Source organism: Balaenoptera physalus (assembly GCF_965194825.1).
Source record: "Balaenoptera physalus genome assembly, chromosome: 4".
NCBI lineage: Eukaryota > Metazoa > Chordata > Mammalia > Artiodactyla > Balaenopteridae > Balaenoptera > Balaenoptera physalus.
Window position 1 is genome coordinate 80,022,995 of NC_138891.1, and position 71,402 is coordinate 80,094,396.

Consider the following 71,402-nt stretch of genomic DNA (forward strand, 5'->3'; position numbering starts at 1 on the left):
TAGTCATAATGTGTAGAAGTCTTGCTTCTCTAAAATTATAGCCAGGTCACCTTAATTGGATTTGGAGTATTATTCAAATGCTAATCAGATATTAAAATGTCATCTCTGGTTGTGTTATTGCTACAAATAGTAATTTGTAATGGTGATCTCATTAATCACCATTTGATTCTTTAAACTTTCATTCTCAGAATTCTTAAACCCAATTTGAAGGGTACCTTGTCCACAACCACTTTTAAATGCTGGCTGGCCTCTCCCAACCTTCTACCATGCTCTGGGAGCACTTCTCCTGCTATTACAGTATGCATGTGTTCAGGAAATGAAAATGAATTGAAATAGCCTGAAAGAAGCATAATTTAGAAGGTAAGTTTCCTATAATCAAAATGTAACATTATGAGCTCTGTAAGTTAGAACAAATTACTGTGATTAACTTTAGTTTTGGAGTGCCTGTGTCAAGTCCCCATCAGTCCTCTTAAATTACTTCTGAAATAAGGGGGAGGAGAGAGTAAAAAAAGTCTATTGAATGAGTAGATCTAAGCAGATGCCCTCAGAGCCCTGGGGTAAATGTAGCATAGGTGGAATACATGAAGAACGTAAACCCTGGGCTACTGCTGCTGAAGGCTGATTCATGAAGTAACTAGGAAGTTTCATGTTGCTGTCTGAATGAGAGGTCTTCCTGCCAATAGGAGTTCACTTTTAAAAATTACTTAACACATTTCTTATTGATAAACTAATACATGCACATGGTAAAATAAATAATTCAAATTGTATCAAAGAGAATACAGTGAAAAAAATTCATCCTCTTAGAGGGTGTGTACACTTATAAATTCGCTTATAATTGCCACGTGTCCTTCAAAGAGGTTGCATGCATTTACTTAGAATTGCACCAAAAATACATACACTGAGCATGTCTATTTTACCAAATGTTTGCAAGCACTGTGTCTTCAAACTTTGGGGTTTCTAACAGAGGAAAAATGATAACTCATTGCCTTATTTTTAATTAATTTATTTTATTATTCCTTATGTGAGATTGAGCATCTTTCCATGAATTATTGGTCCTTGTTCTTTTCTTTCATTCCCTTTGTTCATTTTCTGTTGGTTGTTGGCCTTTTCTTACTGGTTTATAATAGTTCTTCACATATTATTATTAGCCCTTTGTCATGAGGGTGGCAAGATCTGGCAGTAGTGGACCAGATAGAAGGCTACTTCAGGAATGAGGTGAGAAATAATGGTGACTTGAATTTTCAGATAATGGCAGTGGGGATTAATAGAAGGTTAATGAAATAACATTGACAAGAGCTGGCTAATGACTAACTATGGGAGTTAAGGAGGAGGTAATGGTCATGAATGACCCTAAGGTTCCAGCTTGGATGACTTGGTAGATAATGGTGCCATTTTCTAGGGTTGGTAAGAGAGCAGGAGAAACCAGTTGGCTGGGGAAAGGAGGAAGGAATGGGAGATGATGAATTCAGTTTTTCACAGGTTGAATCTGAGTTTGGAGATGTCTTATGAGTAGTAGTTGGATAGGAAGGTTTTGGAAGAGATCTGGGCTAGAGATAAAGATCTTGGAATAGACAGTATGGAGATAGTGTTCCTTTGTGTGGACAAGATGGCCTATGGAGAATATATCAAGTGAGGAAAAAAAAGAAAAGAAAATGTTGAGTTGGGAAGGTCCATAATAAAGACAGAGAACCCTTCTGAGAAACTCTAGTATGTGTATTTCTCCTGCTTCCTCGTGGCATCGTTAACAAAAAGTGTACACAGTTAGAAAAATGGTACAATGGGTTGGATTCATAGATGAAAACATAGGATGTAGAGAGTTCAGATGGGAGATGGTACCATGGATTCTATAGAGAGGTCAAAACTGAGAAGGAAACACCATGTATGTATGGAACGGAGTAACACAACTTGCTGGAAAACGGGTTAAATGAATTTAGGAGAAAGGAACAGGAAATGCACCCTGATCATGGTCACTGGAATGCACAGGTCTTAACTGACCTGATGTGGTCAGATAAGAAACTTAGGAAAGTTGACAGTGTTAGGGTCTGTAAAAAGAATGCATTCCCAGGAAAATAAGAGACAAGATTGTTAATAGATAAGAATAAAATATTTAACCAGGAAACCTGTATAAAATTGTCAAGAGGATGAAACATAATTGAAAGGAAATTTCTGCCGCCAAAAGAGAAGGGACTTTATCCTTCTAGTGCCTTGCCTCATTTTAAATTATATAAGTTAGCAGAATTTGTCATTTTCCAAGGAGCAGTGACAACTCAAAACAAAATGCTTGCTCCAAAATCCTTCCACTAGACTCCATAGTTAAAACTGGCAGCCAGTAATATTTATAACTTTATATATTCTTTGTCTTTCATAAATGCCATTCTTAGTTTCATGTTTCAACTTCTTTCTAATTTATCTGTATCATAACATTGTTCTTATTGTGACTGATAATTTACTGAGAGACGATATAATGTAATGTTTAACAACCAGGCTTCCTCAGTCTATATCCTGGTTCTGCCCCTGCCCTTTATATTCCAGGAGTTATTTAATCTCTCTGTGTCTGTTTCCTATTTATTTATTTATTTAAAAAAATTTTTTGCCTGCGTCGGGTCTTAGTTGTGGCACGTGGGATATTCGTTGAGGCATGCAGGATCTTTTGTTGCGGCACACAGGTTCTTCATTGCGGCACACACTCTTCTCTCAAGTTGTGGCGTGCGGGTTTTCTCTCTCTAGTTGTGGCGCGCGGGCTTCAGGGCGCGTGGGCTCTGTAGCTGTGGAGCGTGGGCTCTGTAGTTTGCAGCACGCAGGCTCTCTAGTTGAGGAGCATGGGCTCAGTAGTTGTGGCGCACGGGCTTAGTTGCCCCGTGGCATGTGGGATCTTAGTTCCCTGACCAGGGATCGAACCCACCTCCCCTGCATTGGAAGGCGGATTCTTTACCACTGGACCACCAGGGAAGTCCCTCAGTTTCCTCTTTAAAGTGGCATAACAATAGTACCTACCTCATTTTGTTCTTTTTTCGAGGATTCAATGAGCTAATGTATATAATTTTTTTCAAATAGTCTCTGGAACATAGAAAGTGCTGTGTAGGGGCTTCCCTGGTGGCGCAGTGGTTGAGAATCTGCCTGCCAATGCAGGGGACACAGGTTCGAGCCCTGGTCTGGGAGAATCCCACATGCCGCGGAGCAACTGGGCCCGTGAGCCACAACTGCTGAGCCTGCGCGTCTGGAGCCTGTGCTCCGCAACAGGAGAGGCCGCGATAGTGAAGACGCCCGCTCACCGCGATGAAGAGTGGCGCCCGCTTGCCGCAACTGGAGAAAGCCCTCGCACAGAAACGAAGACCCAACACAGCCACAAATTAATTAATTAATTAATTTTAAAAAAAAAAAAGTGCTGTGTAAATGTCAAATTATCACCAATTATTTTCATCTATTATACATTCTTATAATTCTCACAATGACTTTGTGAAAAAGATATTTTACAGATAAGGAACAGACAGTTTGTAAAGTTTAAGGAATTTATGTAATACCACACAATTCGCAAAGAACAGAGTCAGGATTCAAACCCAGGTCCCTCTCATACTCATTCTACTTTGCCACCGTCTTTCCCTTTATTTTTAAAATTATTACATCCACACGAGCCATTAATTCCTCATTCGTGTTCTCTAATTATGTAACTTCTTAGCACGTATAAGCAATTAATAAGTTTTTTCATTTAGTTCTAATAACTGTCTGCACGTCTTCTCACTCTTAAGTGAGTGCGGATCAGGCCGGGCCTCTGAAGTTCCCCGAGGCGTGATCCGCAATCCAACTTGGTTTCCCCAGAAACGATGCATCCAGGAGTCATGCCAGCCAGTGTGGGACCCCAGCAACCTCCGGCACACATCTCAGAGGTTTGGCCCAGTAAACCTCTCTGAGGTGCCTTCTTTTTGTGACATTTTATATGGACATTTTAGAAGCAGATATATGTCTTATCTCCATCAAAATTATTTTATCACCTGAATCCAGTAATTCAAAAAATTTGGGTTTTAAGCCAATTAAAATCTCTGGTTCCTGGATGATTTTCTGAATTCCCTTTTCTCTTACATGCCTTTTTCTCCTCTCTCCCATAACCTAAGCTTGATTCCTACAAGGCCTGGGACAGATATCACCCCCACCCCCTTCCAAAAGGAACAAAGGAGGAGATTCTGTACAAAAAGCATAGAGATATGGGAGATTTGGAAGGTGAGTTTTAGGAATAATAAAAACTCTGAAATCAGTTGGGCAAATCAGAAACGTTCAAGAGTTAGTCTCACCTTCTTTGACTTTCCAAGATTGCCATAGCCTTTGCTCAGTTATGCTATGTAAAAGAAGGCTTTTACAGATATAGTGATTCCCATTCATAATCAGTTTTAGGAAGATGTCTCTCTCTCAACTTTGTATCAGCAAAGTGCCCATGTAATAACATCGATACCAAAACCCAAAAAATCTGGCTTAGAGAAATCCTGCTCTGCCCTAAAGTCTCCAACAAATCGTCTGTCACTGCAGCACCACATCAATGAAACATACACAGAGTAGAAAGTGCATCAGGTTTTTGGTCATCTTTCATCTCACAGTAAAGATTTTAAAATTTTATTCAGAGAACTTGACATGTGAGAGGCATGAGGTCAAATAAAAGTAAATCTTATAAATAAGAGAATTAGAGATAAAGAAACAAGACTTTATCAATCTACAGACCTAAGAGAGACAAAATAGGGGAGCTCCTATAGTTTTAGTCAACATCCCGTACACTGGACCTGTTACCTCCTTATTTTTTTATGTTTATGACAGGTAGGTGCCTAGGACAAAGAGAATATAGTCCACAAGAGAAAACCAGGAGCTCCAGTGGCTAAAGGCAAGACAGTTTGGTCCTCGGGCAGATGTTATTCAAATCTCTTAATAGTAGTCATATGTACAGGGATACTTTCTCCCTGTAAAAAAGAAAGAAAGCATGGAAGGCTGGAGTTTTATATTAGAGGCAAACCCTGCATTCAGCTACAGTGCATTCCTGAAAGTCACACAGGAAGGAACAGTCGTGAAAAATGAGTTCTCTCTGTTCCTCCTAAGAGCAGTAACCCTCAAATAACTCATTCACCATTAGCAACTCTCCTTCATTTTTAAGGCAAAATCCTGGTTTACTCATTCATTAATTCAACACTATTGTTAGGGGAACAATGAGAGAAGCAAAAAGAGAAAAAGGAAGTGAATGGGATATTTCCCACCAACTTTCAGAGAGAGGGGAGATACAGAAGCAAAATAGGCCCAGGGCTTCGGAATATACTATACTACTGTGTCTGTTAGGTTTGTGGAACTGGGACACATGTCAGAGGAACTGATACCATCAGTCACCAGATCCCACTGCATTCCAGTATACACCGGAAGGAATACATCCCAGGCCAAGGAATGACTGCAGAGTCTGCTTATTACATCTGAGCCTGCAGGGGGAGGAGGGAGGAAGATGCTCCCGATGTGTCCTGAGAAAAGGAACAACAGAGTTGGGCATTTCCGTTTCAAGATTCAAGGTTATTTTGCATCTCTGGGGCCATGACGATGAGACTCAAAAACTAAGAGCTAACAACACCTATTCCAAGAGCCTACTATGTATCAGGAGCCAGAGAAGAGGGACAGAGGAACATGGTTCCTGCTTGTGAGGGATTCGCAGTCTTGGGACAAGATGAATAATAATGAATTTCAGCAATGCAGTAAGTTTGCTCACGCAATGTGTTTGAGGTGCTATGAAGAGCGTGTTTTTCCAGAGCGGTCACGCTGCCCTTCTCCAGGGGTGGCAGGCACATCAGAGGCTATGTCAGTGGAGCACTCTTGAGTTGTAACATGCACAACTTGAGCCACCTTGCTTCTCCTTCTCCAGCTTCCACGTCATCACCCGCAAGAATCAAAAGGGAGTCCCTGAGTGCCACGTGCTCCAGGTAAGACTGCTCCGCCCTGGCCTCCACACCTCTGTCATGGAGAATGAATAGGGGACCTCAGAACTCTCTGTGCTCCTGACAATACCCTCACCCTCTTTCCCCCCCACGACATTCACAGTTTTGCCGTCAGAGTCTGCCTTGAGACCACCATATCCAATCTCATCAGGTCTGTTTCCCAATTCACATTTACCACCACAAGAAGCCCGAAACCCTCAGTGCATCCTTCACCACATGGACTCTGAGCCCCATATGGCTCTGTACTCTCCCTTTATTGATCCCCTTTGCAACCTATTCCCAACTTCTGAAACCCTTCTACTGTGCCCTCTGGACTTGCTACCAGTCATCAGCAAACCCCTTCTATTCTCAACCTCTTCTAGTAACATTTCCCTCACCTCCTGAAATTTGACTCTCCACTGAGGACATTTCTTCCCATATAGTCCTCTCAAGTGGTGCTGGTTTTCTTTCCGACATTCGCCGTACACTTGGGTAAGTGAATTCCTTTATTCTCATTATGGCTTCCTCATCATTCTGTCCTCCTCTCAGCTTAAAGTCTCGTCCCCACCCTTCCTTGTTACAGTCTTCTATTGCTCCCCACCACCATTCCTTGATTTTAGCTTCTGGCTTTGTCAAGCTGCCAACATTACTTCTGTCATAATTCTTGGTGTCACGATCTCATGTATGATACCTCCATTGACCTCCTGTGGACCGGAACCTCCTTTCCTCCAAGGATCCTTTTTTTCCATCTTATCTTAGCCCACCTTCCCCATGGTTAGAACTTATATTTTGTTACTAGCAATAACCAAAACCACTTCATTACCTCAGTTTCAAGCACTAAAACTCTCCAGCCACTGCCTCTATCCTTCCAGCTCACTCACTATCTGTAGCACCCAAGTCTAAAATTCTTTGGCAGCCATCAAGACCTAAAACCCAATTTTCCTACCACATTTTCACTGTCCTTCCCATGCTTCACATTCTTCATGCTCTAATCCAGCTTAGATCCCATAATTGATTTTTATCCTCACTTTCTAGCACTCATCTGTCTTCCTTTGTCATATTCGCATGGCCAAATCCCAACATCTGGTTAACCTGACTCTCCTCCCATTCTGCGTCCACACACAAGCAACTGAATGTGGCTGGAGAAAAATACACAACCATGCTGGGTGTTCTCACTTTAAACTTACAACCACAAACTTCAAAAGTGCTTTTAGTACTGCCCAGGAAGCCTGTTATGTTTCTTCAGTTATTCTCTCCTGCTCCCCATTCTTTCTCCTTAAACCTTCAACAACACCACTTCCAGCCTCACACTCAGCTGATGATTTGCCCCCTGTTTCACTGAGAAAATTAGAAGCAAGCAGAAGATAAACAAGCTCCCACTACCTCTTCACTTACCTTTCGGCATCTTGCCCACATACTCTGTTTACCCTTTTACATAAATCCTACCTAAGGCAAACCCTTCTACCTGTGCATTAGACCCCGTCCCCACGGCCTACTGAGAGGCATTATTCAGTAATTCTTCCCCCTCTCCTGCATCATCAACTTTACCCTCCCCATTTGTTCATTATCAGCATACAAACACACTGTTACTTCTCTCATCTAAAAAAAGAAAAATAAGACCCTATAAATTTCTCAGTTAATATGCATTTCTCTGCTGCTCCCCTTTGAAGCAAACTGCCCTCCAGGTTACCTCTCCAGTGATCTATTCTCAGTCCCCCAAAGTTGCCCATGCTCCTTCTCTCAAACAATCTATTCTCAGTCCCCATCTTACTTGACCCATCAGCAGCTTTTGATACAGGTGATCACTCCTTCCTCCCTGAAACATTTTCTTCATGTGGCTTCCAGGCCATGAAACTTTTGTAGTTTCCCTTCTACTTTACTGTCCACTTTTTCTCATTTTCCTTTGTTGGTCTCTCTTCACCTTCTTGACCTATAAATGCTGGAGGGTCCCAAGATTCAGTCCCTGGACCTCTACTCATCTCTATGACTACTCCCTTGGTGAGCCCATCTAATCTCATAATTTGAAATACCATCTATATGTTGACAGCTCCCAGGTTTATGTTTCAAGCCTGGACTTCTCTCCTAAATCCAAATTTCATATCCAATCACCTACACAACCTCGCACCTCAAATGTCTGAAATGGGCATCTCTAACTTAACACATCCCAAACCAAACTCCAGACTTCCTGATTATCATAAATGGCAACACCACTCTTCCAGTTGCTCAGGGCAAAAACCTTAGTCATCACTGACTCCCCTCTTTCCCTCACACCCATCATCTAACCTGTCAACAAATCCTATCTGCTCTAACTTCAAAAATATATACTTAATTCACTCTCTTCTCACCACTTCCACTACTATCACCTTGGACCAAGCCATCATCTTCCCTCACCTGGATTATTACAACAATCTCCCAACTGTCACCCTGCTCCCATGCTTGCCTCTCTTGGGTCTTTTCTCAAAAGCAGCCAGAAAGATACTTTTAAAATATGTCAGACCATTTCACTCCTCTGCTCAAAACCCTCCAATAGCTTTCCATCTAGTCCCATAGTATGAGCAAAAGCTAAAACCCTTACAATGGCCTATAAAGCACCACACAATCCAGCCTCCTGTTAACTTTCTGATATTATCTCTTACACTTTCCCTTGCATTGTCTCTATTCCAACCACTGGCCTCCTTGCTGCCCCTCAAATCCACCAGCCCTCACCCACTGCAAGGTCTGGCTACCTCACCTCCTAAAATCTTTTTTAAAATTTAACCTGTCAGTGAGACTTTCTCTGGATTGCCTATTTTATTTTTTTATAAATTTATTTATTTATTTTTGGCTGCATTGGGTCTCCTTTGCTGTGCGCGGGCTTTCTCTAGTTGCGGCGAGCGGGGGCTACTCTTCGTTGTGGTGCGCAGGCTTCTCACTGAGGTGGCTTCTCTTGTTGCGGAGCACAGGCTCTAGGCACGCGGGCTTCAGTAGTTGTGGCACGCGGGCTCTAGAGTGCAGGCTCAGTAGTTGTGGCACACGGGCTTAGTTGCTCCGCGGCATATGGGATCTTCCCGGACCAGGGCTCAAACCCGTGTCCCCTGCATTGGCCGGCGGATTCTTAACCACTGCGCCACCAGGGAAGCCCCTGGATTGCCTATTTTAAATTGCAACCCTCCTTCCCCCCCTTACTTCCCTCTTCCCAATCTTCCTTCCCTGCTTTATTTTTCTCTATATGACTCTTCACTGTCTGATATACTACACAAATATTTACTTTATATTGAAATATAATATGCACACAGAAAAGAGCATGTAAGCATCCAGCTCAATTAATTTTCACAAACTGAATTCAATCATGAAACCAGCACCCAGATCAAGAAACAGAACATGACTAACACCTCCAGATTCTCCCATGCTCTCTTCTAGCTACCATCCCCCTTTCACACTCCAAGGGTAACCATTATGCTGACTTCTAACAGCATAGATTTTAATTTTGCTTGCTTTTGTATTTCATATAAATGGACTCATATAGCGACATCCTACATATTTTAATGATCTGTTTATTTACTGCCTATTTTGCCCCACTACTAGCATGTAAGCTCCATGAGGGTGGGGCTTTGTTTCCTTCATTGCTGCATCCCCAAAGCCTAAAAGAGTATCTGACACAGAGTTGTAGCCCAGTACATATTAGATAAATGAATGAAATATTGAACAAATGGAAATGGGAGTAGGAGAGTTTAGAAGGGCTTAAAGTCTAAACGAAGTCTTAAAGGATGAGTAGAGTCCATGAGGCAGTCCAAGAAAGGCATTCCAAGCACAGGCAGAGTCTCTATAAAGGCTTGGCAGAATGAAAAAATAAACAGAAGTAGAAACCACAAGGAGTCAGTAAGCTGAGAGCAATGAGCAATAGCCGTGTGTTGAAAAACAGAGACCTAGGAGACTGGAAAAATAGGCAGACACCAGATCTCTGAGGGCTGTATACAAATAAGTCCATGAAAGGAGATGAAGAAAAGTAAACTATAGGGGTCTCTTAGGCATTTCCAGGACCTTTTTTAAGTGTTGAAATTTAAGGGGACATAAAACAAGGATTTCCTTAAAGTCAGCTCATTAATAACTTATCCTAGTGTCTCAGAAGAGCATCTGTGGCCACTGTAATGGTCAAAGACCTCTAACTACTCCTGAACATGTGCAAAAGGCTTAATAGTCTGGGGAATAAGCAACTGCAGCTTTTCTTTCCTTTAAAGGAAAGAACAGCTCAAAACAGGACATTTAAATCACTGTATCTGTCTAGTTAGTCTTGTTTTACTGGAATGGGGCAAGGATCTGGGAGCCCTGGCTTTGAGGAGATGGCACCCCATCCTCACAGGGGAAGATAGGCCAGAGATGCTCTGGGCGTCTTCACCTCCCCTAATGGCCAATGCTCTACATCTGTGGTTCCTGAGTGAGTTAAAATCACCTGGAGGCCTTATTAAAACACAAATTGTTAGGCCCCAGATCAGGAGGTCATGAGTGGGGCCTGAAAATTTGCATTTCCAGCAAGCTCCCAGGTGGTGCCAGTGTTGCTGGGTGTGGGGCGCTGCTTGGAGAACCACTACCCTACCCAACACTAGCCCCCTAAGCTAGGAGAGGAGGCCTTCTGCATGTCCCTGCTGCCCCCAATTGCCCTCCATCACAACTCCCCTCACTCTGCAGTGTACACTCATTTAACCTGTGTCTTCTCCACTACCCTATCCACTGCATGAGGGCAGGAGCTACATCTATCTTGTTTAGTTTCATGGTGCAGTTCCAATGTCTGGACCTGACTAAGCATTCTACCGATATTTGTTGAATTAGTAGATGAATGACTCTAACTGGCTTCCCAAAGACAAAGAACAGTAATGAAGATGGGGCCTCCAGAAACCATGGTTCCAGCCCCCTGTCTTCTACAGAGAAGCACAGAGAGCGTGAAAGAGTGGAAGTTCTGCAGTTTCTTCTTTCTGTTCTTCCAGTGAGGTTTGGATGCTCCCTTCCCACCATGTCTGAGTTTCAGCTTCCCCATCTATTAAACGTAGGGCTGCCAGATAAAATATAGGACACCCAGTTAAATTTGAATTTCAGGTAAATAATGAATCTCTCTCTGGCATATGTATGTGGCAATATTTATTGTTTATCTGTAATTCAAATTTAACTGGGCATCCTCTATTTTTATTTACTAAATCTGGCAAACCTACTTATACGTGGATAAAAATATTTCTTACCCCATAGGATTCCCATGAGGATAAATAAGTAATTAAAATGAAAAAAAACCCACCTGTAAAGCCTTAGAACAGCAACTGAAGACAAGAGCTCTATTTAAGTATTTGCTGTTATTTTTATTGTACCCATACAACACAGAGACACACACACACACACACACACACACACACACACACACTTGGCTATACAGTAACACTCTTCTTCAGTTGCCTAGTTCAGCTTTGACAAACTTTTAAATGATATTTTGAAATCTTCATGTTTTAATTTATAACTTCCATTTTATTGTCTCCTCCACAAATCTCATAAATGGCAAATCAGCACTTTTATAAAGGTCCTACAAATATTTAAGGCCAAAATAACAATCTCCTAATATTTTCTTCTTAAGATTAGGTTCTAATTACTCGATCTTTTACTATATGAACCTGTTCCTCTTCTCTAAAGCCTGTCTAGTTCCTCCACATTTTATTTTTTCTTTAGTTAGAAAAATATGTTTGTTATAATAAACTTATAGGGAGGAAAAAGATTATTCTTTCCTCTTGCAATATTGTCTGAATGTTCCATAATCTGTACATATATAAAGTAAAATAAGCATCTGTTTTTTTTTAATTTGGAGTTTTCTTATTTTTGTCTTTTTATACTCAGACAATTATGCCTGGTCTGCTTATTTAAATGAATTTCATGATTTTTATTTTAAATTTTGCCCACTATTAGTCAGTGATTTTATGACTCAGAAGCAATGCATAAAGGGCACAATCTATAATCCTATTCTCTTAAAGACAAGCACTTTAATAACTAATATTGAATAATACTATTCAATAAATAATAATATTGAAATAATAAAAATAATAACAAGAACATTCTTAATAACACCTAACATTTATTGTTAGTGTATGATGTTCCAGCAACTATGCTAGGAACTTTTAACTTCATTAAATCTTTTCATTCTCATAGTAATGCCAGGAGAAAAATACTATCATTATCAGTCCTCAATCTTTTCTGCTCTGGTTGCTGAACAATTGCTCCACTGAGCTACTCTTGCTAAGGTCACAAAAGACCTGCAAGGCACTAAATGAAATAAACATTTTCTGTCTTTATCTAACTTGCCAGTACATGTTGCATTCTCTCCCTCCCTCTATACCTTTGTCTCTCTCTCGCCTTCCCTCCTTTCCTTTTTCTCTCTTCCTCATTTTTCCCCTTCTCTTTATTTTTTTGCAGTAGGATGGATTTGAGTCGTTATACCCTTCAACAATGTAACAGTAGCAAAATTAATATTAAAGTTGATTTCACTTCTCTAGTGTGTCACATACCAGTCTTTTTTCTCTCCAAATTCACTTAACCTCAGGGCTTCCACATTTTATTTTGTATTTTTTAAAAAGTATACCTTTAAATAAATGGAAAGATATCACATATTCATGGGTCAAAAGATAATATTGTTAAGACAGCAATGCTATCCAAATTGATCTACAGATCCAACACTATCCCTATCAAAAACCCAGCTTCCTTTTTGTCAGAAGTTGACATGCTGATCATAAAATTTTAATGGAAATGCAAGGGATACAGGACAGCCAAAACAATTTTGAAAAAGAAGAATTAAGTTGAAGAACTCACACTTTACATTTTCAAAGCTTATTAAAATGGGATGAAATTAGAACACAGTAACAGAATTAAATTTAGGAAATAAAAAAATGTAGAAATTAAACAACACAATCCTAAATAACCAATGGGGTCAGAGAAGAAATCTCAAGGGAAATTAGAAAACACTTTGAGATGAATGAAAATAAAAATATAACATACCAAAACTTATGCGATGCAGCTAAATCAGTGCTCAGAGGGAAATTTACTGCTGTAAATGTCTGTATTTGAAAAGAAGAAAGATCTCAAATCAATACTCTAACCTTCTACCTTAAGGTACTAGAAAGAGAAAATCAGACTAAACCCAAAGCAAGCAGACGGAAGGAGATAATAAAGACTAAAGTGGAAGTAAATGAATTAGACAATAGACAAAAAATAGAGAAAATAAACAAAACTAAAAGTTGAAGAATTAAGGAAGAATTAACACCAATCCTTCACAAACCCCTCCAAAAAAACAGAAGATAAGGGAACACATTTCAGCTTATTCTATGACACCAGTATTATCCTGATACCAAAATCAAAGAAATCATGAGAAGAGAAGACTACAGGCCAACATCTCTTAAGAATATAGATGCAAAAATCTTCAACAAAATACCTGTAAATGGTATCCAGCAACATATAAGAAGGATTATATGCCATGACCAAGTGTGATATATCCCAGGAATACAAGGTCAGTTCAATACACAAAAATTAATCAGTGTAATATACCATATTAATAGAATAAAGGACAAAGACCACAGGATCATCTCAACAGATACAGAAAAAGCATTTGATAAAATCTTAAATTCATTCATGATGAAAAGCATTCAGCAAATTAGCAATAGAAGACAACATTCTCAACCTGATAAAGTCCATGTATAGTAAACCCACAGCTAACACTATACTTAAAAATGAAAGACTGGGGACTTCCATGGTGGCGCAGTGGTTAAGAATCCGCCTGCCAATGCAGGGGACACGGGTTCGAGCCCTGGTCCGGGAAGATCCCACATGCCGCAGAGCAACTCAGCCCGTGTGCCACAACTACTGAGCCTGCGCTCTAGAGCCTGCGAGCCACAACTACTGAGCCCACATGCCACAACTACTGAAGCCCGCACGCCTAGAGCCTGTGCTCCACAACAAGAGAAGCCACCGCAGTGAGAAGCCCACACAATGCAACTAGAGAAAGCCCGCACACAGCGATGAAGACCCAATGCAACCAATAAATAAATAAATAAATTTATTTAAAAAAAAAGACTGAATGCGTTTTGTTCTTAAGATCAGGAACAAAACAAGAATGTTTACTTTCACTTGTACTAATCAGCATTGTACTGGGGGTTCTAGTCAGTGCAGTCAGGCAAGAAAATGAAATATTAAGTAATCAAGATTGGAAAGTAAGAAATAAAACTATCTCTATTTATAGATAATATGATCTTGTAAACAGAATATACTGAGGAATCCACAAAAAAACACTGTTACAACTAACAAACAGATACAGCAAGGTTGCAAGATACAAAATCAATATACAAAAATCAACTGTATTTCTTTATACTACCAATGAACATTCCAAAAATAAAATTAAGAAAACAATTGCATTTATAAAACATTAAAAGGTATAACATATTTAGGAATAAATTTAACAAAAGTACAAGATTTATACATTGAAAACTATAATACATCACTGAAAGAAATTAAAGAAGAACAAAATAAATGGAAAGATATCTCCACATTCATATACTGGAAGACAATATTGTTAAGATGGCAGTACTCCCAAAGCTGATCTATAGATTCAACACACTCCCTATCAAAATCCCAAGTGCTGGGAATTCCCTGGCGGTCCAGTGGTTAAGACTCCACGCTTTTACTGCTGAGGGACTGGGGTTAAATCCCTGGTCAGGGAACTAAAATCCCAGAGACTGCAAGGCCGGAAAAAAAAAAAAAAAAAAAAAAAATCCCAGGTTCCTTTTTGCAGAAATTGACAAATTGATCATAAAATTCATTTGGAAATGTCAAAACAAGAACAGCCAAAACAATCTTGTAAAAGAACAAAGTTGGAGGACTCACACTTACCTGTGTTAAAACTTAATAAGAATCTATAGAAATCAGGACAGGATGGGCATACGAATAGATACATAGTTCAATAAAACAGAATTGAGAATCCAGAAATAAACCCTAATTTATGGTCAATTCATTTTTGACAAGGATGTCAAGACAATGCAATGGGGGTGTCGATGAAAAAAATTAATAGTCCATCCCCAAAACATGGAATTGTAAATCAAATATACTTCAGTTTTTTTTTAAAAGTGGAAAATTTTATTCAAGCCAAACTGAGGATTACAACCCAAAAATCAATCTTACAGAAAGCTCTGAGGACTCTTCTGCCCATGAGAGGTCAAAGCACAGTTATATAAGTTTTTGAGACAGAGAGCTGTACATTAAATGACATATTATTGACAGTTTACATAATCCAGATCTACAAATACCAAGCAAATAGTGGATTACAGTTAATTGTAGCCCCTTACAAAATTAAGAAAGAAGGTTATCTCCTAAGGAGTTGTGACCCTTTATGAGATTAAGAAAGAATGTTACCTCCTAAGGAGGTCTGCAGATACACAACACACATTAAAGGGGAGGGAGGAGGCCCAAACTGGCAAAGAAAAATTTTATGTTTAAATTTTTCTTGTTTTGCCATAAAATATGAATTTTATTTCATCAAGGGAAAGAATAGTCTTTTCAATAAAGAGCCCTGGGAAGACTGATTATCTATACACAAAAGAATGATTTTGGACTCCTATCTCACATCATATACAAAAATTAACTTAAAATGGATCATAGGGCTTCCCTGGTGGCACAGTGGTTGAGAATCTGCCTGCCAATGCAGGGGGCATGGGTTCGAGCCCTGGTCTGGGAAGATACCACATGCCACGGAGCAACTAGGCCCGTGAGCCACAACTACTGAGCCTGCGTGTCTGGAGCCTGTGCTCCGCAACAAGAGAGGCCGCGATAGTGAGAGTCCCGCGCACCGCGATGAAGAGTGGCCCCCGCTTGCCGCAACTGGAGAAAGCCCTCGCACAGAAACGAAGACCCAACACAGCCAAAAATAAATAAATAAATTAAAAAAAAAAAAAAGGATCATAGACCTGAATGCAGGAGCTAAAATTATAAAACTCTTAGAAGAAAACATAGGAGTAAATCTTTGTGATCTTGGATTAGGCAATGATTTCTTAGATATGACATCAAAAGCACAGTGAGAATAAAAATAGATACACTGGACTTCATGAAAATCAGAAATTTTCTGCTTCAAAGGACATAATCAAGAAGTGAAAAGATAACTCACAAAAGGGGAAAAATATTTGCAAATCATACATTTGATAAGGGACAAGTATTCAAAATACATAAAGAACTTTTCCAACTCAATAATAAAAAGATAAATAACCCATTTTTTAAATGGGCAAAGGATTTGAGTGGATAGTTCCCCAAATAAAATATACAAATCACCAATAAGCACATGAAAAGATGCTCAGCATCATTAGTCATCAAGAAAATGCAAATCAAAACCACAGCGGTATATCACTCACACCCACTAGGAAGACTGAGATCAAAAAGACAGATAATAACGAGTGCTGACAAGGATGCCGAGAAATTGGAACCCTCATAGACTGCTGGTGGGAATGTAAAATGGTGCAGCCACTTTGGGAAACAGTCTGGCAATTCCTCAAGGAGTTAAAAAACAGTTACCATATGATCCAGCAATTCCACTCCCAGTATATATCAAGATAAATGAAAACATATATCCACACAAAAACGTGTACACAAATGTTCACAGCAGCATCATTCACTGTAACCAAAAAGTGGAAACAACCCAACTTCCGTGAACTGATGAATGAATAAATAAAATGTGGTATATCCATACAAAGGAATATCATTCAGCAATAAAAATAAATGAAGTGCTGAGACATGCTACAACATGTTGCACCTTGAAAACATTATCCTGAGTGAAAGAATCCAGTGACCACACATTGTATGATTCCATTTATATGAAAGGTTCAAATAGGCAAACGATGTAATCAGAAAGTAGATTAATATTTTCCTAGTACTAGAGGACACAGCGGGAGGAATGAAGAGTGACTGCAAAGAGGTCTCAGGTTTGTTTTCAGGGTAATAAAAATGTCCTAAAATTAGATAGTGGTGATGGTTGCACAACTCTGTGAATATACTAAAACAACTGAATTGTACACTTCAAATGGATGGATTTTATGGCATGCGAATTATGTTTCACAAAGATGTTAAGAAAGATTTTTTAAAGTATAGCTTTTTGGGATTATAAAAATAATACATGTTCATTGTAGAATGTTGCATAAGACAGAGAAGTACAAAGAAGAAAACAAAAATCACCTATAACCCCATCATGCAGAGGTAACCAGTAATTGTTGTTAATAATTATTATTATTATTATACTTCCTATCTTTTTAATCTGTATACAGCTAAACAACTTGGGCTCATGCTTCACATGCAAGCTTACATCTTGTTTTTTTTAGATTTAACAGTATATTGTGAACCCTTCTCCATGTCATGAAAATTTTTAGTGAATAATTTTAACAGTTGTATAATAGTCACAGCTAGTTACTGTTAGATCCAGGATTACAAGTGTCTTGAATGCTTTGATTAATTGCTAGGCCCATACAGACTAGACCTGAAGGGTGACCGACCAATCTTTGCATGAAGCCAGATTCCCTTATTACTTCTTGTATAGAGGCTGTACACCCTTGGACAAGTACCCCAACTCTGGACTGCTGTTTCCTTGCTCCCACATGCTGTGGTTAGTAGAAGAGGATGGCTAAAGTCCCTGGCAGATCTAACCCTCCAAAGAAGACTAAGTCAGACACACAGGAAAGTAGAAAGAATTAGCTTATGTGCAAGTGTCCTCATCACCATAACCTTCCTTCTTAAAAGAGGCAGGTGGGGCCACACAAGGTAGCACAGATCAGTCACTCTGCCTGAGGCTCTGGATGTTATAACACAAAGAGCTTAATGGCCCTGAGTCAACCATGGTAGAGTGGAAAGTTCCTACGCCTTGTTAATAGTTAAGCCTGTGTTCAAATCCTAGGTTCTAACACTTTCAGCTGTGTAGCCTTCAGTAATTTACCTTCTCTCAGCCTCAGTTTCCGCTTCTGCCAAATGGGGTAATATTAGTATCTACCTCAGAGGTCGCTGTGGTGTTAAATACGGTATGAGAAGGTACCTAGGTCCACCCTCACACACAGTACGTGTTTGATAAATACATGTTCCTTTTCTTATATGCGTTTTCAAGTCCTTGAACACTTCCTTGAAGAAGGCAGGCACAGTTTAGAAGTAATAGAACCGACACACAAAAAACTATCCATCAAATTTTCTCTCAAGAAGCTGCAGGGTTCTGCAGAGCATAGTTAGAGAGCAATGTTAAGACTTTCCAGGATTCATGAGTGGAGCAGCAACTTCATTTCTAGTCTCATTACTTGTCGCACAGGGGCTCCCCTTCTCCAGACTTAGATGATTTAAATCTGTTCATGGAGTGTATAATCTTAGATACATAAATGCTGGGTGGTGTAAGAAAATAAAGTATATGAGCTCTGGATTCAGAAAGAATGGATTTGAATTCTAACTCACGTGCTTATTAGCCATGTCCTTGGTCAAATTCTTTGCCGTCTTGCTTCCCTCACGCAGGCGGGGGACGGCAATAACAACTACCTTGCAGGGTTGAGGCAAGGACTTAAAATGACGTATGTAAAGTGCCAGGCACATGGTAAGAGACTGATAAAGGGCAGCTATGCTTATTCAGCCTGTCACACCATAAAGCTGACGCCCTCAGCAGAGGGAGAGAAGCCTTACCAATAGGAACAGACACATTGATCGGGATGAAAGCTGTAAGTTCCTGAAGTGTGGTCTTTTTTCAAACACAGAGAGACTCCCACCTCACCACCTTCTCTTGCCCCAAGCTACAACTTTCTCTTCCTGAGTTTCTTTAAATCTCCAAAGTGCCCAGAAGTGCCTGATACATTTGGCATTTGGTAAATACTACTGAATAATGACTTCTTTGTGGGGAAATACACCCTGCTTTAACTCACTTACTTGGGTCCTTGCAGATGATTCTGAAGGGCTGGTTGTTCACATCTGTCTCTGTTATGTGGCAGACATATTTCTCATTTAACTTGACCGGGTATTTCAGGACAGAGAATACCCGGTAGAAGCCATTCATCTGCTCCTCCAGGACCTCCACGGTACTGTGGTTGCTCAGGTCCCTCTCTGCCCGGTCCAGCCAGGTCACACTGGGCGTGAGGTACCAGCCCCTGGAGACGCACGTGGCCACATCCTCATCATTAATCTTCTCAAACCACACCTGGGGCGTTTCAGAGTCTGGTTGGAAAAAATAACAAAACAATTAGTTCCTTTTTTAATTTCAGCCCCAAGAGGATCAGGCTAGCAGAAATCTTGCCCTGAGTCTTTACATTAACTCTTATGTAGGCAACACATCTTGAGGTTCACCGTAGTTAAAATTTTGGTCCAGGCACAGCGAGAGAATATCAGGATACCCACAGGTGCCTGCCCTCCAGGTCTCATCTACCACTGCTGTCTTTATTTTTGGAAACTTCCTCTACGTGAGGGGGTTCATTTCAGACTCTCTGCTGCACTCAGATAGCCCTGCTGAGGATCGTAGAAGATAAATGACTCTCAGCACCACCCTGGCATCTCTTGCAACTCCTACCCAGGGGAATTCTGCCATGCCTCCCTCCCCCTTTGTGAGATCTCTGATGAGGAAAAGCCCGCTCTCCATGTAATCCTGAAAAGGGTGAGGATCCTTGGGGCACTATGGAGATCCACTGGTCCAGTCCAATCTTACATTTTAATAGTGAGAAAATGAAGCCTGGAGAATCTAAACGATTTGGCCAGAGTCACACAATTAGAACCTGGGCCTCCTGACTCCCAGCACAGGGCTCTTCTCACCAAACCACACATCATATCTCAGAGCTTTCATGTAGGAGTCTTTTGCAACATTTTGGTTTTTCAGTGTTAACAATTTGTTTAGTAAGTTTGGGATAGGACCAGGGTTTTGGGTTTTGGGGGTTATTTTATGTTTTGTTTGCTTGTTTGAATGAATGAATGATGTAGTCAGGTACAGATTAACACCTTTGGTTCAGAGCAATATTTTTAGCTAAGATGAATCGACATTCCAAATACCTGACTCTCATAATGGGAATAAGAAGTACCTATAATGATTTGAGTAGAAGAGAAAAAGTGAGAACACCAGAAGAGAAAATGTGTAGTTTATCTTTGTGAACAGAAACAGAGCTTGAAACCAAGTTAATCCAATAAATTCCCTTACCTTCTCCTATTAGCTTAATTGTACTTTTGCCTCTTCCATTTGGTGTGATGGCTGAGCATTTGTAGATAGCTTCATCCGTGAAATCCACATTTCTTAATAAGAGTGATAGAGTCCACTCAGAAATTTCCTCCCGATCCACAGAGACTCTTCACTCATACAAGGAGTTTTGGTCCTCTAGTTGCTCTGTGTTACTGCTAAACTGGTAAACCAACGTCGAGAAAACTTCCAAAAAATCATAGTACCTAAAACATCGGTAATATTCTTTATCATCCTCTACCTCATATTCCTGTCTGATGTCTTCTCTCTTCCAAGAAAACTCAAGATTTTCTGTGCCCTCCACAAAGGAGAAATGACAGGAAAGGGCAACATCAGTGAAAGGATGGGCCCGTAACTCTTCTATAGACAATGAGGATGTCAAAGAAGAAATGAAGTCAGCAAAGTATTTGTAAAGACCAGTGAACACTGCATCAGGCAGGGTTTAATAACAGATAAAATAAATCACTCTAGCTATGTCAAACAGAAAGGGGTTTAGTACAGCGAATTAGACATTTACAAAATCATTGGAAGGCTAGAGGAATGAGCCCAAAGAAGGTCACGGAAGGTAAGACATGCAAAGTATGTGTTAAGTCCTTCCCTGAATTATGCTAGGCTCAGAACAACTGGCTGAGCTGGTCTGCCAATGGAACTGCTGCCTCTGCCATATCAGGAAGCTGGTAAATCAGGAAGTTGTCACTGCAGGTATTGGCTCCAGAGTCAAACTGCACCTGCTAGATTCACACTGGGAACAGAAAGGATGCTTCATGCACTATCACCATTCTCCTCACTTAAATCAGTTGCTAACTTGGTCCTTTAGCAAATGTATCTGATTGGCAGAGCCTACGTCATTTCCAGAACCCAAAATACAAAGGAATCTTGGAAATATAGTTTTTTACTCTGCAGTCTCAGCAGTTCAGGAAGGCACGTTAAAAAGGCAAAAATGGAATTTCAGTAAGTCAGTCTATTCTACCTGCCACAAATATCTACTGGTCTGGGCAGAGTTATCAACAGAAGGGGCTGAGGGCTATGGGGAATATAGCCATGCACTATGTACCATTCATAGAATCCTGACCTAGAATAGAATCCTGATATGTTAGAGCTGAAAGAAAGCTTAGAGATCATCTGATTCCATCTTTCCAAACTATTTTCCCCAAAGCCCACCTCACTGACAGCCAGGTGAAAGACTAAATCAGTGAGATCTGCATTCCTTTATCACTTCAATCAGAAAAATCCCTCTCTAATTTAATTTATAAATGGGGCTTCCAAGTAAGAATTCTTTCGTCAAGTGTCTCTGCTACTAAAAGACAAAACTGAAACCCAGGGAGCAAAGTTGCTTGGGGTCACAAAGTAAGATACTGTTAGCACAACAGAAAGAAACAAGACCTCTCAGAATTTAAAAAGAACCTTTTGGGTCATAGTTATCAAACTTTTGAGCCTAAAAGACTTATTAAATTCCCAACTTGAGTAAGACAGAATAATGAAACTTCTGCATTATGAAAGTAGGGACTCCATCTTTTTTTTCTCCTAGAGACACTATGCAAGTAAGAAGCATCATAAAGGAAGAACTTATCATATGAGCCTAAGTAAGGATATTGTTTGATATAATGAAGTGAGATCAAATAGAAGAAAGAAATACGTGAGGCACCAAGGAAAACCCAAATGGTGAAAGTTAATAGGCAAGGAAGCTTCTAAGCCATCAGCCTAGCAAAGAGCAGTCAGAGAGACATCTGGTAGGGCACATTCCAGCTGAATAATAGATGCAATCTGCTCATTTCAGCAGTGGCAACCACATGGCTAATGATGGGGCTGGGTATAGACTGTACACAGAGGGCAGAGACCATATCTTAACCACCCTGTTTCACCAATGCCTAGCACAGGACTTGGCACAGTAAAAAAACATCAGGTGTAATGGTAAATTTTATGTCAACTTGACTGGGTCACAGGGTACCCAGATATTTGGTCAAACATTATTCTGGGCATGTCTGTGAGGGTGTTTTTAGATGAGATTAACATTTGAATCAGTAGACTGAGTAAAGTTGACTGTTCTCTCCAATGTGGGGGGCCCTCATCCAATCAGTTGAAGGTCTGAAAAGAACAAAAAGACCAGCCCTCCCTTGAGTAATAGGGAACTCTTCCTGCCCGGCTGTTTGAACTGAGACATTGGTCCTTTCCTGCTCAGACTCGAACTGAAACATAGGCTCTTCTTGGGTCGTGAGCCTTCGGACTTGCACCGGAAATATACCATGGGCTTTCCTGGGTCTCCAGCTTGACCACTGTAGTTCTGGGGACTTCTCACCTCCATAATCACTTGATCTCTTATATAGATTTTATTTGTTCTGTTTCTCTGGAGAACTCTAACTAATACATTGGGTAACATTTATTAAGTTTTACAATGTCCTAGGTGTATTCAAAGAGCTTTTCCTGAACTAATTCATTTAATCTGTATACTAACACCGAGGTAGGTACTGCTATTATCCTCAATGTACTACTGGGAAGACCAAGGCACAGTGAGTGAGGTGAAGTTGTTCAGGGACACATGCCTAGTGAGAAATAGGGCTATGATTCAAACCCAGGCAGTTTGGCTCCAGAGCCCTCCATCTGAACTGGGTTCTGTCTTCTAACAGTAGGCACTCGTTCTAAGTTTGATGAGTGAAAAAATGACTGATGAAATAAATGACTGAATGAATATAAAGAAAGACAGATGACAATGGAAAAAAAGGAGGCAGGGAGAAACAACTTCTCTACCCTTTGGAAGGATGGATTTGCATACCAAAAACACTAGTGCTTTCCTTCTTAAATTGTTATTTGTCTGATGTGGTTATAATCAAGAAGCAGTGGATTACAGGTACAAAAAAATCTTGGTAGATTTGTAAATCCAAGTTCTAGTTCTAAGTTTTCTTTATTAGTCATTTGGAATTGGGCAAGTCACTTAACCTCTCTTATGTTCAGTTTCCTTATGTATAATTAGGGTAAGAACACCTGCCCCAGGGCTGTTATGAAATACCTTGGGATCTTAGGGACTGTTTTTATATGATATGGTTCAGTCATTTTCCAGAGGGACAGAAGGAGTGGACCAGATGGGTGGATACCTTAGTAAGCTGCCCCTCTTCCCAAACTCTCTCATAAAAATATGAGAGGTCCTTGATTCTGGCTTTTCAGTTTATATCCAGGAGGTCTTGCTACAGCTGTACACTTTCTGGCCCCAAGGGAAAGGGGTCTCAGACTCAGGAATCCAAAGGCTCTAGCCAATGAATCATGAAACAGGATCTGCCAGTGATGTAATTGGTAATATAAAAGCCAACTTCTGAGTGATGTGTCTGCAGATGGTCTTACTTGAATCTGAGTAACTCTTTTGTCTATTTCAATCTGTATTATTTCTAGACGTTTGTATCTTTAGCTTCCCAAGGCCTAAGAAGCTGAGGCAAAAGCTCAGCAAAAAGTTAATAATATGGGAAAACACTTTGAAAACTGTAGAAAGATACTACATCAAAAACACCTAATATAATACCTAGCACCTAGTATTAGGTTGTCACTATTGCTATAAAATATAAGATATTATTAGAACTAACACACCTTTCTCTTTCTTACTTACATATATACCTATTCCTTTAATCTGTTTGGTTGGGTTGTTCCTAACTATGAGTGGATTACCATCTCACTTTGCCTTACTGCTCCCTTCTACACACACACACACACACACACACACACACACACACACACACACAGGAACCAAGCATCAAAAGAAAAGAGCCAGTAAATATAATCTGGATGGACCAGGCCTTGCACTAACTCCTAAGTAGATCTCTGGATGCATCTCCTGAGGATGCCTTCCAGCTTCTGCCAGCTTTAAGACTGGCAGAACTGCCATAGGTCCCTGAGACACTGCATATACCTAAAACCTATTAATGTGTTTGACCATTTTTTGAGTAGTTATATTGCAGGTTTTGGATATATGTGTTTTTTTAAAGAAATTTTTACATATATATTTTTGGCTGGCTGAATTACATTAACATTATCAACATCTATATACTATTCATCTCAACATTTTTGAAGAAATGAGTATAAAAATTATACAAACTCTGTGTTGACTGCCCATCCAGATTTTCCAGGACAGACCTGATCTCAAATATTCTGTGATGCTATACTCTGAATCAGCACTTAACAGGCACTTGAAGTGGGGAGGACTGTCTAGATTTTTTTAATTGGAGGAGTTCAAATTATAGATGTGAATAGGTGTAATTATCCAGATATGGCCTCAAATGGGCAATTCAAATTGGCAGTGGGGGTGGGAAGGCTTTTCTCATTTAGAAACATGAAAATAGAATAAACAAGAATGCTTTACAATTTGGGTCTGTTATATTTGCCCATCTGTCTTCACCATTTCCGGTTAAACAAATATAACATTGTTACTCCCATCTAAAAAAAATGAAAAGACTGAGGTTCAGAGAGATTAAGTAATTTGCTTATTTTCTTTTAATCTCCAAATCACTACTTCCCTCACTATCCCCAAAGTTTTCTCAGAAATACCCACAAAGATTTTTTGAAAAGTGACTCATCTACATTATGAATAAGCAGAAGTATGTTGACAGTCACCGAAAAGAAAGACATTCTGTAAGGAACAAAAAGAAAGGGAGAAAATTTGCTTCAGCTGAGAAACAGTGTGAACCAGCACAACCCTGCTGGGTCCAAGGAAGGCCCCCACAACAGGCACCACCGCCAGACTCCATGCCCACCAGATGCACTCTTAGCAGACAGAGGCTTCCAGCACTTCAACATTCTGTGTGGGATTGTCCACTGAGTCAAGTTCACCCAGGCTGATTCTATGCAGATTTGTTTGATTTGCTATATGAACCTGGAACTCTATTTCTGTAATATGCACATCTATCTCTAGAGGTGAGTCACATTTGAATTCATCTGGATCAGAGTTAGCTCTGAAATGATGTTTGAGGGATCAGTGACAGCTTCCCAAGCAATTGTCATTGGTTTTTCTGGATGTTGCTTGGGGAAAGTCAGCAGTGGGGGAGATATAACTAGTAGATATACAGGTGTACCTGGGAAGTTATGGAGCGATGCTTCCCCAACCAGAGAAAAATAACCAAGAGACAGTACTAAACACATCTGCCCAGCCAGGGCTGCACATTGATGGGAATGGTACTAACAAGCCTGGGACATCTCTAGAGGCGGTGGGAGAAAGGTCTCGGGGAACACTCAGCCCCTTCAAGAAGCTCTGACATAAATGTACATCTAGAGCAGGTAAAGGCAATCTTATGGTCTGGATGCAGTCTCCCTCTCTGGTCTCATCTCTGACTACTCTCCCACACCTCAAGTTCCACCAGTGCCATCCCTGAGTCATGGTGCTGTCCAAAGCCTCCTCGCCTGGCACATCCCCCATCACCACCGCCCTCATCTGCCCTCCACTACTCACTTATCATTCAAAATTCTGCCTCTTCCTATAATCTGTTAAGGAGAAAAATAAAACTCCACAATCCCCCAGGTCTGTGATACATTAATAATAGCTACTATATATCAAATGTTAACAAATGCCAAATTTAATCTTCAAAATAAGCCTATAAAATGGGTACTATTATTATCTCCATTTTTTCTCTTTTTTATTATCTCCATTTTATAAGTGAGGAAAATAAGGCATAGAGAGGGTAAATAATTCATCAGGGTCACACAGAACCAAGACGCTCATCTTTCAGGTTAGCTGAAGCCTGTCACGTCACCTAAATTCTGTCTTGACAAACCCCTGCACTGTCACCACATACCGTGGGAAGTCCCATCACCCAGGGTGTCCACCAAAAGAACAGGAAGCTCATGGCCGATGAAGCAGATGGTTTGTGGAATATTATAGTAAGTCTCTTTCCTAGAGACCTATTGGACCCTGGAGAATATGTGCTCTGTGGGTTGAATATTAACAGATACAGAAGTCTTCAGAAGAACAAGAGGATGAAGGAGGAGCCCCTGCCAGCAAATGTCCAAGTAAAGCATTTCTGGGGTCAGTGGGACAAGTGGAAAGATTCTTTGCCAAAAGTATATACTCTGACTAGGAATATGACTGTGATTGACGACAACTACTGATTTAGAGAATATCTCTCTGTGGTATATGTAGGAAAAAATTTTAAAGACATATCTAAAATAATAAAAAATATGAAAGGTAATATGCCAGATAGCAGCTACTAGAGCTACAGATAGTCAATAGAGAGAGACTGTAGTCAAATGTCATAGAGATAAAAAGTTGTAGGAATATAAAATGCCTTTTCAACTCAATGAAATTTCATTATCTATTTCCAAGATTGAAAGTTTTGCATCATTATTAAAGACATAAATCCTAAAGCCTTCCCAATTCCCCCACCCCAGTGAGATATAATCTTCGCTCCTCCATAATTCCACCGTATTTTGTACTTTTATGTAGTACTCTCACACATTTAATAGAGCGTATTTTTTAATGATTCTAATAGTAACACATATTGATTGTTTTAAAATGTTAGAAAAATGGAAAAGAATAAAGAAGAATATTACAACCACTTTTAAGTCCATCCAGACAACCACTGCTGCCATTTTGGTAGTATGTACACATACTCAGTATGTGTACTTTTTAAGAGAACTAAATTTGTATACAGTTTAGTGTCCAGTTTAATTTTCCTCTTGACAGTGTTTTGTGAGCATTTCTTCATCATTAAAAATATCCCTATAACGTGGTCTACTCTGTTTTATAGTTATGTGTGTGCATATCTTATCATGCCTACTAGACTGTAAGTTCCCTAAGGGCCTGCCTAGGTCCTCTTTGTCTTTCATATGTCCATCATTGTGTTCCATATGTCGTAGAGGCCCAATACGTGTTTATTGCATTAACTAAATTAAATTTAATTTGGTGTAACATTCTTACAAATTTTCACTCTATAACAGAAAAATGAAAAAAATAGAAGAAAGAAATTCATATGCTACTAAAGATGAGCATCAAATCTGCCAAAGCAGACAATTCCAGCAGTGCACCCCGGTACTGTCTCCAGGGCTTGTACCCTTTTCACCTCTCGTCTACAGAAAAACTATGAGAAGACTATGAACTAGCTTGATATAGAGGCATATGTGTAAAGGGACCACATACAGTTGGAGTAGATACCTAAATACTTCAGTCACATTATCCATCATTTGACTCTCCAGTTCACAATCAACCAATACTTTCTCCCAAATAAATAGTCTATTTATTGAAAGAGCTTACCTGTATCACAGCTGGTCCCTCTGATCAGCCAGGTGAGAAGCAAGTGAGGTGGAGTCAGCATGTCTTTCAGAGGGATGGTTGTGTGGCAGTCCCCAGAGAGAAGGCTTGGTGATTCTGTTATTACCAAGCTGTTGCAGCAAAAGCTCAGCAAAGAACTTTGTGAGATTTAATATTTCTAATGGCTATATTTGTTGGCAAAAAAGTGCTTGCAAGGCATTATGGCTGAAGAGTGGAACTAGTAGAACACCATAATGTCCAATATTGGAGAATCATTCTACACGCAGTTTTTAAAAATCACATTTTTGAAGAATAATAACATGGAAAATGCTCACTATACAATTTTTAGTGAAAAAATTAAAATACAAAACTTAATATATGTTTATACACATGCATAATTTCAACTTTGTGGGAAAAAATATGTGCATATAGAAAAGGAAAGAAATACACCAAAATGTCAGCAGTGGCTACTTCTGAATGGTCAGATTATGTGTGATTTTAGTTGTTTTCATTACACAGCTCTGAATCTTCTGTAATGACCTTTTACATTTACATTACAATAAATACTTTATAACTGGAAAAATAATGAAATGGACAGACAGAACTTACACGCATAATGTGGTTCAGAGAGTGAGGGTACAGGAAGGAGAGCAAATGAGATTTATTCTCTATTCTCTTCCTCTTAGGGATGAGTACGGCTTGTGTCTCCTGTTTAAAGCCTTTCTGATTAACCTTTAAACTCAAGTTCAGTGGTGGCCAGCTCTTTATTAGGGTGCCTTTCCCTCTCCCATCACCACAGCAAATGAATTACTGGGTCTGGGTCTGAACTGGATTGCCCTAGTTCTTACACTCAGCATGCAACCCAGGTGAACTACAGACAAGGGTTTGAGGGAACACTTGGCAAGTAAGATAAAGACATAAACAGGAGGTCTCCTGCTGGGGATCAGTGCCAGAAGCATCTTTACCCCGGATCCCTGGCCTCGCCTGACTGCTAATGAAGCAGTTAGTTCCTCCCTTTGCATCTCCAGAACCTCTCAGTTCTAATCATCTTTAGTGGTTGAGTGAAGGCAACACCCATGAAATGTCAAAGTGAACTTAAAGCTACACCCACAAACATGAACTGTTGAAGAATGTCGTTTGTTTTTTTTTTTTTGAAAGCTCCTACAACATCTAACATAGATTTTTTATGCAGTTGCTCAATAAAATAACTGTGGAATGGAACATAATGGAATGAAATAATTGTGATCAGTTCATATCACTTCTCTAATTCCTGTTATGGGGCTTGAGGCTTGGTCTATTGTGTTGGCCAAAAAGTGCCTTCGGTTTTTAAGTAAAAATAAAAGACACATTTTTCATTTTCACCAAGAACTTTATTGAACAACATATTCACCCTTTTGTTTCACTACCTTCTGCCATTTTTCAGGCAACTTCATAATTCCATCTTCCCAAAACTTTTTACCTTTTTGAGCAAAGAACTGTCCCAGGTGCCTTTTACAGTCTTCCAAGGAATTGAAAATTTTCTGTTAACAAAATTTTGTAAAGACTGCAATAAATGGAAATCCGAAGGTGCAATGTCTGGTGAATACGGCGGATGAATCAGAACTTCCCAGCCAAGCTGTAACAGTTTTTGCCTGATCATCAAAGAAACATGCGGTCTTGTGTTATGCTGATGGAAGATCATGTGTTTTCTGTTGACTAATTCTGGATGCTTTTCGTTGAGTGCTGCTTTCAGTTGGTCTAATTGGGAGCAGTACTTGTTGGAATTAATCATTTGGTTTTCTGGAAGGAGCTCATAATAGAGGACTCCCTTCCAACCCCACCATTTACACAACATCACCTTCTTTGGATGAAGACTGGCCTTTGGTGTGGTTGGTAGTGGTTCATTTCGCTTGCCCCACGATCTCTTCCATTCCACATTACTGTACAGTATCCACTTTTCATTGCCCATCACACATTTGTTTTAAAAGTGGAACGTTTTCTTTACATTTCAGTAGAGAATCGCCCTAGGAAGTACAGTCAAGAAGGTTTTTTTCACTTAACTTATGTGGAACCCAAACATCAAAACGATTAACATAACCAAGCTGGTGCAAATGATTTTCAGCGCTTGATTTGGATAGGATATTTTGAGTATGTCAGCTATCTCCCACATGGTATAACATTGATTGTTCTCAATTAATGTCTTGATTTGATCACTATCAACTTCAACTGGTCTACCCTAAATCTCCAGCATGAAACTTCAAAAACCACTTTTGACACATTCGATCAGTCACAGCACCTTCTCCATACACTGCACAAATCTTTTTTTGCATTTTGGTTTCATTTTTACCTTTGTTGAAATAATAAAGCATAATACGCTGAAATTGTTGCTTTTTATCTTCCATTTTCAAAATGAAAATGGCTACACAAAAATTCACCAATTTTGATGTCTTTTTTTAAATGCACGCTGATATGACAGCTGTCACATACATCTAACAAAATTGTTTTGAATGAAGTTAAAGACAACTAAGTGCTACTAGAGCCATCTTACGGAAAAAAACGAACGAACTTTTCGGCCAACCCAATACATTTGATTTCCCCTCTGAGGCAGAGGAGAAACATCCTGATGTTACCACAGTCTTGAGAAATGGGGAAGAATACTTTGTCTTCATATATAAAGCTCTTTCTACAGGTGCCACACTCCATAGACTCCCCCAAGCCTGGGAGTTTTTCATGTATGTCTACACAAGCTAAAAAGGAAATGGGATTTCGAGCTTCCAGTAAGGAAAGAATTAGAGATGCTCTCCTCACCTGGTATTCATACCTCTCCCACCATGATCTAGACCAGCTTATCATTTCAAGCGTTACCCTTCCTTTATACAAAATAATAACAGTACACCTTAGATTTGGGGGACAAAGTTACAATTTAAAATATTTTCTCCCATTATTCTCCAAAGTGCACCAATACTAGGCTATTGTAACCACCAGCACCAAGCACATCAGCTATCAGACCCTTCACCGTTTCCCAGACATAAGCTTTCCTTCTTGTTTTTGCCATTCTTTCTCAAGAAATACCTTCTTCGTTTCTTTCTCTCCAATTTCGTATGCCTCATCCCATCTCTACCAAAACCCCACCACCCAATGAAGACTTTCCTAACTGCAGGAGCCTGAAGTGGTCTCTTTCCTCTGAATTTTCATAGTATTTGTTTATGCCTCTATTCGACAGTTACCAAATGCTACTTAATATTTTAGTTGCTTTGGGTTTATAACAGCTTTATTGAGATAAAATCCACATATCATACAATTCACCTAGTTAAAGTGTATAATTCAATGGTTTTGGTATATTTAGAGTTGTACAACCACCATCACAATCAACTTTAGAACATTTTTATCACCCCAGAAAGAAACTCTGTACCAGTCACTCCCCATTCCCCCCTCTCTCCAGCCCCTGACAACCATTAATCTATTTTTTGTTTCTATAGATTTGCCTATTTTGGACGTTTCATTTAAATGGAATCACATCATGTGGTCTTTTGTGACTGGTTTCTTCCAGTTATGTGTTCTCTCATAATGTTTTCAAGATTTACCCACGTTGTAATACATATCAGTACTTCATGTTTATTGCTAAATAATATTCTATTTTATGGATAAACACGTTTTTTAATCCATTCATCAGCTGATAGAAATTTGGGCTGTTTCCACTTTTTGGCTATGATGAATAATGCTGCTATGAACATTTGTGCACAAGTTTTTGTTGGATATATTTTTTCAGTTCTCTTGGATACATCCCTAAGAGTGGGATCGCTGGGTCATACAGTAATTCTATTTTTTTAACCTTTTGAGGAACTATCAGACTGTTTTCCAAAGTGGCTGCACCATTTTACATCCCCACCAGCAGTGTATGAGGGTTCCAATTTCTCCACATCCTCGTGAGCACTCATTATCTACCTTTTGGTTTTAGCCATCCTAATAGCTGTAAGTAGTATCTCTTTGTGGTTTTGAAACCGTGCACCTCAGATTGGGACTTGAACCCATGTGCTGGGACTCAAACCCAGCCTAAACCCAGATTGGGACTTGAACCCATGCGGCTGGGACTTGAACCCGGCCAAAACCCACAGTCTTCCAACTGAGATCACACACCTGGTTTCAGGACTTAATGAAGCTCAGGTTCTTGATGTCTCATCGCAGAAAGAATTCGGTGAGAGACAAAGCAATAGGTAAGAAGTGGATTTATTTAGAGAGAAACACACTCCACAGAGTGTGGGACACCTCAGAAGGTGAGAAAGGCACCGGGGTATGGGGTTGCCAGTTTTCATAGGGGTGGGTAATCTCATAGGCTAATGAGTGGGAAGAGTATTCCGGCTATTTTGGGAAGAGGCGGGCATTTCCACGAATTGGGCCACCGCCCACTCTTTGATCAAGGTTGGTCTTGGAAGTGTCATGGTGCCTGTGGGCGTGTCATTTAGTGTGCTGATGTGTTACAGTGAGGTATACTGAGGCTCAAGGTCTAGTGGAAGTTGACTTGTCTGCCATCTTGGACCCATTTGGTTCTAATCAGTTTATGTCATGTCCTTGGGCTATGTCATTCTTTCAATGCCCTGCCCCCTTACCTCCTGTTTCAGTTTTGATTTACATTTGCTAAAGATATTGAGCATCTTTTCATATATTTATTGACTATCCACAGATCTTCTTTGGAGAAATGTCTATAGAATTTTTGCCCAATTTTAAATTGGATTATTTGGGATTTTATGGGTTCATGTTTACTCTGTTACTATATTATAAATCCCTTGAAGGCAGTGATTGTATTTCAACAAAATCATAAACTTTGGAGTCATATTCTACTATGCTGGTATCCAGCCCCTTCATAACTGTGACGTGGCATGTTACTTAATTTTTCCACACTTCAGTTTTCTTGTCTGTAAAATGGGGATAATACCTTACAGAATGAGTACGAGAATTAAATAAAATAATGACTACAAAGCCCCTAGGATAGTGCCTGGCACTGAGAAAACACTCAAAAATGTTAGCCATTATTTTTGGTTATACATCTCAAATGTATAGTTCAGCTTCTTACACACGAGGTGCTCAATAAGTATTTACAGATGAATAAATTGGGGACTAGAAGTATTTTAGCTTGTTTATAGTTGTTGTTATGACTAGCTATCTATGAAAAGGTAAAACAACCCAATTATGGAATGTAGGCTGAACAAGTGGATAAAATTTAAAAGATGTATATACACTACCAAATGTAAAATAGCTAGCTAGTGGGAAGCAGCTGCATAGCACAGGGAGATCAGCTCGGTGCTTTCTGACCACCTAGAGGGGTGGGATAGGGAGGATGGGAGGGAGACACAAGAGGGAGGAGATATGGCGATATATGTATATGTATAGCTGATTCACTTTGTTATATAGCAGAAACTAACACACCATTGTAAAGCAATTATACTCCAATAAAGATGTTAAAAATAAATAAATAAATAAAAGATGCATAGCCACTCAAATTCCCAAAACAATCACCAAGGAAAACACCTCAACTGGTGTGAGAAAACCCCTACATGAAGTGAATTCAATGGAAGTAGTCATGAGGATGCTTTTATATCTCTCACTGAAAGACACCCAGATCCAAAAATGTCATGTCATTATTTGAATCTTCAAAATAAAGAGAGCCCATACTTCAGTAAAGACTCATTTGGGGAAAGGTATTGAGGAAAGCTTAATCTAACAATTAATATTGATCTATCAATTCTACAGCAAGAATACACTGAGGCAGAGGAAAGAACCTGCTAATAACCAAATTGTAGACCTTAAATTACAAAACTGTCTGCAGATTCACTCTAGGCTCCTGTAAACACAGAGGCGGACTCCTCCTCATGATGGACTGAAAGACTACAGCCCCCTCTGCCTTCAATGCTGCCTGGAACAGAGAGTAACTGTTGTTTGATATTTGGACTACAGCTGGTAGGAAGATGGCAGAACTTTAAACCATCCCAGGCCGGACTGGATAAGCCACTCTGACAGTGACTCAGCAATGTAAATAATCCAAAACCCTGCATGCCAGGCTAAGCAATTGACCTTCATCTGATAATGAAGAGACATGGGGTTAGGAGAGGAAGGAGAGAGATAGTTTGAAATAATAAAAGCAGTGCTTCATCAGAGGTAGCTGGAATGGAGGTAGGAGTCCAGTTTAGGAGGGATGAGGTCTTGATATAACTTGGAGAAAGACAGGGTAATAGGCATAAATCTTGGGTGTCAAGACCAAGGGCAAGGAGAGTTCACACCAACCTCTCAAATTCTAATCCCCCAAACATTACGTGGCCCAGAACAGAAAACCACGGTTTATGCAGTAAATTGTGCCATCATAGTAAAGATTGTTCTCAACTTTGTTAATCTCTACCTTGATCATGATCTAAAAAGGGGGAGAGGGTAATAGTTATAACAATAACTGCTATTACTATTATTGCTAATAACAATAATTGTCACTACTTACGGATTATTTACTTCATGCTACATACATACTAAGCTAAACTCTTTAGATTTAACCCGTATAATGACCCCACAAAACAGACAATAATCAGATAATGAGATCAAGGCTTAAAGAGATTAAGTAACAAAATCAAGATTAAATAAGAGAAATTTGATTTCCAGAGGTGGGATTTGAAACCTATATCTGATAAAAGCCAAAGCCCACACTTTATATAATTAGTACATTGCCTCCTGGCTAGTATGGTTTATGAAAGGATTCTTCACTCAGCTTATTCTTGTTTCTTCTGCAGTCAATTGGGCAACAGTGGCCATCCTAGTCAGGTATACCAAAACCTATTCATGCATTTATTTCCTTCACTTACTATTTACTGAGTGCCTACTATGCCTCAGGGGTGGTGCCAAGGTAAATAGACACAGTTCCTGCCCTCAGGAAACCTGGACAGGGGGGCTGAAGGAGGACCTGCTCTTCATTTGGTCTCCCTTTTTTTCAGTAACATTCTAGTCAGGAGACTTATCCTGAAACAGTCAATTTGCCGCAAAAGTAACTCAATGGTGAAGTTTTGGTAAGTGGGCAAGTATGCCATGTTTTTTCCCAACTCCCTGTCATCCATCTCCCTTTCCCTAGATAACTCATCATGTCTCCTTTTCCCTTCACACTTTCTGGTGCCCCAACTGCATCCATCACTGTGAAGGTTCACAAGCCACCAAAGCTCCTTCACCTCCAAAGGAGTTTTCAAAACTCTCCAAGCTCACTGGACAGTTTCAAGGCCCACTGTAGTGTTGAGGGATGCTGCTTTATTTAGACCCACCTGGCTTCAACAAAGAGATGCACCCATGGTAGCTGAGATAGAGAGGGTTCTTATAATGAGCAATGGGGTGGGGGGGAGGGAATCCTCCCATTACTCTCAACATATCTTCAAAACTTTCTACCAGGTAGCTTCATTCTCTAATATTGAGACTATTTCTATCTCTTCCCCCTTAATTTCACCGATTTGTGACCTTAACTCTATTTCTGAATCAAATTTGAATTATGTTTTCTCATTTTACATTACATTCCCGTCAGTTTATTTTTATCACAGACACATACACATTTTTAAAAGCATAAAACTGTATTACTTTACACATTTGCAATTTTCACATATTAGGTTCCTGCCAGAATGTAATCTTGATCCAAAATAAGGAAGGTCTCATTTTTAAAAGGGCCCTTTCAAAACAGGCTTCAAATTCAGGACACTCCAGCGGTTTTAAAAACATTCCATCCCTGGTTTAAACTCACAATGTGTAACCTCCCACAGCTATAACTCAATCAGAAATTAAGGTGAAGTTTGGCGGGGGGGTAAGAAGCATAAAGTTTCTCACACTAATAACTAGCAAGAAAAAAGTTATTTATCCTCCTTTTTAGGAAGAAAGCAATTTAATGGCATCGGTTATACACAATCTTTTAACGTTTTTGTGCATGACTTTGTAAAAAATACGCTGAATATTTTCATTTCTAGTAATGACTTTCCAAAATTATAAAAAGTAATTTCAGAAAAGACTGAATTTAGGGCAAGGAAGAAAATGTTAATTAGAAGTACTGAGTTAAAGCCAGAATGCGGATTTTCCCAGTTAAATTGTAGTTTTAACCTGAACTAAAATCTCAATGCTTTCTGCGTTTTTAAACTGATCAATTAATCTGAGCTATCTCAAATTAACGAAAACTTCTCCATGGCTCCCAAATTCATTTCTAGCCACTAAAACTTAAACCAAAAAACCACAGAAGTGCTTCTACAGCTAAAATGGCGAAACGTCCTTATTTGACACACTCCTTTTAAAACGCTTCTTTTAAAAAAAATGCTGTAGGGCAAGCAGGGCAAGGATTATCCATATTTTATGGATGGAGAAACTGAAATCAAATCCCACGTCCGAGGAAACAAGGCTATTTAACAGCTGAACCCGAGGTAAGATCCAAGAGTTCTGATTTCTAGTCCAGCTGCCTTCGCACTTCAAAGTCGGCTTGGTTAATCCCGGGACTTGAAATTCCTGGGTCTTGCTGTCATGGAGCTGAATCACCACTAAATTCCTGTGTTCTTGCTTAATCCCGCAGACCAAGGGCCCCACTCCTAAACTGGAAACCAAGAGGGCGGGGCACCGTGACACGCGAACCCTCAAAGCCAAATAACAAAACTGTCCTCGGGCTGTTTACCGAGGCGGTCCTGGACTCCGGGGACAGGTCACCAGACTCCAGGGACCATAAACCGCGGCTGCCCAAACCCGGCCGCGTTCAGAGAGTAACTAAGGACCGCCGGGTCTCCGCCCCCACCGGCACGCCCGGTCCGAGCAGAGGGCCGCGTGAGGCGGAGCCCGGCCCCCAAGCGGCGCAGCCCGGCCCCCGAGCGGCGCGCGCACCCCGCCGTCTCGCGTCGCGTGACTCGGCGGGGGCGCGCGGGGTTAGCGCGCGCGCGCGCGCGCCCGCCCGCCCACCCACGCCACTTCCGACGCAGCGCTTGGTTCAGGTTCCGGGGCGCCGCGGAGCTCCCGGCCTGTGGGTGGCGCGCGGCGCTCTGCGGCGGCCGGGATGGAGGAGACCGGAGCGGTGGTGGCCACGGCCGGGGAGGCCGAACTGAACTTGTCCCGCCTCAGCGTGTCCCCCGAGACCCTGGAGTCGGAGCTGGAGGCGCGGGGCGAGGAGCGGCGCGGCGCGCGGGAGGCGCTGCTGCGGCTGCTGCTGCCGCACAACCGTCTGGTGTCGCTGCCGCGGGCGCTGGGCAGCGGCTTTCCGCACCTCCAGCTGTTGGACGTGAGCGGCAACGCGTTGACCGCGTTGGGGCCGGAGCTGCTGGCGCTGCGCGGCCTGCGCACGCTGCTGGCCAAGAACAACCGGCTCGGCGGGCCCGGCGCGTTGCCCAAGGGCCTGGCCCAGTCGCCGCTCTGCCGCAGCCTCCAGGTGCTCAACCTTAGCGGGAACTGCTTCCAAGAGGTTCCAGCCTCGCTGCTGGATCTGCGCGCGCTGCAGACCCTCAGCCTCGGCGGCAACCAGCTTCAGAACATTCCAGCCGAGATCGAGAACTTGAGGAGGTGAGCGGGTGCCTGCCTGAGAGTAGGGAGGCCCGGGGCGGTGTCCGGGAGCCCCGGGACCCCGCCTCTGGTCTTGGGGCGCCGTTCGGTCGTCACGTACTTGTCTTAGTCTAGGCTCTTCTTCAACTCTTTGGCTGTGAGTATTGCCCTGCCAACTCAACGAGTTGTAGTGAAGATCTAATAAGATCGTGGTCGTGACAGCATTTGGTTTGTTGTGTTTGCCCCGTGCAGATCTTCGAGGCAGTTTTTCTGTCGTCTTTTGGGGTCTGATGGAGTGATCCGAACTGAGTACATACTCAAACAAATGTAAATATGAGGTTGCTCCTTGCAACCTTGCTCCGACGGTTCCTTCCTTGCTCCGAAGTCTTGGGTGGTTTTCCATGCCTGTAGATCAAATTTATGTCTTGTAGCGTGACAGACAAGTTACTCCGATCTGATCCTTGCTTTCCACTACATTTCCTGCTCCATCTTCTCTGTAGCGATACCAGCAAAACCATTTGTGGAATTCACTGAGCTGTGCACTTTACCAGCACCTTGTAGGCACTGACTAAATATGTGTTGAATTGATACAATGCCTCTGTATTGCTGTTCCCTTTGTCTGGAATGTTGCTTACTTCTGGCAAACTCGTGTTCATCATTCAAAACCTGTTTTAAGGGTCATTTCTTTGTTTCCTTTCTTTACTGCTTTTTGGACAACAGTTAATTATTGCCTAAACTGTACTTCTTCTGTACCTCATTCACCCTGCCATTGCACTTATTGATTATAATTCCTGGCCTACAGGTCTGCCTCATCTACTAGATTGTTCGGTAAATATATGTTGAATTAAATGGAAGAAGGGTAACCAAAGTCCCCTAAAGGTGCCCTGCAGGGGAGTGAGAAATAAAGTAAGAGCAAGTGTATTGTCCAAAGTGAAAAAACAGAATCTTCCATCTGTAAAATATTTTCACATCCTTTATTGAATTTTCTGAGATAACAGAATATTAGAGCTGAAAGGGACCTCAGAGTTAAGTGTAGTGAAAAGAATATTGACCTGAGAATAAGAGCAAAGGAAACCATAAACAAAACGAAAAGACAACCCTCAGAATGGGAGAAAATATTTGCAAATGAAACAGCTGATGAAGGATTAATCTCCAAAATTTACAAGCAGCTCATGCTATTCAATATCAAAAAAACAAACAACCCAATCCAGAAATGGGCAGAAGACCTAAATAGACATTTTTCCAAAGAAGGTATACAGATTGCCAACAAACACATGAAAGAATGCTCAACATCATTAATCATTAGAGAAATGCAAATCAAAACTACAATGAGATATCATCTCACACCGGTCAGAATGGCCATCATCAAAAAATCTAGAAACAATAAATGCTGGAGAGGGTGTGGAGAAAAGGGAACCCTCTTGCACTGTTGGTGGGAATGTAAATTGATACAGCCACTATGGAGAACAGTATGGAAGTTCCTTAAAAAACTAAAAATAGAACTACCATACGACCCAGCAATCCCACTACTGAGCATATACCCTGAGAAGACCATAATTCAAAAAGAGTCATGTACCAAAATGTTCATTGCAGCTCTGTTTACAAGAGCCAGGACATGGAAGCAACCTAAGTGTCCATGAACATATGAATGGATAAAGAAGATGTGGCACATATATACAATGGAATATTACTCAGCCATAAAAAGAAACAAAATTGAGTTATTTGCAATGAGGTGGATGGACCTAGAGTTTGTCATACAGAGTGAAGTAAGTCAGAAAGAGAAAAACAAATACCGTATGCTAACATATATATATGGAATCTTTAAAAAAAAAAGTCCTGAAGAACCTAGGGGCAAGACGGGAGTAAAGACACAGACCTACTAGAGAATGGACTTGAGGATATGGGGAGGGGGAAGGGTAAGCTGTGACAAAGTGAGAGAGTGGCATGGACATATGTACACTACCAAACGTAAAATAGATAGCAAGTGGGACGCAGCCGCATAGCACAGGGAGATCAGCTCGGTGCTTTGTGACCACCTAGAGGAGTGGGATAGGGAGGGTGGGAGGGAGGGAGACGCAAGAGGGAAGAGATATGGGAACATATGTATATGTATAACTGATTCACTTTGTTATAAAGCAGAAACTAACACACCATTGTAAAGCAATTATACTCCAATAAAGATGTTAAAAAAAAAAAGTAATGAGTCTAAACCTATGCTTGACATGTAATAAGCACTAAATAAATGTTTATTATTGTTAAAAAAAAAAAAAAAAGAACTCTTGGTGTCCCAGCCTTACGCAAGTCGCTTTAACATATCCTGACTACAGCTTCCTAATCAGCTAAATGAGGCATTTGGACAAGATGTCCCTTTGTTTACTCACCAACAGATTTTTATTGAGTACCTACCCAGTGTTAGGCACTGTCCTAGGTGCTGGGGATACAGTGGTGAACGGGATCCTGCCCTCATGGAGCATTCTAACAGAGGAGACATTAAACACCTGTTAACTTTATTATTTAATTACAGTTGTTATAAGTTCTGTGAAGAAGTACAGAGTGCCTTGAAACAAAGTAACTTAGTTTGGTCTTTGAGCAAGTAATATTTGAATTGAGCTTTTAAAGGAAGAGTAAGAATTAACCAGGAGAGGGTGGGATGGGATCAGTCCAGATTGAAGGAACAGCGCACATGAAAACCCAGAGACAAGAAGGACTGAAGGCCAACATTTTGAAAGGAGGACATTGTACTAGAGCATGGTGAGGAAGTGACCAAGAGGGAAAGTAGCAAATATAAACTTGGACCAGATCTCAGGCTATGTCATATCTTGAAGGCCATGGTAAAGCTTGAATTTTATTCTAAGTACGCATGGAAGAGTTTTTAAAAAGCACATCTGTCTTGTTGCTGTGCAAGAATGTAGGGGGGAGCAGGTGGAGAGATGAGAAGACATTTTGAAGGCTGGATGGAAGGAGGCTATTCTAGTAGAATGAGAGGTGATGGTAGTTTATACCAGGGTGATGCTAGGAGAGATAGAAAGAAATATTGATAGAAGGGTTGGAGAGAGATTTAGATGTAAAATTGTCAAGCCTTAGTTCCTTCTAATTTTGATGTTAATGCCAACATTCTCATTTGAATTTTTTTAATATACTAAGAAAAACTTAGAGCAAATATTACCATCACATGGGGAGAAAGGTAGGCAAAAATCCCATTTATTGAGTCCTTACAATGCAGTAGGCCCTGTGGTAGATCCTCTAAATATGCTTTTTAATTTTCACAATGACTCTGTGACATGAGAAGAAGAAACTGAGGCCCTGAGAAGTAGTCTTAAGATCACAAAGCCAGTGAGTGGTAGAACTGGATTTGACCTTTGGATCAAACTGGATCTCTGACTTCAAACCCATGAATTTTCCACAGTGACAGAGTAAGGGCTAGAACCTAATTCTTCTGACTTCTGTTCTGTTGAATATGTGATCAGGAGGATTGGCTAAAGCCATTTTCCTGATTGACCTGATTTTCTGGGCTGTTTACTATGGTTTTGGGTCATTGTACCTTTGTCTCCAATTGTATGTAGGCTCTTTTATGTCATTGTTTTCATTCTTCAGTTGTCTGCTCTATTTCTCTTTACTGATAAGAATCAGTAAAGGTTTAGGATATATGCTCCAAATATAAACTCTAGTTGAATGTAGGCTGAAAGGGTCATGTAGAAATATACTCTTAGAAGTAGAGACAGCCTAGGCAATTGGCCTGAGTCACCCCCTTCTTTTTACAGACGAAGAAACAGATTTAGTATCAGTAACTTGCTTGAGGCCAAATAGTGACAGGGAGATTCATGTGCTTCAACCCTCAAAGGCTGCTTACTACTTACTGCTTACTACTAAAATAATACATTAAAGCTTCAAAAATGTAGAGGTAGAGGTTCAGTTACTCAAACCCTAAGGTACCTGCCCAAGAACACCATCTTCTCTTAGAATATACGTGGAGTCCCTAGACCTCATTGGTAACATTGATGAATATTGTTTATTATGCCATGTTGCTTTTAAAACCAAGTGAGGTGTTTCTGAGCATTTGGAATCTTCTACCCTCTTTAACAGCAGTTTAAAAAATAATGCGGAGGGCTTCCCTGGTGGCGCAGTGGTTGGGAGTCTGCCTGCCAATGCAGGGGACACGGGTTCGAGCCCTGGTCTGGGAAGATCCCACATGCCGCAGAGCAGCTGGGCCCGTGAGCCACAATTACTGAGCCTGCGCGTCTGGAGCCTGTGCTCCGCGGCAAGAGAGGCCGCGATAGTGAGAGGCCCCCACTTGCCACAACTGGAGAAAGCCCTCGCACAGAAACGAAGATCCAACACAGCCATAAATAAATAAATAAAATTTAAAAGAATAAGGCTTTAAAAAAAATAATAATAATAATGCGGAGTATATAATCCATATAGAGGTCCCCTTTCTCCTCACCCTCCATCCTTCCAGGAGGGAATAACAAATAAATACTCCTAGCTTAATTGGTGTATTTGATCCTCCAGATTTATCAGGGTATTTTCATGTATATTTTCTGTATTCTGTTGAGCCTTTTCCCTGGTGGTAAAATTTTTGAAAAGTGGTTTTTGAAAGATGATTTTAAAGTATAACAAGTAGATGGTGAAAATCTTATTTTTATGATTAACTTCATTCCCCTTGAGTAAATTAGGCTCAGTGTGAATCATGAGGTTGTGGATGTAGGTTCTTTCCATCAAAATAGGAGGTTCTTCTTCAGCAAGTAGGTATAATAACTGTTTAGCTAGTAGATGGACAAACTTGGTTTTGTTCTTACAGTGTTGGAAAAGTAGGTGTAATTCATATTTTGACCTGTTTCTTTTTCTGAACTCTTAACTTTTATTCCTCTCAACTAGCTCAGACATTAACTGAGGAAGAGCTTAATAACTTATCACCCAACGGGTAATAGACTTTGTTAAAGAAAACAAAAGCTCGAGGATATTTTGGCATCCAGGATGCTAGACATGGGGAGAGTAGGTTTGAGCACAGGTGAGTTTCGTTGGTACCATTCCCCACAATCTTTTCTTCTCAAGTAAGAAAAGATTTCCTTCCTTTTTCTGTTCATGACCCCTCTTTCACTGTCTGCCTGATGTGGTTTTAGAAATTAAAGATATGAGAATTGTGATGGAAATAAAAGCTAAATATTAATGTCCTGGACTGTTTTGAAGCTAGTGTGCAATAGGTTGATATCTTACAAAAGAGACGACTCAACCAGATGATAAATAGAATGCAGCAGTAAAGTTTAAATAAAAACTCTTTTCCCCGTTTAGAGTCACATATTGAGTTTTTCTCTGGCTCTCAATTCTTCCTTCTGACTTCTTTCAATGCCTTAGGCTGGGGCAAGAACCAAGAGATGATTCCTTCATTTGTGCTTCTACTTTTGAATGTATAATGGACTTTAAAATCCTGTAGTGAGTATATTTGAAAATGATTTAGTATGGGGATGCTGCCTCAAGAAAACTACTTTATCCACAAATGTATGGTTCTTATCTTTCTGTGTTTCTCTTATTTTCTATTTTCTGCCTCTTTAGGTACAAACCTGTCTCACTTTAATTCCATCTCCCTTTAACCAGCCATAACATGGGACTCATGTATATTTTTGTTATATTTAATGTTTGGGTGGAGAAGCAAAACATTTTTTGCTTACACCTGTGGTTAAGTTGATTGGCACTAAGTGGACCCTAATGTATTTTTCCAGTGGGTCACTGGCCCTTCCTATAGGAAAGGTACCCACTTCAGTATCCCTAAGGATTGGAGAGGTGAGATACTTTTCAGAAAACAAACTTAAGGTTGGTCTGTTAACCTTAAACAAAAAAGAAAGGAAGATTCTTCTCTAAATTTTGTGAATGATTTTCATGTTTTTTGTATTTGTCAAACATCAAAAGAATAGAATTGTTTCAAGTCTGATTAACAGAGGTGCAATTTTGACAAATACAAGAACTTTTAAACACTACAGTTTTGCTTTAAATTCAACAATAATTTCATTTCTCTTTATAGAAAAGCATGTTTGGAAACAGTAGAGTGTGTTTTAGAAATTTAATTCCCACAAATCATTGAAAGGCTTTAAGTCCAAGAACTTTGGAAATTATGAGTTTCAAAGTGGTACATAAGCCTGAAAATGTAAATTTAATATGCTGGTTGTATGCTCTAATTAGTGATACCCATCAGCTGCAGAAGAGATTTATATGGTTTGAAGTCATGAACTTGGTTATATTTTAGAACATCAGATCTTTCTCTGCCAAAGTCATAGTAACAGCTAAGGTTTGGCGTCCTTTCTGTCTGTTTACCTCCCCACCAACTCCAAATCACTGAGAGAAGACATTGAGTAGTGACTGACCACCAGACACTAGTTTCTCTTGGTTCCTGACTTAACCATATAGAAAGGGCAAATTTGCTCTCAGACTCACTCTTCCCTTTCATCACTTTCTTTTCTTTTCTCCCTCACTAGGCTAAATTGCAAGTTGTTATGTAACTATTGAATCCTTTATAAAAGGACTTCCAAGTTTGCTAAAAATTTTTCTCAACGGTCTCATTAGAATTGTTTTTTTTCCAGAGAAGTTTCTGTTTTGGACTCCAAATATTCTTTTCTACTCTACTCTATTCTATTCTATTCTAGTAGCTCTCATCATTGAAAAATAGAAATTTCTCAGTAACTGAGCAGTAACTTATACCATAATCTGTAAGATCAAAAAATCCTGCCTAGGAACCTTTTTCACCAGTGTTTAAACACTTATACGTAGGGGAATTCAGTTTTGTATCCAGACCATTGATATTTGCTACAAGGTAATCCTTTAAGGAGAAAAAAATAGTCTATCAGGGTTAAGTGTTCTGCCTACTTTTACTGAGCATTGTAAGTCTAAAGAGAGAAATGCAGTCTTGAAAAGATTTACACAATAAGAAATAGAAAGGAGAGTATCAATATATTTTTAAAATGACAAAACTTCAGATTCATATTGGCTTTTTGAATCACCACACATCAAGGAAGGCTGAGATTATGAAATACAGATAAGAAAGTCAACAAATGGAAGTAATTGTATCTGAGAAAATATGTATAAAGGTCATCTATAAAGGACTTTAAAATAAGTTTGTTTCCTAACTTAAGAGAGATAAAGGAGGGAACTTCATCAGTGAAACAAGAATAAGAAGTTTTAAAACTGACAACTATGAAAACCCCAATTGGAATTTCTAGAAATAAAAATACACAATTAGGAACTCAGTGGGCTGAATGGTAGACTGGAGTCAGCTGATGCATAGTGAATCAGTAAGCTAAAAGATCTTACTGAGGCATTCTGGAATGCAGCACAAAAAAATCAAGAAATGGAACGTATGAAAGAAATGTATAGAGAAATGGAAAATAGACCCTGAAGTTCAAAGTGCTGTTTGCTAGGAATTTCAGAAAGAGAATAGAGAGGATGTAGGAAAGGCAATACCAGAAGTAATAGTAGCTGAGAATTTCCCATGATTAAAGAAAGAGAGCACTCTGAACTGGTATCTTGACACATCATAATAAAACTAGAACAAGAAGGATAAAGAAAGAAGACCCTAAAAACTCCTAATAAGAAAAAAAGCAGATTACCTACAAAGGAATATGGGCTGTAATAAGATAGTAGAACAGTATCTTCCTCCTGGTAAGGAAAAGTAACTGTCAACCTAGAATTTTATGCCCAGCCAAGCTATTATTCAGGTGTGAAGGGAAAAAATAAGAACGTCAGAGACAAAGGACTCAAAGATTAACAACTGTGAGTCCTTACTGAAAGAACTTCTACAGGATGTACTCCAAGAAAAATGAACTTTAAAAGAAATAGCAAGTGCCAAAAACAGTGGTGAACGGAGAAATTGGTAAAACATATTGATGACTCTGAATAATTATTGATTGGGAATAAATAAATTTCAATTTATTTTCAAATCAAGGTAGAGCTAATCCTAGATGATGATATGAAGATGACAGAGAAGTGAGCATGGTTGTGTATATGGGAGTGAGAGGGAGAGCAAAGGAAATTGAAGGGGTAACTACTAGCAAAATATATGTAGCATGTGCAGTTCAAAATAATAGAGGGAGTGGGACAAAAGGAAACTTGATGAACACAACAGAAGGCAGACAGAAGAGAAAAAGATATTGAGATACAGCATGGTAAAGAAAACACAAGTGCAGATATATCAACAATCAAGTTGTGCACTGTTTACAAGAGTTACACTTAAAATAGAAATACCCCAATATGTTTAAAGTTAAGGGGTAGAAAAAGATGTACGAAGCAAATCTCTATCATTTCATATCTGGACTCAACTGCCTTAGGCTCCAGTCTGGTCTTCCTGCTTCCACTCCTCCCATTGCACTCGCCTGTCCCTGCCACTTCTCCTGCTGTTTTCCAAACAGTAACCAAAGTGATCCTTCTAAAGTGTAAGTCAAGTTATACAACTGGCCTTTGTTCAAACCCCTTCTACCTAGGATAAATTCAGAATCCTTGCTAAGGCCTGAAGGGCCCTCTGTGATCTGGCTTTCCCAGGCTACCTTTCTAACTTCTCTGACCACCATTCTCCCCACCCCTGTCACCCTGATGTACCCATGCTGGCTGTGTTGCTCTTTCACAGCACACCAAGCTTTTTTCCACTGCAGGGATTTGTACTCAGTCATTTCTTCAGATCTCTGTTCAAGTGTCATCTCCTAAGAGAAACCTTTTCTGACCACCCTCTCTACAGTATCACTTCCATCAACATCTGATTATCTCCGTTTTTCTTTGTAGCACTTAAAGCTATTTGGCATAATATATATACATTCATTGATTTACTGTCTCTCTCACTAAAATGTAGGCTTCTTAAGGTCAAGAACTTGGTCTTATTTACATTATATTCCCTGGAATAGTGCCTGGCACATGGTCGGTGCCTAGTTCATATTTATTGACTATATGATATATAGTAATGTTATTCAATTTTAAAGAAGAGGAAACTGGGGCATAATGAGATTTAGTAATGGGCCCAAGTTCTCATACTGGTAAATGGTGGAGCTAGGATTAAATAAATACTAACAAAAACAGGTAGGCAGTATTGATAATCAGAGGCAATAGATTTTACGGCAAAATGGATTAGAAGGAAGAATGAGAAATGCTTCATGTGAATTAAGGAACTATGCAACAAGAAGTTTTAACCATCATGAACCTGAATGTATCTTCAATATAGCTTCCATATTTTGAGGAGAAAGAGAGCAAAAATTGACAGAACTATAAAGGGAAAACCATGGTTCTGGTAGGAAACTAACCACCAGAGTAAGAAAGTGGAATAATGAGAGACTATAAAAAATTTGAATTGCACAGCTAACAAGCTGAATCCTAATAACTACACATTCTTTTTACACATATAAAATGTGAACAAAGATAGACCACACTTTAGACCACAGAGGAGTAAGGTTATGCAGAACATATGTTTAACAACAACAAAGCTCTCAGCAAACTAAGAGAAAGCCATATAACCCATGAGAAAAATGGGTAAAGGTTAGAAACGCAGTTCTCTAAAGATGTACGAATGGTCAAAACATAAAAAGATGCTAAACGTCACTAATAATTAGAGATTACTAGTACAGAATGGTATCATTTTTCACACCAGCTAAATAGTAAAAAGTAGAATAAAAACGTTAAAGCAGGTGATGATATTAAGTGTTGGCAGGGCTGTAGGGTAAAGAGTGCTCTTAAATGTGAATTGTGGATTGTAGTTAGCTATAACTCTGCAGGGTAATTTGGCTTTTTCTTTTAACATTACAGCTTGTACCCTAAAATCTGCCACTTCTCAGACCCTTCCCCTGGAACTCTGATTTACTGGATCTGAGCAGGGCCTAGATTTTGTAGCTTTAGAAGTATCCCAGTTAATTCTTTTTTTTTTTTAATTTTTATTTATTATTATTTATTTATTATTTATTTTTGGCTGTGTTGGGTCTTCGTTTCCATGCGAGGGCTTTCTCTAGTTGCAGCGAGCGGGGGCCACTCTTCATCGCGATGCGCGGGCCTCTCACTATCGCGGCCTCTCTTGTTGCGGAGCACGGGCTCCAGACGCGCAGGCTCAGTAGCTGTGGCTCACGGGCCCAGTTGCTCCGCAGCATGTGGGATCTTCCCAGACCAGGGCTCGAACCCGTGTCCCCTGCATTGGCAGGCAGATTCTCAACCACTGCGCCACCAGGGAAGCCCTCCCAGTTAATTCTTATCCTGGAAGTTTGGGTAACAGTTTAGTAAGCTGTTTTTCCCTACATTTAAAGGTGTCTTAAAAGAATGATAATGTTTACTGAGCAGATTTAACAGGAAGACAAAAGTAACATAGTTATGGGAAAGATCTATATGTATACATTTCATTGATATTTATGTAGTAAGAACTGATTCTGCCATCCCCCCCATCACCTGAAAAAATCTTTTGGAGAGAGCCTTTCTACAGTCATCACCACAAGGAGTAGCAGTACATTTTGATGCAATATATGCTATGTCTAAAATGTTGTTAACTTATTATTAGGAAACAGGATAATTATCTGGAACTTTAATTTCATAATAGTGGTCAGTTTTACATACTTTATTTAGTTAGCCTCTGAAGACTGCATTTGCCATAATAAGAGCAAAGAAGAAACAGACTTCAGCTGTGTTTTTCCACTCTTCAAAAAAAAAGCTAGTGGTTTTCCCCTTCCCATTGCCTAGTAACGCATTGAGTCCAAACCCACCAGCATGAATACAGGGCTCCTGTAATTTGGCCTTTATCCAGCTGTTATCTCTGGGTTCCTCAACATGAATTCTCTTCTTATGTGTTAAAAGGTATACTCATTATCCCATAAAAACCCTTCTTCTGACCTGAAGGTCCTCTTTCCTCCTACCCTAAATGGGCTAAATTCATAGTCCAGCTGAAGTCACAACACTTTTGGGAGCCTTTCCAATCAGAACTAATGTATTTTTTTTTATTTCTCTACTTTTTAAACTCCTATATCATTTATGGATTGTTCTGCTTATTTTGGTATTTTAATCATGTTATGCTTATTTGGGACCTTGTTTTGCATTTAATTATAAAATTGTCTAACATTGGTGTGTCTTGTCTGCTTACCTGTCTGCTTACCTATAATATAAGCTCCCTGAAGATTGCATTATTCCTCCAGAGACTGTATAGCACATAGAAAGCCTGAGTAAAACATTTGCTGAATGAATAAATGATACGTGTTCATTGTAATAAAGATAATGGGGTACTTGTTCAAATTTTGTGTTTTTTTTGTTTTTTTCATTTATTTTTGCAGTTTAGAGTGTTTATATCTTGGAGGAAACTTCATCAAAGAAATCCCGCCAGAATTAGGAAATTTGCCTTCTCTAAATTACTTGGTATTATGTGACAACAAAATCCAAAGTGTGCCTCCTCAGCTTTCACAGTGAGTATTTTCAGACAGTTTATGTACACACAGAGATACATGCTTAGGAATTATCATCCTGCATTCACCCACATGATTTGTATGTGGAAAAGAATTAAGTGTTCTCAAAGTAAATGATACATGAGAATGAAAGTTCTGAGGTGTGTTATGAATTGGGTGGCTTATTTTTGATTTTACTTTTAAATGCTCTTGATATATTCCTCATAATCGTTGAGCCTCTTTTCTTTTTTTAAATTTATTATTTTTTAAAAATTTTATTGACATATAGTTGATTTACAGTGTTGTATTTCTGCTGTAAAGTGATTCAGTTATACATAAATATATTTTTTCCTATTCTATTCTGTTATGGTTTATCACAGAATATTGAATATAGCTCCCTGTGCTATACAGTATGACTTTGTTGTTTATCCATCCTATATATAATAGTTTGCATTTGCTAATCCCAAACTCCCAATCCTTCCCTCCCTCACCCCATCCTTGTCCTTGGCAACCAGAAGTCTGTTCTCTGTGTCTGTGAGTCTGTTTCTGTTTTGTAGGTAGGTTCATTTGTGTCGTATTTTAGATTCCACATGTAAGTGTTATCATATGGTGTTTGTCTTTCTGTTTGTCTTACTTCACTTAGTATGATAATCTCCAGGTCCATCCATGTTTCTGCAAATGACATTATTTCATTCTTTTATATGGCTGAGTAGTATTCCATTGTGTATTTATACCACATCTTCTTTATCCAGTCATCTGTCGATGGTCATTTAGGTTGTTTCCATGTCTTTGCTATTGCAAATAGTGCTGCTATGAACATAGGTGTGCATGTATCTTTTTGAATTATAGTTTTGTCTGAATATATGTTCAGGAGTGTGATTGTTGGATCATATAGCAACTCTATTTTTAGTTTTTTGAGGAACCTCCATACTGTTTTCCATAGTTGTTGAGCCTCTTTTCTGTAATCAAAAATAGAGTATTACTTTGGCATAGATTCCCCAAGGTTGTATGGGATTTTATTGATTTATATTTGATATGAAGCATTCCTATCCTAATGAGATAATGTGAAGGATCTTGATTCCTGTTGCATTTGAAATCTTTCCTTTTTTAGGTATCTGAATGATAAAACATGCCAAAAAAAACCCCTTTAAATCTAGCATTTATGTCAGCTAACACATCAGAATACTCTCTAAGTATTTTAAGCTCTCTAAGATTCCATGGGCAAAGTCCTTCATGAATATATACAAGTATGGGCTCTAATTTAGTTTCAGCACCTTTTAATTTTACTTCCATTGACCTTAATCTTAATTGCTCATTCTTACGGGGAAATTGAGTCCTTCCCTTAACTTTCTGAGTAGTTTTCTTGCTTATGGCGGTTGATTCTTGTATTGCATTCATTCTAGGTTGCATTCACTTCGTTCCCTCAGTCTTCACAATAACTTGCTGACATACCTGCCTCGAGAGATCCTCAACCTTATTCATTTGGAAGAATTGAGTTTGCGAGGAAATCCATTGGTTGTTCGTTTTGTTAGAGATTTAACCTATGATCCTCCAACTCTCCTGGAGTTAGCTGCACGGACCATTAAAATTCGAAATATTTCCTATACTCCCTATGATCTTCCTGGGAATCTTCTTAGATACTTGAGTTTAGCCAGCAATTGCCCAAACCCAAAGTGTGGAGGTAAGTTAATTCAGTGTCCTTGTTTCCCATTCATTTAGTTACTTTTAAATTAATTATCTAAATGTTGTTTTAATTAGCTGGTTTCTTTCAGAGAAAGGCAGTTTGTCTCTGTTCTGTTTGCCTTATTCTTTCACCCTTTTACCAGAAAGTAAGACATTTCACCCTCTCTGGGTTCGTTCCTTCCTTCCTTCCTTCCTTCCTTCCTTCCTTCCTTCCTTCCTCCTTCCTTCCCTCCCTCCTTTTCTTCTTTCTTTCCTTATTTATTCTTTTCATGGTACTTCAGGATTCATACACAGGGAAAATACCCAGAAAGTCTCATCTTTCTTGGAACTGTCATAGGGTAAGGTAAATTGGTAACATGAGAGGAAACAGAAAGAAAGCATAAACAGTTCTAATTGCTTTAGAAGAGTCTCTAAAATGTTTGGCCACCTTTCATATTTATTTGAAGGACATTTTCTTAGACTCACCATTCTGAGTATCAGGTACCTTTATAGAGTACAATTCAAGGTGTATGAGAATAGGCTGAATGTGTGCCAGTTTCAGAATGTACCCTGGAATTTTATATTCTTTTAAATCCATGCTTCAAAATTTCTTGAGTTTAGAGCATTTAGAGAGAACTAAACAAATAATATAATGTAAGACAGTGTAAAGTAGGAATCCAAAATACTGTTGGAAATCAAAGGAGGAAGAGAGCACATTTATTAGATCTGGAAAAGATGAGACAGTTCTTGAAGTATGAGTTGAATTTTGATATGGTTTGATTGAGGATAGAAAACTTTTCAGATGGAGAGAGTAAAATTGGAAACAAAACAATATGGGGCAGAATGTTGGATGAGTAATAATTTGGCTCAAATGTACAGTTAAGGGAGTAATGAAAGAAGAGTAAAAGATACATTGAGGCCAGATTATGAAGGGCCTGAAGTGCCAGAGTGTGTGGAGGGGAGTTGGTGAATGATAGCAGGTCATTTTATTTTGGCTCCCTCATAAAAGACTACTTTTTAAAAAATCCAATTTAATGGGAGTAGAGAAAGGTTTTTATTATTGTAGGATAATTGTAGGTGCCAGGGAAATGCTGCATAAATATGATCAGAGCCAGCTGAAGTTTTCCCCAGATGTCCCGTCAGGCCTTGAAAACTATTATAACGTTAAACAGAGAGAAGGTGATTTAAGTTTCTCAAAGAATATTAAAAGGTAAAAAAGATACTACTAGTTTAAAAAAGAAAAATGACACTACTCTGGGCCATTTCTGGCCATTTACTTTTAGAAGTAGAGACTGCCGTGCCAAGTTAGAAGTACTTAGATTTTCTCTGTGACTCTCCTTCTGAAGTTGGCTTGAACAGTGGCAAGAGACAACACTCACACCAGACCTTCAGGCTTCATAGTCTGTATCTAATCTCTTGGAACCTATCCTTTTCTAGAAATAGATCTCTACAAGAAGTCTCTTTTCTCTCTTAAATGGTTTCTTAATGAGTTCTTTAATATACTGCTGTGTAATTTGTCTTAGGAACAAAAATACTTTTTAAATTATTAGCTTAAAATTTTGAGATAATATCTGAAGTGAACCATTGACATTTTCCCCCTCAGATTCCCTAGTTATTGAACTCTGAGTTAAACAAAAGTAATTTTCTGTTTTGTGAGATATTGCCTTTGTATAGTCTGAGATCTTACAGATGACAAGATAGTATTGTACTACTTTAGCTCTTGGTAACTATAATTATTTTATTACTTTCATTTGCTTCAGAAAGCGAACACATTTGGGGGGATTTATTGTTAATATTGATTGATCAGTTTACTGAATCTGTCTACTTTTCTGAATTGTTCAAAGTAACATACCATGAATTTCCCTTTTTAAACTATGAATTATACTAACTTACTACAGGATGAAAAAATTAGAAAGTTAATGGAGAAGTAACAGAAAAAATAAATAAATAGGAGAAAAATTGTTTCTCCTTTGCTTGGACCACATCTTTTTATTTTGGTCCCTTACGTGATATACACAGAGTAGTTGGTGCCAGAGGAATCCTGGGTAGAGTATAAAGGTTGAGATTCTTCTCCAGAGAGGTGATGGGATGCAGGGTTCTAGGGGTTCCGGTTATACTGCAACCATTGTGACAGCCTTCATGGGTTAGAGATGTGCAATATTTAGTAGGAGGAGCAGCTGGAAGCCCGCAAAACAGCAACCTCTGCTTTCCTGTCATCTCTAGCTGTATTTTTACTTAGCTGAAGGGCCACAGTTCAGGAGCACTAAATTAGGACTCAAAAGAGCTGAATACTAGTTTCAGTTTACTTAGCAATATATAATTGCATGAAAGTCAAGTGAGATCAGTAGTGAAACAGCTTTGAAGCTGTAGATTTAGACCCTGTGGAAATAGGATGGCATTGTGTTACTTTTAATTTTTCCTTCCCAATACATAAGGACAGGGGTACTAAAAGTCGTCTCCTTTCTGCAAATTTTGGGTGTAACAACTAATTCTTTAAGATCATTATCAAAGGAGTTTTGTATTTTTTTTTAAGTTCTTGACTGTAGGGTAGTACCAAGGAGGGGCTTGGGGGATGGAGAAAGGGCACTTTAGGTATCCTGTAATCTCCATCAACCACTGTCCACCAAGTCACCCAGAGAAAACAAGCTAAGTAAATAGTGTCCTTTTAACGCCAGCTCCCTTTAAGATAGATCTCCTGGCCTTCTCTTTGTAGTCAAATTGCCATCCCTAAGACCTTCCAGTATTTCTATAAACAATTATGGGAGCAGCCACTACCTCTGCTTAAGATTCTCAAAAGAGAAGACTATAAGACATTTCTTCAGAATGCTGGAGATAGGGTTGAAAAAGAAAATGTGGGTCTTTGCTTTGTAATGATTACTTTGTCCTTATTCCTTCTTCTCTCCAGGAGTCTACTTTGATTGCTGCGTCAGACAAATTAAATTTGTGGACTTCTGTGGGAAATACCGTCTCCCCCTGATGCACTACCTGTGTTCACCGGAATGCTCTTCCCCTTGCAGCTCTGCCTCTCACAGCTCCACATCCCAGAGCGAATCTGACTCAGAAGATGAAGCCAGTGTGGCTGCACACAGAATGCAGAAAGTTCTTCTTGGCTGAAAAGGGAGCAGGGTGGTGTGAAACACTAAGAGACTGAGCAGAGGTGGTTAGAAAAGAGAATAGACTTGGAAGTTCACTAGAAACCATACCTTCATCTTAAATGTCCATGACGGAGTTGGAGATGGTGTAAAAGATTTTGTGTTTCTAGCCATTCAGCAGGAATGAGTCCAGTTCCATGTTTGGATTCTTTTAATATAATTCACTGTGAATGGCAGTTTCAGATTTAGCTGATTGTTTGCAGTTTTCACTCAAGTTTTGCATGAATCACACAGCAGAATGGAACATCCTGAAGGAGCAGTGCTATAATAAATCATGAGTGGTGTAACTTGTGACAGTTGATATGAAGATAGAAATGATCAAAGATGTAATTTTTACCAGAGTTGTCCTTGAGTTTAGGTTGAACACTATACCGTAACAGGATTAGCCCTCCATTCTTTTATTACCCATATGTCTAGATTACAGAGTTACTCAGACAAGCTCACAGATGGTTACATAGGACCTAAACCTTTCTCAGCTACTGACTGGTAAAGTAAGGGATATAACTTTCATGTGGGGTTTAAAAACTCTTCACTTCTGCTCCTTTGTTCTATATGATTGTTGTTACCCTTGTATAATCCAGCAATGACTGTAATAGTGCCTTAATCATAACAAGGATTTAGAAATTTATTCAAGAAACGATACCAGAGCAGCCTATATAACCTGACATACTATGCAGAACACTTTAAAATATGCTTTAACAGAACTAGGTAAACAACTGTATATCTGACATCTGAGCTCATAGCCACCTTAACTTCATTTTTTGTTCAAACAAATCACTTTTATAATTAATGGGAGGCCACGATCTTGATCAGTCTGTTCATCATAAGACAGAATAATAGTTTTTAATGGAAAAATCTGTCAGATTTCTTTTAACAGAAAAGAGATGTAAGATAGGAAACTTCTTTATGTCGTGCATTAAAGGAGTGGGAAAATGATTTTAAAGGTTTTAGCAGTCCAGTATGACTCCTTTGCCTGTGTGTACTGAACTGTAACTTCCTCTAATGTTAAAGAAAAACTAGAGAAACATTACAAGTGAAATAAAATTGGGCACAGCAGTCATTGTGTTTTTACACAATAGAACAGTTTCCAAAACAAGTTTAACCATGGAGTACTTTTTGAAAATAATATATTGATAAAATATTTTAAATGTATTAAATATATCCTTAAAGTACAGCAGAAAAATGGTTTCACAAGTTGCCAATAGAAATGACAAATTTTTATTAACTAGCATGCAGTAAAAATTGAGTAATAGTACAACTGTAAGTTGACATTGTAAAATAAAGTACATAGCACACATTAGCAATCGTTAGCTAACTAATCTGTAATAACGTAATGGTTTGTTGGTAAATACTACCTGTAGAGTAATACAAAGGTCAGAAACACATTGGAACATCAGATGATCTCCTTTCTGACTTCTGGCATTCATGACTGGGGCACACCATTTCCTAAAAGCAAGTTGTTGTATAATAATGATATGTACATATGTTAGGTTTTTGTCACATATATTTTTTATTTTAGAAGAAAATATACTGTAGGATAGTTTGTTTGTTTATTATATGTTAATTCATGAAACATCATGAGAGTTTCATGACTGCAGTTGTGAAACGCTGCTATAGAGTGAATCCCTTCACTCTGTTGTAATAAGATTCTTTTTTCCTTTTGATCCAGAAATTTTCTATGTCTGTAGAAGTAATGTAGTATCTTTCTACTGCCTAGCAAAGTAGTACATGTGTGATTATATCATAAAATAGAAGTAATAAAAAGTCTTTGTTTACTTCTCCATTTGAGCCACAGCAGGCTGCATATGACAGAATTATAAAAGATAAAAGATGATTTAGGCAGTGCCTAGGTGGCAAGCCGAAAGTGTTTTGTAAGTGATTTAGGTAAGATACATAAAATATTTTCACAGAAAATAATGTATTCATAGTAAAATACTCAAATTGATAGGACCAAATTTTTCTGGCTTAAATGCCTTGGTTTACTTCCTAATAATTACCAGTTTGATCTAAGTAACAACTTGGGTAATCTTCTAAGAGTTAGTCTTTGTGAAATAAACAGATAGGTATGTAAATAGATGCTTAACTTTGCCAGCTTCCAGGAAAGAAGACATACTGATTGATCTTTTACAGATGTAAATAGGTCCAACCAGAAACAGTTTCTAGTCTTTGCTGTGTAATGTAGATATATACATTGTATACAGCAAAATGTCTTTCAACAAAATGTTTGTTACGCTTCTCTATATGTACATTTGAAAATCTCTGATCAGTATGCAGCTCTCTTTCGTGACTTTTACTGAAATCTACATTTTTAGCTGTTAGTTTTGTCTTTTTTTTATCTTTGACCTAACCTTTTATAAGAGCTTCTAATAATTTCTAAACTTTTCCTGAGCTGCTAATAATTTCTAAGCTTTCCCCTGTTTCTTTTCTCTACCTTCCCTGTTTTCATAACTGATGACTGTAGAAATTAACCAGAAGTGAGTTACAGTTCCAGAGTCATACAGCTGACTGTGTATTTAAATTGAAAGTCTCTCTAGTTGCTGAGTCACTTGTTTGTGTGTAAGTTTTTGATACTGCTCTACTTGGACAATTTTAGTGACCAAAACTTCTGTGGATAAAACTACTTAACCAAAGCATAAATGTGTTTAGAATGGAATTCTTCAGTGCTAATATTTGGAATTGAAATGGATACATTGAACATTCTTAGTAATCTTTATTCCTAGAATCCACTTCTCTCAGTGTCACCAAACTGAGTTGGTGAAATGGTCCTAGGATTTTAGGAAATAGGAAGATTAGCTACTATAACGTTTTGCTTCCATGGTGCCAGGGATTGGTTGACCTGAGGACAAGCCAGTCAGGGTTCTCAGCATTCTCTGTATTTGTGTAGTAGAGGTAGGTCTAAGGGTTACTGTTCATATTTTACTTCTAAATGCTTCCTGGGGGAGTCTCTTACTCTAAAATTCTTGATATTTGGAACTTCAAGTTAACAAATTTAAAAGTAACGACTTGTATTATAAACTGTACCTCAAACTTGAGAAATTTTTGTACTAATGTAAAGTTAAAAGCAGTCCACACTAGTGCAGGGTAATACTGCAGACCAGTTCTACCAAACATTGTAAATACCAATTTAAACAAAAGAAGACAAGGGAAAGGCTGATTGCTGGAGTGTTAAATGAAAGAAATCTTTAAAAACCACAAAAGGCAGGGAAAGAGAAGGCACCAGACACCCAAGGAGATCCCTGAGCCAAGAAAGTTTTTTAAAGTAATACTGAATTGTTTTGAAATTAAGTGGCCCACTAACTACCATCTGAAAGCCTGTTTATCACTAAATTTCTTCAGTTTCTGCTAGTGGGAGATTGTCCACATATCTCCATGATGAAGGGCCAGCAAATAATAGGATTTTCTTACACCCAACCTTGCTCTTTCCAAAGGGAGAAAGTAATACCTCATTAACCTGGAATTTGTGGTACACCTTTGGTTAATGTTTACCTTTTCACTATGTAAAAGAGAAAAAATACTAAGCAAATGATTACTGCAAATTAAGTTTGATCTTATAAAGCATTTTAGCAGTAGCTGTTTATAAAAAAAAAGTTATTCTAAAGACCCTCTGTGGGCAGAACTTTCTATCAGTTATAATATGTATGTATAGTATATAAAATTAGTTAAGCTGCATTTATTTAGAAATACCTAATTTTTACCTAAATGACTCCCTTACTTCTCATCCAAAGTAGAGATTTTATGACAGTATAACTATCACTCCCCATTTAGTCCAAAATAGTCAGTTTTGAAGTTGTGTTGAGCATTTAACAACAGTAAAGGCTGCTGTATAGGTTTTAGGCAACGTGACCTGGAATTCATTGTTCTGATCCCCACTGTACAGAAGAGAAGTATTTGACCTTCACTGTTCCTGTATTAAGCACTATATAACATTAATCTGATGAATTTAATGGCATCCAATTTTGTATTTTTATTATAGTCATGATCTTTTTAAAGATAGCAGTGCCTTTAGTTGTGCTTTGAAAGTATGTGCCTTACATCTTCCTCGCTGGAGCCAAAGTTTGGGGAACTATGTCATTTAATAAGTTGTGTGTGACAGCCTCATGACCCTTTGCTTTGAGTTGAAGGAGAATGACTGTGATCCTGAAGGACTCCTTCTACTAAAAGTAGACCTAATGTCTCTGAGTCTAGGGCTTTTGGAGAAGGAATCCCAATCATGCATACTGTCATAAAAGGATTAGAGTCCCTGAAATAAAATCAGTGAAAAAGTATATTCTCTTTCATATAAAGAAAATATATCTGCTACCACTAAGGGATGACAAGTTCCTAACGAATTCATATTAATAGCATCTTATAAAGATATTATTGCCATGAGGCCTAGCATGTTTTGTGCTTTCTTTGTAATACCAGGTTAAAAAGGGGGTATGGTTTAATATTTTTGCAGGTAAATATCCCCATTCTTTTTATGTCTCTACTTGGTTCATATTTGCTAAGAATTGATGTAGAAAATAACAGTTCACTAACAACAAACATGACATTATTGAACACTCACAGGGTAATACTGATTTGGGTGCTACTAGACTTTCACCTAGCACTTGCTTGTCAGTCTCAGTTTATCGTAAGGGACAGTATTCAATCTAGTTAATATTAAAATTTGTTAGTATAAAGAAGGTTATTTATATACAATTATACTAGAAAGCCATGGTTGGAGAGACTATCTGCATTCAACAGAAGTTATTCTTCCTTTTGCTCTGACTAAATTGGATAAAACTTATTTTCAATTCCAGTTATGGGAAGAAACTGGGGATAAGCTTGACATCACTATTGCTGGTACTAACAAAAGCATTACTAAATTGGTTAATTCTTCTGTCTACAACTGGTGTTTTAAGAGAATCCTTTCACTAACTTAAATGGTTGACGATGTGTTACTGAGAAGGATTATTAACCTCAACAATCACTTTACAGCAATTACGGAGCAAACTGTGTGCCTGCAATTGGTGTCTGTTGCATTTCTGAGCCCACTTTGTATTCATGAGAAACAAAAATATAATGGGAGAAATATTTTAAATAACCAGTATTTTAACTCTTTATAAAGCTTGGGACTTTAAAGTATCAACAAAGGATATCAAATATATATATACTTTTACTTTAGTCAGATTATTTTTTATTACCTGATTTCTTAATTTTCTGTATTTGCATTCTTGTGACTTAATATCTATATCTGTAGGTATATATATATTTTAAACAATGATAACAATAAATGTAACTCAGCAATGTGACTCAATAATTACATTTTATTTTTGGAACAAGATATAGTTTATTGCATCAGATTTATGTATTACCTTGTAATGGTAAATGCTCTAAAAAGAGTATTTAAGCTACTTCAGTTCTATACCTCCTTTTTCCCCCCAGGACACACAAAAGAATGTGATCTAATATTAACCCTCTGTGTGAATTTTGCCTTATCAAACATTGTGCCTTATTTTATTAAAAGTGTTTTGTTGGAATCTAATTCTGTATTCTGGAAAAGCAAAAGTATTTTAGTTTTAATTGACAGGCATTTACTTAAAAAATCTAAAATCCTTATACTGTTGGTTTTTGCCTGATTACTTGCTATACCATTGCTCATCTATTCATTGAATTTTTTCAATACATGAATAATACATTAAGCGTGTATTAGTATTTATACTCTCTGTGCTAGATGCAAAGGATACAAGATGAACTAGACCAGATCCTTTCTACCAGAGTTCCTTCTGCTTCCACAATCTTAACAGACTTACGGATGCATACTCTAAAAAAAAATTGGTGAGGTCATGTTGCTACTGAAGGTCAGTTACTTCTTGCATTTAGTCCAGAATCAAACAATCTTAATGCAAAATAGTATAGTATTAACTGAGCACATTGATATTGCAGTACTTATTTAGTGCCATTATTTAGGTGACCCTAGAACACCTGACATATTTCTAGATTTCCAGAATTTGGAAGAATATCATGGTTGCTTATGAGTTGAGGTAAACAGAGTGGTAGGAAAGACACACTCTGCAAAACAGCTGATGTTTCAGAATTGCTGAAATGGAAAAAGCTCAGCACTTCCCTGGTTGGTATATAGGAAGTCCTCTTGGTGAAGTTGGGCTCAGAAACTTGAGGGCACAAGAGAAGAAACATTGGGTGTAACTGATCTTTCCTGAGGATAAAACTGCTCCCTAACCTGCCCGGTTGTGGATGTTCTCCTTAGAACAAGTGTTGGAAGAAAATTTTCTTCTTTAATGGCTTGTCTAACTCTGTAGATACTACATGGGAAGCCAGAACATTTCAGGGGCTATGTAAGACTTGCACGTGTCCCATTCATAACATCAGTCATTGCCAGCTTCGTGAGCAGTTCCATCAGCATGCCCTAGAATGTTGGAGCTTAAGGCTACCTCAAAGGTCTGAAGGTGACTCATGTTTGAGAGATGAATAAATTTAAGCCCAGAGAGATGTGTTCAAGACTTCACGTGGTGGACTAGAGGGGTGGGATAGGGAGGGTGGGAGGAAGACGTAAGAGGGAGGACATATGGGGATATATGTATACGTATAACTGGTTCACTTTGTTATAGAGCAGAAACTAACACACCATTGTAAAGCAATTATACTCCAATAAAGATGTTAAAAAGAAAAGACTTCACATGATGGAATCTTGAATCCAAGCCTCTGGATTCCCAGGTCAGTGCTGTCTCCACTACAGTATGCTGCTTTCTTTAATACTCTATTGTGTGACAGGAAATCAGTAACAGCATTGGTACTGCATTGTAATCTGCCAACGCGCATCAAAGTGATGCTGTCCGCACGGTCTCTTCAGAACTTTACATCTAGTGGGAAACCTTAGATAAGAGTAAATATCTGGGTAGCTCGTTATGTTTACAAAGCATACTCAAGAGTCTACCTTATTTAATCGTCATGACACTGTGAGGTAGGACTAGGTGAAATTTGTTGGTGTGGTTTTGTCACACCCTTTCCCCTCCTCTGAGTTTGAAATCAATTAAGAAATTGACATAGATTTGAGAAAGGGATATAAATATCAGCTTTATCAAATCCAAATTGAACTTCTATGTAAACTGAGTATAACCAACCAAAATCAGACTCCCACTACTCCCAGATAGCATTTCACAAGACTGGCCCTAACACACCACAGATCCAAAGGAGGTCAAGTCAAATCTTAAGCCCTGTAGTGCTGCCCAATTAGTATTTCTCCCACAGGGAGGAAAAAGATCTAAAAAGATTTCTTCTGGGCAGCTGTTCTCAACCCTGGTTGCACTTGAGAATCACTATGGGAGCTTTCAAAATATGTAAAAGTATGGGCCCATCCCCAGACCAATTGAAACCTGGTCTCTAGAGGTGGAGTCTGGGCATCAATAATTATTGATGCCCACTGAGCTCTTCTCTGTGACTCAGTTACCCAGCAAGGATGATGATTCTTTTGTGAAAATCCCTTCATGGTAACTTGAGGTCAGTGAAGTAGGATTTTTACAGATGAAGAAATGGGCCCAAAGTGATGAAGTGACTTGCCCAGTTTCTCTTAAGGTAAATCGTGACAGAGCTGGAGCTAGAATCCGTTCATCTATTTAAAAAAAAATTTTTTTTTAATTGAATGCCTACTTCAGATCAGGCACTGATTACTAATCCAATGTTCTTTGCTTCTCCCTGTCAGTTACCTTTTCTTGAACTGAAATGTAAGATGGATGTACATTTGCTGGACATAAGATGGTATATTCAAGTGGAATACTGAATTGGCTGTATTGAAGCCAGCTTCAACTAAGTTGGAGTACCTGCCGAATCATGGAGCACAAAAGCAGCAAAACAGATCAACGTGAGTAGAAACATTCGTAAAAGGATGGCTTGGTCAGATATTTCAGGATAAAGCCACAAGGCAGGAGACAGCCTTTCCATGGGCGAGGAAAACCTCATGAAGTCACTATACACTGCTTCTTTTGACCACAGGTAAACAAATGGCTAACATCCTAAGCAGCGGTGATGAACAAGTTGACATTACCACGAAAGATAAGAAAATGTAGACATCTGCCTAGAAGAAAACACTATAGTTCATCCATAAACATACATTCTCTTGCTAAGAAACAGAAAAGTTCAACTCAACTACACATTTTTATAAGCACTATGCATAATTTCTACTCCAGTTTCTTTTAGGTCTAGCTATAAGATTACATGATTATTTTATTGCTTAAATCTGAATAGTAATGCAATCTTAAGACCTCTGTAAATATGTGGAAGACTTAAATGGAAAAGTAAACTTGCTCATGATGCCATGGAAACTCAAAGAAAAAATATTCTTAAATTGTTACTATGGGTATTTTCTTTCTATGAATAAAGACAGGATTTAATGTTGCTTTGGGGGTTTTTTAAGCTGAATTAAATAAAGATTTGTGAGATAAGTTTAACTTCTTGGAAATTAAGCTTATGTAACAGCTAGAAAGCTTCTACAATTTTAGAATTTTGTCATTATTTGTAATTTTAACCTGTTTGTAAACTCAACAATGATCTTTGAGTTTTTTCCTTACTTTGAGTCTACAGTTATCTGTGTTCAAAACTCCTTTCCATTTTTGTAGCTCTCAAATATTTGTAAGTTCTTGCTTCACTCACCCCACCCTTTTTAATCACCTCTATTTGGGTCTTTTAATCTTTCCTCTTAAACCAGTGCACAAGCAGCCAGGGGCAGTGTTAGTGGAATAATGAGAACTTTGCCCCTGAATCTGCAATTAAAATTCTACCCTTTATATTACTTCCAAGGGTTTGTTGTAGTGGATAAGTCAATAGGCAGCTTTGAAACAAACTATCTGTTTTTTAATTTCTGCTGAGGGCAGCATCTCATAAAAGAAAGACATGTGTAAATGACCAATGGATAAAAATGAATCAGATGATTGCTAGATCCCTATGACTTAAGCTTTGGCATGACTGTAATTACATTTTTAACCCTGGCTGAAATTGAACAGTACCGCCTGCAGAGGGAGAAGGAGTTCAAGGCCAAGGAAGCTGCAGCTCTGGCATCCCACAGCAGTTGCAGCACTGAAGTGGAGAAGGACACCCAGGAGAAGATGACCATCCTTCAGACCTACTTCTGGCAGAGCAAGGATGAAGTCCTGGATAACCTCTTGGCCTTTGTCTGTGACATCCGGCCAGAAATCCATGAGAATTACCTCATAAACGGATAGGGGAACAACAAAAGCGCTGTTCCGTGGATTGGCATTTTAGATGCCTTCATGGAATATGAGGCTTTCGTAAGGCTTGGGTTATATTCTTGTGAAAAGGCATTGAATTATTTCTGTATATTATGTAATAGGTCCCTTCACTTTTTGCAGAATAGCAAGCGTAGCTTCTTTGTACAAACTTAGAGCCTATTCAAAGATTTTATCTTTTTACCTCATATTTCTTAGAAACTTAACGGGTATATGTTGTCTGTTTTCCTATGCCTTTTTGCTCAGGTGGCATATTATGAACACTGACTTTTTCTTTCTTAGATATAGTTTTTAAAAAACCAATTTTCTTAAGAAAGAAAGGGATTAAATTTTTTTTTTCCCTAAATCTTTCTTGAAGGTCAGGGGCTTTATCTATGAAAAAGTAGCAAATAGTTATTTGTAACCTATGTGAACAGCCAGCCTTAAAATAGTCCTTTCCAGCTAAGAGTTAAAACAATGGGTACTAGTATTGGGCTGCTTTTGGTTTCTCTTATTCAAAATTACTAGATGATAGAATTTAAGAACTTGTTACATGTCACTACTTAGTATACTGATATTGTACTAATAGTCATTTAAAAGTCAAAAATAAAAATATAAATAAATAAGTAGAACATTTAGCACAGAAAAGCTTAAAATGTACTTAAAAACCTTGCATTGGAAAGACCCCAGGATTATGTGGGTTCATAGTTGAGCCTTAGTTGACCTTTAGTTAATTCTCATGTTATTTTAAATGGTCAAAGCCTAGAGCAAAAAATGGGACTCTCTTCAGTTCATTTTAAGGCTTAATATCAAAGCTTGATATAGTTGACATATTTCATCTAATCTAAGATGCCGATGATGGCAAAATTCACATTATTTTATGTACTATGACAAAAATACATTCTTAGCACTTGGAATTTTTATTTTAAATTTACTCAGATTTAGACTTATTTTAAAAGATTGTCTTCTATCACTCTTGTGCATCATAAAAAAAGGTCTTCATACTCAGAGTCAAGCTCTTCTGAATCACTTTTCAATCCAAAGCTGCTGATGTCTGTGTTTTTCCATAAAATATTGTTCTCCACACCACCAAAGCATTGGTAATACTGCCTTTCCCAAAAGAAGGGTCCATTGCTGTCTCTGGATTGTTTTGTTTTTTTTCTCAAACTGCTCACGTTGGCCAGTTTTGATGCCACCTCTTTCTTACTCTTGCTGCAAGTGTCAATGGAAGGTTTCAGACAAGTTCACACAGGCACCAGCAACCACAGCTATGTCACAACTTAGGCCTGGCCTATGGCAATTGTCAGTGGCCCTTGATTTCAGAGATACTAAAGCATGAAACAATATGCATCACAAAACTGGTGAAAAATAATAGTGCAAAACCATAATCTCACATATGGAATACAGGTGCCAACATTCTAGGGTATCAGGCAACCAGAATCCTGCAATGCATCAAAGGAATAATGACCAAACACCAGACCTTCAAATCTGAGGAGCATTGGGCAATTAACAGGAAGAGAAATTGAGTGAAGACAGTCAAGCCATGACTGGAACAGTGCTGGTATCACTTTTTTAGAAAAACAGTACTTGACCAGGGGTCCAGAGACCCAAGTTATAATCTTAGTTCAGTCACTGAGCTTCTATGTGACTTGGACCAGGACATATCACTCCCTGGTCTTAGTATCCTCAAGTAAAAGAAGGGTCTACCCAAGGCCCTTTCCAGCTCTGATATTCTCGGACCCCATGAGTCTAGGCCAGTGTCTCATCCATGAAGAATCCAGCCCAGGTTTTGTACAGGACTTTGTGTAAGTCAAACCCTTGGTTACTCAGGTAGAAAACTGGTCACGCTGCCCAGTAAATCCTCCTGCTCTTTAATTTCACACAACAGTGCAGGGTGTAACCACAACTCCAGTGAAAATAAAAAATTACCAGGTTCCCCTCCCCAACTTATTCCAGACAAATATTCATGTCCTGACTCCTTTCTGAACCACCCCCATAAAAACCCCAAGAGGCCTCCTGTGCAATAGCCTTCAATGAGAGTCCAAGACAAGGCATTGAACTTGTTTTTATTGCCACCTCAGAGCTTTCTTACATACTCACTCTCTCTTCCTGCAGCTCCTTATTCTCCGCTTGATACTTCTTTTATTTAAAATGAGTTTACACATATTCATTTACATTTTTATTGTGGAAAAATAGACATAACATAAAACTTACCATTTTAACCATTTTAAGTGTGCGGTTCTTTAGCATTAAGTACATTCACATTGTTGTACAACCTGTTTATTTAATTTTTACATTAAAAAAACCCACATGTCCTTAGTAATAACTTCAAATAGCACCTGAAGGTATCAAATGAAAAATTAAAGTCTCTTAATCGTTTGTTCCAAAAGAAATCATTCTTACGTTTCTTGTGGATACTTCCAGAATTATTTTTAATTTATATATCAGTATATACAGTATGTACAGTACCTATTTTTAAAATATTTATATAAGCAGGTTTTTTAAATTTTTAAACATTTATACACATTGTGCTGCCTTTGCTTTTTTATTTAACAAAATATCTTGGAGCTGTTTCTGTGTCAACACATACACCTCTACCTCAATCCTTTTGTTGTTTTTAAATGTATGATTATAAGATAACTGATTTAACCAGTATCCTATTTTTTTAATTTTATTTAATTTATTTTTTTATACAGCAGGTTCTTATTAGTCATCCATTTTAAACACATCAGTGTATACATGTCAATCCCAATCTCCCAATTCATCACACCACCACCCACACCCCCTGCCGCTTTCCCCCTTGGTGTCCATACGTTTGTTATCTACATGTGTCTCTATTTATACCCTGCAAGCCGGTTCATCTGTACCATCTTTCTAGGTTCCACATATATGCGTTAATATACAATATTTGTTTTTCTCTTTCTGACTTACTTCACTTTGTATGACAGTCTCTAGATCCATCCACATCTCTACAAATGACCCAATTTCGTTCCTTTTTATGGCTAATATTCCATTGTATATACGTACCACATCTTCTTTATCCATTCGTCTGTCGATGGGCATTTAGGTTGCTTCCGTGACCTGGCTATTGCAAATAGTGCTGCAGTGAACATTGGGGTGCACGTGTCTTTTTGAATTATGGTTTTCTCTGGGTATATGCCCAGTAGTGGGATTGCTGGGCCATATGGTAGTTCTGTTTTTAGTTTTTTAAGGAACCTCCATAGTGTTCTCCATAGTGGCTGTATCAATTTACATTCCCACCAACAGTGTAAGAGAGTTCCCTTTTCTCCACACCCTCTCCAGCATTTGTGGTTTGTAGATTTTCTGATGATGCCCATTCTAACCGGTGTGAGGTGATACCTCATTGAAGTTTTGATTTGCATTTCTCTAATAAGTAGTGATGTTAAGCAGCTTTTCATGTGCTTCTTGGCCATCTGTATGTCCTCTTTGGAGAAATGTCTATTTAGGTCTTCTGCCCATTTTTGGATTGGGTTGTTTGTTTTTTTAATATTGAGCTGCATGAGCTGTTTATATATTTTGAGATTAATCCTTTGTCTGTTGATTCATTTGCAAATATTTTCTCCCATTCTGAGGGTTGTCTTTTCGTCTTGTTTGTAGTTTCCTTTGCTTTGCAAAAGCTTTTAAGTTTCATTCGGTCCCATTTGTTTATTTTTGTTTTTATTTCCATTACTCTAGGAGGTGGATCAAAAAAGATCTTGCTGTGATTTATGTCAAAGAGTGTTCTTCCTATGTTTTCCTGTAAGAGTATTATAGTGTCCGGTCGTACATTTAGGTCTTTAATCCATTTTGAGTTTATTTTTTGTATGGTGTTAGGGATTGTTCTAATTTCATTCTTTTACATGTAGCTGTCCAGTTTTGCCAGCACCACTTATTGAAGAGACTGTCTTTTCTCCATTGTATATCCTTGCATCCTTTGTCATAGATTAGTTGACCATAGGTGCATCGGTTTATCTCTGGGCTTTCTATCCTCTTCCATTGATCTATATTTCTGTTTCTGTGCCAGTAGCATATTGTCTTGATTACTGTAGCTTTGTAGTATAGTCTGAAGTCAGGGAGTCTGATTCCTTCAGCTCCGTTTTTTTCCCTGAAGACTGCTTTGGCTATTCGGGGTCTTTTGTGTATCCATACAAATTTTAAGATTTTTTGTTCTACTTCTGTAAAAAGTGCCATTGGTAATTGGATAGGGATTGCATTGAATCTGTAGATTGCTTTGGGTAGTATAGTCATTTTCACAGTATTGATTCTTCCAGTCCAGGAACATGGTATTTCTCTCCATCTGTTGGTATCATCTTTAATTTCTTTCGTCAGTGTCTTATAGTTTTCTGCATACAGGTCTTTTGTCTCCCTAGGTAGGTTTATTCCTAGGTATTTTATTCTTTTTGTTGCAATGGTAAATGGAAAGTTTCCTTAATTTCTCTTTCAGATTTTTCATCATTAGTGTATAGGAATGCAAGAGATTTCTGTGCATTAATTTTGTATCCTGCAACTTTACCAAATTCATTGATTAGCTCTAGTAGTTTTCTGGTGACATCTTTAGGATTCTCTATGTATAGTATCATGTCATCTGCAAATAGTGACAGCTTTACTTCTTCTTTTCCAATTTATATTCCATTTATTTCTTTTTCTTCTCTGATTGCCATGGCTAGGACTTCCAAAACTATGTTGAATAAAAGTGGTGAGAGTGGACATCCTTGTCTTGTTCCTGATCTTAGAGGAAATGCTTTCAGTTTTTCACCATTGAGAATGATGTTTGCTGTGGGTTTGTCACGTATGGCCTTTATTATGTTGAGGTAGGTTCCCTCTATGCCCACTTTCTGGAGAGTTTTTATCATAAACGGGTGTTGAATTTTGTCAAAAGCTTTTTCTGCATCTATTGAGATGATCATATGGTTTTTATTCTTCAATTTGTTAATATGGTGTATCACATTGATTGATTTGCATATATTGAAGAATCCTTGCATCCCTGGGATAAATCCCATTTGATCATGGTGTATGATCCTTTCAATGTGTTGTTGGATTCTGTTCTCTAGTATTTTGTTGAGGATTTTTGTATCTATATTCATCAGTGATATTGGTCTATAATTTTCTTTTCTTGTGATATATTTTTCTGGTTTTGGTATCAGGGTGATGGTGGCCTCATAGAATGAGTTTGGGAGTGTTCCTTCCTCTGCAATTTTTTGGAAGAGTTTGAGAAGGATGGGTGTTAGCTCTTCTCTAAATGTTTGATAGAATTCACCTGTGAAGGCATCTGGTCCGGGAGTTTTGTTTGCTGGAAGATTTTTAATCATAGTTTCAATTTCATTACTTGTGATTGATCTGTTCATATTTTCTATTTCTTCCTGGTTCAGTCTTGGAAGGTTATACCTTTCTAAGAATTTTTCCATTTCTTCCAAGTTGTCCATTTTATTGTCATAGAGTTGTTTGTAGTAGTCTCTTAGGATGCTTTGTATTTCTGTGGTGTCTGTTGGAACTTCTCCTTTTTCAATTCTAATTTTATTGATTTGAGTCCTCTCCTTTTTATTGATCAGTCTGGCCAATGGTTTATCAATTTTGTTTATCTTCTCAAAGAACCAGCTTTTGGTTTTATTGATCTTTGCTATTGTTTTCTTTGTTTCTATTTCATTTATTTCTGCTCTGATCTTTAAGATTTCTTTCCTTCTGCTAACTTTGGGTTTTGTTTTTTCTTCTTTCTCTAGTTCCTTTAGGTGTAAGGTTAGATTATTTATTTGAGATTTTTGTGTTTCTTGAGGTAAGCTTGTATAGCTATAAACTTCCCTCCTAGAACTGCTTTTGCTGCATCCCATAAGTTTTGGATCGTCGTGTTTTCATTGTCATTTGTCTCCAGGTATTTTTTGATTTCCTCTTTGATTTCTTCAGTGATCTCTTGGTTATTTAGTAACGCATTGTTTAGTCTTCATGTGTTTGTGTTTTTTAAGTTTTTTTCCCTGTAATTGATTTCTAATCTCATAGCATTGTGGTCAGAAAAGATGCCTGATATGATTTCAATTTTTTTAAATTTACTGAGGCTTGATTTTTGACCCAAGATGTGATCTATCCTGGAGAATGTTCTGTGCGCACTTGAGAAGAAATTGTAATCTGCTGTTTTTGGATGGAATGTCCTATAAATATCAATTAAATCTATCTGGTCTATTGTGTCATTTAAAGCTTGTGTTTCCTTATTAATTTTCTGTTTGGATGATCTGTCCATTGGTGTAAGTGAGGTGTTAAAGTCCCCCACTATTATTGTGTTGCTGTCGATTTCCTCTTTTATAGCTGTTAGCAGTTGCGTTAGGTTTTGAGGTGCTCCTATGTTGGGTGCATAAATATTTATAATTGTTATATCTTCTTCTTGGATTGATCCCTGGATCATTATGGAGTGTCCTTCCTTGTCTCTTGTAACATTCTTTACTTTAAAGTCTATTTTATCTGATATGAGTATTGCTACTCCAGCTTTCTTTTGATTTCCATTTGCATGGAATATCTTTTTCCATTCCCTCACTTTCAGTCTGTATGTGTCCCTAGGTCTGAAGTGGGTCTCTTGTAGACAGCATATATACGGGTCTTGTTTTTGTATCCATTCAGTAAGCCTGTGTCTTTTGGTTGGAGCATTTAATCCATTCACGTTTAAGGTAATTATCGATATGTATGTTCCTATGACCATTTTCTTAATTGTTTTGGGTTTGTTTTTGTAGGTCCTTTTCTTCTCTTGTGTTTCCCACTTAGAGAAGTTCCTTTAGCATTTGTTGTAGAGCTGGTTTGGTGGTGCTGAATTATCTTAGCTTTTTCTTGTCTGTAAAGCTTTTGATTTCTCTGTTGAATCTGAATGAGGTCCTTGCTGGGTAGAGTAATCTTGGTTGTAGGTTCTTCCCTTTCATCACTTTAAGTATATCATACCACTCCCTTCTGGCTTGTAGAGTTTTTGCTGAGAAATCAGCTGTTAACCTTATGGGAGTTCCCTTGTATGTTATTTGTCGTTTTTCCCTTGCTGCTTTCAATAATTTTTCTTTGTCTTTAATTTTTGCCACTTTGATTACTATGTGTCTCGGTGTGTTTCTCCTTGGGTTTATCCTGCCTGGGACTCTCTGCACTTCCTGGACTTGGGTGGCTATTTCCTTTCCCATGTTAGGGAAGTTTTTGACTATAATCTCTTCAAATATTTTCTCTGGTCCTTTCTCTCTCTCTTCTGCTTCTGGGACCCCTATAATGTGAATGTTGTTGCATTTAATGTTGTCCCAGAGGTCTCTTAGGCTGTCTTCATTTCTTTTCATTCTTTTTTCTTTATTCCATTCTGCAGCAGTGAATTCCACCATTCTGTCTTCCAGGTCACTTATCCGTTCTTCTGCCTCAGTTATTCTGCTATTGATTCCTTCTAGTGTATTTTTCATTTCAGTTATTGTGTTGTTTATCTCTGTTTGTTTGTTCTTTAATTCTTCTAGATCTTTGTTAAACATTTCTTGCAACTTCTCGACCTTTGCCTCCATTTTTTTCCAAGGTCCTGGATCATCTTCACTATCATTATTCTGAGTTCTTTTTCCTGAAGGTTGCCTATCTCCACTTCATTTAGTTGTTTTTCTGGGGTTTTATCTTGTTCCTTCATCTGGTGCATAGCCCTCTGCCTTTTCATCTTGTCTATCTTTCTGTGAATGTGGTTTTTGTTCCACAGGCTGCAGGATTGTAGTTATTCTTGCTTCTGCTGTCTGTCCTCTGGTGAATGAGGCTATCTAAGAGGTTTGTGCAAGTTTCCTGATGGGAGGGACTGTTGGTGGGTAGAGCTGGCTGTTGCTTTGGTGGGCAGAGCTCAGTAAAACTTTAATCTGCTTGTCTGCTGATGGGTGGGGCTGGGTTCCCTTTCTGTTGGTTGTTTGGCCTGAGGCGACCCAACAGTGGAGCCTACCCAGGCTCCCTGGTGGGGCCAATGGCGGACTCTGGGAGGGCCCACACCAAGGAGTACCTCCCAGAACCTCTGCTGCCAGTGTCCTCGTCCCCACAGTGAGACACAGCCTCCCCCCACCTCCGCAGGAGACCCTCCAACACCAGCAGGTAGGTCTGGTTCCGTCTCCTATGGGGTCACTGCTCCTTCCCCTGGGTCCTGATGCATACTCTACTTTGTGTGTCCCCTCCAAGAATGGAGTCTCTTTTCCCCCCAGTCCTGTCGAAGTCCTGCAGTCAAATCCCACTAGCCTTCAAATTCTGATTCTCTAGGAATTCCTCCTCCCACTACCGGACCCCCAGATTGGGAAGCCTGACGTGTGACTCAGAACATTCATTCCAGTGGGTGGACTTCTGTGATATAAATGTTCTCCAGTTTGTGAGTCACCCACCCAGCAGTTACGGGATTTGATTTTATTGTGATTGCACCCCTTCTACCATCTCATTGTGGCTTCTCCTTTGTCTTTGGATGTGGGGTATCTTTTTTGGTGAGTTCCAATGTCTTCCTTTCGATGATTGTTCAGCAGTTAATTGTGATTCTGGTGTTCTCACAAGAGGGAGTGAGAGCATGTCTTTCTACTTCGCCATCTTGAACCAATTTTGGTAGGGTTTTTTTCACAAATTTGTTATTTTAATGTCTGGATGTCAGAACACCAGACCAGGTTGGCAGGGCTGGAGTCTCCAGGGGAGAGTCCATTCCCTTGCCTTTTCCCACTTCTAGAGGCTGCCTGCATTCCTTGCCTAGTGATGCCACATCACTCTGACCTCTCCTTTCATCGTCACATTTTCTTCTCTCACCAGTATCCAATTGATAGCATCATATTTTTTCTAATTTTTTGCTGCTATTGTTTTTTTTCTTTTTGTTACTGTTGTCTTTGCTATTACAAATAATGCTGCAGTAACCATCCTTGTATATATAATGTGTCATACATTAGCTACTATATCTTTAGTCTCAATTCCTAACTGTGGAATTCCAGGATCAAAGAACATATGCATGTAACTGGCTTATTTAAAAGACTCTCTTCTTTGTAGAGTCTAAATGTGAAATGGTTTTGTTTCTCAAACCATCATTTTCAACTGTGTTATTTTGAATACCCTTCAGACTTTTAAGGGCATCTTAAGCAGATTCCATAACTTTCCAGTCCATTTAAAACTTCAAAGCTGATTAAAAGCTCTCCGTTTCCCTTGAGATACTTGGAAGGGC

At 38.8% G+C, this 71,402-nt stretch overlaps 1 protein-coding gene and 1 pseudogene across 2 annotated transcripts; one reads left to right on the forward strand and one right to left on the reverse strand.

The window, feature by feature from the left end:
• Positions 1 to 14,829: 14,829 nt before the first annotated feature.
• Positions 14,830 to 20,584, reverse strand: LOC309660389 (V-set domain-containing T-cell activation inhibitor 1-like; annotated as a pseudogene). The gene is made up of 3 exons (XR_014268367.1): positions 20,107 to 20,584; positions 15,887 to 19,139; positions 14,830 to 15,583 (listed from the first exon to the last, which is right to left on the reverse strand). The product of XR_014268367.1 is annotated as a V-set domain-containing T-cell activation inhibitor 1-like (transcript).
• Positions 20,585 to 34,825: 14,241 nt separating this feature from the next.
• LRRC58 (leucine rich repeat containing 58) lies at positions 34,826 to 58,554 on the forward strand. Its single transcript, XM_082460084.1, has 4 exons — positions 34,826 to 36,877; positions 48,127 to 48,255; positions 49,638 to 49,915; positions 52,802 to 58,554. The coding sequence occupies exons 1-4, from the start codon at positions 36,378 to 36,380 to the stop codon at positions 53,008 to 53,010; spliced, it is 1,116 nt and encodes a 371-aa protein (XP_082316210.1). The 5' UTR covers positions 34,826 to 36,377; the 3' UTR covers positions 53,011 to 58,554.
• Positions 58,555 to 71,402: the final 12,848 nt, after the last annotated feature.

Excerpts from the sequence above, each read along its gene's own strand:
- LRRC58 (XM_082460084.1), top strand. The coding sequence starts at position 36,378 with ATGGAGGAGACCGGAGCGGTGGTGGCCACGGCCGGGGAGGCCGAACTG. Across the intron at positions 48,256-49,637 it reads GTGCCTCCTCAGCTTTCACA|GTTGCATTCACTTCGTTCCC; the intron begins GTGAGTATTTTC and ends CATTCATTCTAG. Across the intron at positions 49,916-52,801 it reads CCCAAACCCAAAGTGTGGAG|GAGTCTACTTTGATTGCTGC; the intron begins GTAAGTTAATTC and ends TCTTCTCTCCAG.